A 72,089-nucleotide genomic window follows, 5' to 3' on the forward strand; every position below is an offset into this window, starting at 1 on the left:
GCCACTTTGGATTTCCATTGGAAATCTCTATGAGAGATTCATTGATCAATATCCTCGCCATCACTTGATATGGTCAGTCTTTTAATATTAGCCATTTAAGTGGGTGTGCAGTGATACAGCATTGTGGTTCTAACATTTTTCTTATAACTAATGATGAGTATTTTTATGTGCTTATTGGGCATTCATATACTCACTTTTGTGAAATGTCTGTTCAAACATTTGGCCAGTTTTTAATTGGGTTATTTGTTTCTAAGTGTCTTATCATATTCAAGTATTTGTTTATTTATTGTATTTCAGGTTACTTTGAGAGCAAAAAGAATTAGGTTACACTGTTTGCTGCATTTGTTAGGAAGACCCTGTTGTAGTTGTGTCCTGCCCCGAGGAGGTATACCATATACCCTCACATTGTGCCCCTTAAGTGAGAGCACACCAATCCCCCTCACTCTTCCCCTTTCCCCCATCTCTCCTTCCCCTCCTTCTTGAATTTAAGTGAGCTTTTCTCTTGTGTGGGTGTGTATTTGATGGTCCGCTAGTTTCATATTACTGTTGAGTACGTTGGATACTTGCTGTTCCATTCTTGTGATGCTTTACTAAGAAGAATGCGTTTCAACTCCATCCAGGTTAATACAAAAGATGTAAGCTCTCTATATTTTTTTATGGCTGAATAGTAATCCATGGTACAAATATACCACAGTTTATTAATCCATTCCTGGGTTGATGAGCATTTAGGTTGTTTCCACATTGACGATTGTAAACTGAGCTATGATAAACAATCTAGTACAAATGTCCTTATGATAAAATGATTTTGTTTCTTCTGCATAGATACCTAGCAGTGGATTGTGGGGTCAAATGGAAAGTCTTTTTGAGTTCTTTGAGGATTTGCATACTTCTTTCCAAAGATGCTATGTTAGTCTGCAATCCCACCAACAGTGTAAAAGTGTTCCCTTCTCTCCACATCCCTGCCAGCATCAGCAGCATTGGGAGTTTATTTTTATTTTATTTCTTTTTAAGAGACAGAGTCTCACTTTCTTGCCCTTGGTAGAGTGCTGTGGCATCACAGCTCACAGTAACCTCCAGCTCTTGAGCTTAGGGGATTCTCCTGCCTCAGCCTCCCGAGCAGTTGGGACTACAGGCACCTGCCACAACATTCGCCTATTTTTTTGTTGTAGTTTGGCCGGGGCCGGTTTGAACCCACCACCCTCAGTATATGGGGCCAGCACCACCCTCGGTATATGGGACCGGCGCCGTACTCACTGAGCCACAGGTGTCACCCAGCACTGGGAGTTTGTGATGTGGGCTATTCTCACTGGGGTTAGGTGGTATCTAAGGGTGTTGTTTTTTTTTTTTTTTTGAGACAGGGTAGAGTGCTGTGACATCACAGCTCACAGCAACCTCCAACTCCTGGGCTCAAACGATTCTCCTGCCTCTGCCTCTCAAGTAGCTGGGACTACAGACATCTGCCACAATGCCCAGCTGATTTTTGGTTGCAGCTGTCATTGTTGTTTGGCGGGCCTGGGCTGGATTCCAACCCCCCAGCTCAGGTGTATATGGCTGGTGCCTTAGCCGCTTGAGCCACAGGTGCTGAGCTATTTATTTATTTATTTATTTATTTTTTAAGACAGAGTTTTACTATGTTGCCCTTGGTAGAGTGCTATAGTGTCACAGCTCACAGCAACCTCAAACTCTTGGGCTTAAGTAATTCTCTTGTCTCAGTCTCCCAAATAACTGGGACTGCAGGTGCCTGCCACAATGCCCAGCTACTTTTTTGTTGCAGTTGTTGAGCTGGCCCAGGCCAGGTTCGAACATGCCACCTTCAGTGTATGTGGCCGGCGCCGTAACCACTGTGCTATAGGCGCCAAGCCCTGAGGTTGGTTTTAATTTGCATTTCTCTGATGATTGGTAATGATGAGCATTTTTTCATATGTGTGTTGGCCATTTGTCTGTCTTCTTCAGAGAAGGCTCTGTTCATATCTCTTGCCCAATGGTAGATAGGATTGTTTGTTCTTTTTTGTTGATTTATTTGAGTTCTCTGTAGATTCTAGTTATAAAGCCTTTGTCAGATTCATAACATGGAAATACCTTTTCCTGTTCTAAAGGTTGCCTATTTGTTTTAATTGTTGTGTCCTTAGCTGTGCAGAAAGAAGTTTTTCAGCTTAGTTATGTCCCATTTGTTTATTTTTGTTGCTGCAATTGCCACGAAAGTCTTCTTCATAAATTCTTTACCTAGGCCAACATCCATAAAAGATTTTCCCACATTTTCTTCTAGGATTTTTATCATTCCATGCATTCGATTTAAATCTTTTATACATCTTGAGCTAGTTTTTGTAAGTGGTGAAAGGTGTGGGTCCAGTTTCAGTCTTTTACATGTGGTTATCCAGTTCTCCCAACACTATTTGTTGAATAGGTGTATGCTATTTCCCCAGTGTATGCTTTTGTTTGATTCATCGAAGATCAGATGGTGATAAGAGGCTGGTTTTATCTCTTGGTTTTCTATTCTGTTCCATATGTCTGTGTCTCATTTTTGTGCCAAAACTATGCTATTTTGATCACTGTGGACTTGTAAAATAACCTGAAGTCTGGTAGAGTGATGCCCCTGGCTTTGTTTTTATTACTAAGAATTGCCTTGGCTATCAGTTTTGTTTTTTTTTTTTCTGGTTCGAAATGAAACATAGAACTATTTTTTCCAGTTCTTCAAAGTATGCAGTTGGTATTTATTTTATTTTTTTTTTAGAGACAGAGTCTCACTTTATCACCCTTGGTAGAGTGCTATGGCATCACAGCTCACAGCAATCTCCAACTCCTGGGCTTAGGTGATTCTCTTGCCTCAGCCTCCCAAGTAGCTGGGACTATAGGTGCCTGCCAGAATGCCCGGCTATTTTGTTGTTGTTGCAGTTTGACTGGGGTCGGGTTTGAACCTGCCACCCTTAGTATATGGGGCCTGTGCCCTACCCACTGAGCCACAGGTGCCACCCTACTGTTGGTAATTTAATGGGGATTGCATTGAATCTGTACATTGTTGTGGGTAGTATAAACATTTTAACAATGTTGATTCTTACCAACCATGAGCATGGTATGTTCTTTCATTTGTTAATGTCTTCTGCTATTTCTTTTCTTAGTGTTTCATAATTCTCTTTGTAGAGATTCTTCACTTCTTTTGTTAGGTATATTCTTAGGTATTTCATTTTCTTTGAAGCTGCTATGAAGGGGATGGTGTCCTTGATTTGTTTCTCATCTTGGCTATTATTGGTGTATACAAGGCTACTGATTTGTGGACATTGATTTTGTACCCTGAGATGTTACCACATTTTTTCATCACTTCCAGGAGTCTTGTGGTTGAGTCTTGAAAATTTTCTAGTAGGTATAAGATTATATCATTGACAAAGAGTGAGAGTTTGACCTCCTTTGCACCCATTTGGACTTAACCTTCTTCTCTGGCCTGATTCCATTGGCTAGAACTTCCAGAACTATGCTGAATTAGTAGAGGCAATAGTGAATATCCTTGTTGTCTGGTTCCATTTCTAAGTGGAAAAGCTTGCAGTTTAACTCCATTCAGTGTGATATTAGCTGTGTGTTTGTTATAGATGGCTTCAGTCCGTTTAAGAAATCTACCATCTATGCCTATTTTCTTAAGTGTTCTTGTTAGAAAAGGATGCTTAATTTTATCAGATACTTTTTCTGAATCTTTTGAGAGGATTGTATGGTCTTTGTCTTTGCTTCTCTTGAAATGGTGAATAATATATATGGATTTGTGTATGTTTTTTTTTTTTTTTTTTTTGAGACAGAGCCTCAAGCTGTCCCCCTGGGTAGAGTGCCATGGCATTACAGCTCACAGCAACCTCCAACTCCTGGGCTCAAGCGAGTCTCCTGCCTCCGCCTCCCAAGTAGCTGGGACCACAGGCGCCCGCCACAACGCCCGGCTATTTTTTGGTTGCAGCCGTCATTGTTGTTTGGCGGGTCCGGGCTGGGGATTCGAACCCGCCACCTTAGGTGTACGTGGCTGGCGCCTTAGCCGGTTGAGCTATAGGCGCCGAGCCGGATTTGTGTATGTTAAACTAGCCTTATATCCCCAGGATGAAGCTTACCTGATGGTGATGTGTATTTTTTTTTAATGTGTAGCTGTAATCTGTTTGCTAAGATATTGCTGAGTATTTTTGCATCAATATTCTTTAGTTAAATTGGTTTGTAGTTCTTTTTAATTTGATCCTTTCCCGGTTTTTATATCAGGGTGATGTTTGTTTCATAGAATGTGTTAGGTAGGGAAGGTTCCTTCCTTCTTCATGTTTTGGAATAGTTTCTGCAGCATCTTTGAAAGTTTGATAGAATTCTGGTGTGAAACCATCTGGTTCTGGGCTTTTCTTTTTGATAGGAGCTTTTTTATTTTTGTTGGAATTTTAGTGGTTGATATTCTTCTGTTCAAGAAGTCTATTTCTTCTTCATTAAGTCTAGCAAGAGGGTGTCAATCCAGGTATTGATTCATTTCTTCCACCTTGTCAAATTTCTGGGCATAGAGTTTCTTGTAGTAGTCAGAGATGATCTCTTGTACCTTTGTGACATCTATTGTTATTTCCCCTTTATCATTTCTGTTTGAGGTTATTAGAGATCTTACTTTTCTCTTCCTAGTTAATATGACCCAAGGTGTATCAATTGTGTTTGCCTTTTCAAAGAGCCAACTTTTTGTTTCATTAATTTTCTGAGTGTTTCTTTTCAATTTCATTTATTTCTGATTTAATTTTGGTTATTTCTTTTCTTCTGGTACGTTTGGGATTGGATTGTTCTTCTTTTTCCATTTCCTTGAGATGCTTCATTAGATTTTTGTTCTGCTCTCTTTCTGTTTCTTGGATGTAGGCATCTAATGTGATAAATTTCCCTCTTGGGAATGCTTTATCAGTATTCCACGGGTTTTGATAACTTGTAGCTTCATTGTTGTTACGTTTGAGGAATTTAACACATTCCTCCTTCATCTTTTCCTTGGCCCAACAGTCATTCAGCATAAGGCTGTTGAGTTTCCAGACTCTCGTGTGGGGATGAAAATTTTTGTTGGAGCTGGGCTCTACCTTTATTGTCCTGCGGTCTGAAAAGACTGTAAGGTATGATTTCAATTTTTTTAATTTTGTTGAGGTTTGTTTTGTATCCTAGAATGTGATCTATGTTGGGATGTTTTCCATGGGCTGATGAGAAGAACGTAAATTCATTTACCAGCTTGGGTATGGAGTGTTCTGTATATGTCTATTAAATGTAATTATTCTAGGGTCACCTTTAAGTCCCTTGTTTCTTTGTTTAGTTTCTGTTTAGAGGATGTGTCCAGTTCTGTCAGAAGAGTGTTAACGTCCCTGGCTATTATGGTGTTATGGGATACCATATTGCTCAGACCAATCAATGTCTGTCTCATAAGTCTGGGAGCATTTAAGTTGGGTGCACAAATATTTATAATTGAAATGTCCTCTTGTTTTGTTTCCCTGACCATTATGAAGTGACCCATATTTAGGTATTTTGGAAACATGTTTGATACATGTATTATAAATATTTTCTCCTTGTCTGTGGCTTTCCTTCTATTTTTTGATAGTGTCTTATGAAAAAAGAAGCTTTTAATTTTTACAAAGTCTAATTTATCAATTTTTTTGCTTTTAAAAGCTAAGGATCTTAGCTTACTGCAAGTTTACAAATTTTTCTCTTACATATTTTTCTAGAAGCTTGATAGTTTGTACATTTGGGTCTGATCTATGAACTATGGTGAATTAATTCTAGTGCCCAGTGTGGGATAAGACTAGTGGTTTAATTTTTTTCTCAAGTGGATATCCAATTGTCCCGGCATTATTTGTTTTAAAAACTATTTTTTCTTTGTTTATTTGTTTTTCATCTGTTTTCTCTCTGTAGTTTACTCAGCTAAGGGCCTGTTGTCTTTATCTGGTAACAGCCATGGAGATCTGGATTGTCAGTGGAAGTACTACTGTTGCTTCAGAAATGGTGCCTCTATAGATTGTAAGGAATATCATAGATTATATCTGGTCGTGGTATTCAGAAACCTTTTGTAGGTGTGGAAGCCATATTGCCACATTCTGTGTGGCCTGACAGCTCTTTGGAATTTTGGAAATATAGAAAAAATCTGGGGTTGAAGAATCTATATCATTTCTAGGGGATGAGGTCCCAGATTCTATCCAAACACTTAATAAGCCCCTCTAGCTGGATGGAGCAGAATGGGATTAAAGGTTTATACAAAACTAGCCATTTAAGTTTTTTTTTTTCCTTTAGAGGAGGACAGATAAAAGATACTTTATTGGCACGTTATTTTTTCTAAGGAGATAGAAGTCAGATATGGAAAAAGGATTATTGGGTTCCCTTTTCTGAAGTGATGATAAATTTGGTACATTTTCAAATACACCATAAATGGATAGTATCTAGTGAATATTGGTCTAGTTTCTAAATTCGTTTTTTTTTTTTTTTGTGACAGAGTCTCACTATGGTGCCCTTGGTAGAGTGGTGTGGTATCAGAGCTCACAGCAACCTCAGACTCTTGGGCTTAAGCGATTCTCTTACCTCAGCCTCCCAAGTAGCTGGGACTACAGGCTCCCACCACAGCTCCTGGCTATTTTTTGTTGCAGTTGTCATTGTTGTTTAGCTGGCCTGGGCTGGATTTGAACCTACAACCCTTGGTGTATGTGGCTGGCATCGTAACCACTGTACTACGGGCGCTGAGCCTGGTTTCTAAATTCTTAAGTGACCATTGACTTTAAATATGTGTCTATGCACACATGCACTGCAACGGTTAATTTTATGTGTCAATTTGGCTGGGCCACGGTGCCCAGTTATTTGGTCAAACATTATTCTGAATGTTTCCATGAGAGTGCTTTCTTTTTTGGATGATATTAATATTTAAATTGGTGGAACTTGTGTAAAGGAGGTTGCCCTCATAAGTTAGGTGGTCCCCATACCATCATTTGAAGGCCATTATAGAACAAAGCCTGATCTTCCTTGAGCAAGAAGGAACTTTTCCAGTGGATGGCTTTCGTACTTGAGCTACACTGCCTCTTCCCAGGTTTTCAGCCCACAGGCCTTCAGATATGAACTATAACAGTTACTCTTCTCTGGGTCTGTAACCAATTTCAGGAACTAAAATGCCTTTTTGCAGTTTTCTTATCTTTCAAGTTCCCAGGCCAGTAAGATTTGCTGACTAAAACTTGGTAATTTTTTGTGTCATTTTTTTCCCCCCCCCTTTCAATTGTTTTCCAGAAATGATAGGCCCTCCCTGCAGTAACAAGATAATCGCAGTGCCTTACACTACCCAATTGTTGAGTGAAGTTAAGATAAAGTGACATTCCACCACAAATCTTGTTCAAGGACCTGCTGAGCAATCTACTCTTCACAACGTGCATGCACACAAGACTGAAAGGATGACCAGTATTAACCTCTAGCTCTTTATACTACTAAAATCTCCACTCTGGGAGGGTCTTATCTGCCATCTTTTGATCACGCAATGTATGTACCAGCATTATTTCTCACTGTACTTGCAAGTCTTGCACTCCACCTCAAATGTGTAGTGATATTCACTTACCTCATGCATTATTCATTTCACCTCTAGAAAAACCCCTAACCCTCTCAGTTGTGGAGGCAGATTTGAGGTAATCCTTCCACCTCCAAGTTGTGTCCTCTGCAACAAATTTCCTTTCTTTCTTGACAATTGTTGTTGTCTCAGTAATTGGCTTTGTGTCCTGTGAGCAACTGAGCCTAGGGGGAATATCCCCTTCACATGTGTTCATTAACAGGTCTCCAGTCTGATGGCCTTCAGACTTGATCTGTAACATCAGCTTTTCTCTGGGCCTCCAGCCTGCCAACCTACCTGCAAATTTTGAACTTTCCAGTCTCCATAATCATGCTGAGTCAATTTCTTAAAATAAATCCTTCTCTCTTCCCATCTTTCTCCAGCATACATACATATGTTCTGTATATACGTGTGTGTGTATAGATATACACACACATGTATATATGCACATGTATATAAACACACACACATGCACATACATACCCAAACACCCTATTGGTTCTTTTTCTCTGGGGAACTCTGACATATACACACATGCACACACACCTATGCTCACTCAGTGCCCTAGTCAGACTCATCTTCACACATACCATATTTTTGGCATGTAAACAACTGACTATCCAGTCAGAGGAGACTATTTAAGTTATGGTACATTTATTGGTCATGTTATAGACTATTATACAGACATCAAATAGATTATGCTGATGTAGAAATATAAATATAGAGATTTTATATATTAAATGCTTATATGTATCTCTGAATCTATTCTACTGGAATAAAAGCAAGTATAAAGCTTTCATACAATGATGGTCACTAGGGAATTATTTGTAATGATAAAAATAAAAAAATATAGCAACATAAATGTCTGTAAATGAGAGACTGGTTAAATGCACTTGGTATGTTCATGGTATGCTGTTGCTAAAAAGAATGAAGTTGATTCATATGTGAAGATTAGGAACAATCTCCAAAAATAATATTATGTGAAAAAAGAAGAAGCAAGTACTAAAATAATATGAACAATATTCTCCCATTTGTGTGTGTATGTGTATTATTTGAAAGGTCACATTTTAAAATGCTAACAATCATTGACTTTGGCAAAGAGGACGTGGAGCCTGGAGTTAAGGGAGATTTACTTTCCACTGTATACCCTTTTGTACTATTTGAATTTTGTAACCATGTGCATGCATTATATTTTTAAATGAAAAATGCTGCCTTCTGAGCATCTATTAACTGGAATAGAGATCTATTTTTATACTGTGCTAGGAGCTCAAATTTGAAAGATGAAAATTAATCAGTTCCCTATCTTTGACCCTGACAGTGCCTCTAACCTTCCACTAATCTTCTGATTTAGAATTTGAGGGAGAATCATTTATACAATAGAAGGGAGTGGAAGGGGAGAAATGATGATAGAGTTAAAAAAAAAAAAGCATCCTAGGGTGACTTAAAAGTTAAAGATGCCATAAGCAGAACCATACGCAATATTTTAAACCCTTCATCTTCACCTATCTTTGAAGATGTTCAAGAATATTTGGTAATTGAGCTCAGTGGCCATCAAACCTGGCCTCATCAGAATCACCTGGGATGCTTTAAAATCTCCCGTGTTTTTATTACAGAGATAATAACTTCATGCAGTTTTTAAGAAATTGAACAGTGTAGAAGAAAATGTTTCCTGGTTTTTAAAACTAGTTTCCAATCCAAGATAAATACTTTTAATTATTTCAAATTTGGGGATTTTTCTGAAGATCAACTTTCTGATGACTAAATAATGCTTATACTTCTCTATCTTTTGCTTTCCCATTTTTAGACAGTATTTATCAACTTTCCATAAGGAAAGATGAAGGATTTAACATACTTATCTAACTCTTTTACCTACCTCCAAATTTCCCCAAATTTTATGAGTTATATTATTATAATTTTTACTACTTATCCATTGCCTTCATAACTTTAAATAATATACTTAAATCTTTATTTCAGGATCCATTAGTTATAGACAATATTTATTGTTGCTTATTTCAGAAATACTTTACTCTACCTTCTCCCTCCCCCTACTGCTTCTGACTTTTGTAAGCTACAATATTATTTGTGCGTTGGTAAGCTGATAGCAGCTATTTTCTTGGTTCAAGTACCAGCTCCACCACTTGTTCCTGAACAACAATATATGCTTCATAGGGTTGCTGTAATATTAAATTTCACTTAAATTGAAAAATAAATATCTCAAAACACTTAAAATAGGGACTGGTAGATAGTAAGTGCCTTTCTAATTGTTAAATTTAAAAATAAAATAACCAAATTAAGAGTAAGAGAAATCGTGTTTTACAATTTTAATAAAATTCTCAGTATGCTTTAGCCATAGGTTGATACATGAAAGCAAACCAAAGGGCAAAAGAGACCAGTAGGCATTTCACCAAGGGTGATATACAGATGGCAAACAGGCAGATGGAAATATGTTCAACATCGTTAGACAGTAGGGAAACACCAATTAAAAGCACAATGAGATGTCACTGTGAGTCCATCAGAAGGGTTAAATTTAGTGACACTAAGAAATTCTTAGGAAGATTTGGTGCAACTGGCTCACTTGTACATTGCTGGTGGAAATGTAAAATGGTACACCCACTTTGGAAAAAAATTGGGAAATTTCTTTAAAAAACTAAATATTCAAACACTAATACAACCCACCAACTTCACTTCTGCACACTTTACCCAGATAAAAGAAGATTTCACTCCACACAAAAATGTGTACACAAATGTCCAGAGCAGCTTTATCCATAATAGCTTTATTTATAAACTGGAGACAACCCAGCTGTCCTTCAACAGGCAAATAGTTAAACAAACTGCTACATACATGCTATGGAATACTACTCAGCAATAAAAAAGAGCTACAACAAGCAACAACCTGGAGAATCTCCAGGGACTATGCTGAGGGGAACATGCCAATCCCCAAAGGTTACACATTGTTAGATTGTATAATATCATTTATATGCATTCTCTTATTTATTTTTGTTGGTGGGTTAAAGTTTTCCTTTATTACCAAGATTCAAAGTTACAGGTACAACTCCCTATAAAACCAGAAATGACCTAGAGCCTGAGTCTTTTTTGTCCACAAAATCAACCCCCTCTTGGTGCTCAGATGTGGTGATGGAAACCGAGGAGACATGGGGGGAGTCTTGGGGTAAGATGAGCTCAGAGATGTCACATAACGGAATGTCTGCCAAGAAATCAGAGGCATAAGGGCACTGGGTCCACACTGGGCCCAGGGCTGGGTCTGGGGCAGAGCCTGGGAATGAGCCTGGGCCTGGTCATGGGGAAAAGCCTGGAAATGAACCTGAGCCTGGAGCAGGGCCTAGAAATGAGCCTGGGTGTGGGGCAGGGTCTGGGAATGAGCCTGGGTCTGGACCTGGGTCTGCGGCAGGAGCAGGGGCAGGATCTGGGAATGAGCGTGGGCCTGGGAAGAGGCATGAACCTAGGCCTGGGGCTGGGTCTGGGGCAGGATCTGGGAGTGACCCTAAGCCTGGAAATGGGCATTAGCCAGGGCCTGGGCTCAGGACTGAAGCTAGGCCTGGGAATGGGCCTGGGACTAAGGTTAAGCCTGGGAATGTGCCTATGACTGGGGTTGGGCCTGGGAATGAACATGGGAATGGGTCTGAGGTTGGGCCTGGACCTGAGCAGGGGCTTGGGCCTGAGGTTGGGTATCATCTTGGGTCTATAGCAGGGAATGCCCTTCTGGGAACCCCCAGACCTGGTGGAGGCTGTAGTTGGTGGTGGGTTCTGCTTATGGGGAGATTCCTGAGGGGATTGGAAGAGGGGTACTCCAGAAACCTCGGTGCTGTGGGAACACAGGGTTGCTGTGGCTGAGGGCATGAGCCCTGGGGCAGATGGGTGCAACGCAGGGTCCTCAGGCTCTGTGGCCCTGGCCTTTGTGGCCTTGGCATCCCTGTAGTTGCTGTAGTTGCTGGAGCCACTGCTGAGACTGTTTGGCCCTGAGGTTCTTGAACTACACCTGCACTTGATGCTCCTGCAGATTCAGTCATTCTGCCAGGACTTGGTGGTCCTCATGGGTGAGGTACTTGTTCATTTCACAGTGTTTTTCTAGCTCGCTCTACTGTTCCTTGGTGTAGATGGTGTGCTCCTGCTGCTGCCTCCTCAGGGTGTCTGAGGGTAGTGGGAAGCTTGCATAATTTAATTTCCCAAACACTGCCAAGTTCTCCCCACTCTAGAGGGCTGGAAGGCATCCTAGACAAGCCTAGGCCTTCTCTTGGTGCCTGGATCAGCACTCTGCAGCCTGGACTGCACACTGAGCCCACCACAGACCCTTCCTTGCCCTGGCTCCGACTCTTGACTCTGGACTCTGACTCCTGCATTCTTGAAATTCAAAAATATATATAAAGAAATGGAGAAAAGTTTATTTTGTTGTGGATTAGGGCGCAGAGAGAATGGGAGGACAGTGTAGATATAAAAGGAATCATACCCAATCCTTGTGTTGATGGAATTGTTCTGAATCTTGACTGTGCCAATGTCAATATCCTGGTTGTTATATTGTGTTTTATTTTATTTTATTGTTTGGGATTTACTGAGGGTACAAAGAATTAGGTTACACTGATTTCATTTGTTAGATAAAGTCCCTCTTATAATCGTGTCCTGCCCACAAGAGGTGTGCCATACACTATGACACCCATCCTCCTCCTTCTTCCCCTCTTCCTGCTCCCCTTGTATTAGCTCATCTACTGCCTTCACATTAGAATTGAGTACATTGGATTCTTGCTTCTCCATTCTTGTGCTGCTTTACTAAGAAGAACGTGTTCCACCTCCATCCAGGTTAATATAGAAGATGTGATGTCTCTATCTTTTTAAATGGCTGAATAGTATTCCATGGTATACCTATACCACAGCTTATTAATCCATTCGTGGGTTGGTGGGCATTTAGGCTGTTTCCACATTTTGGTGATTGTAAATTGGGCTTTGATAAACAGTCTAGTGTAAATGTCCCTATGATAAAAGGATTTTTTTTTCTTCTGGGTAGGTGCCTAGTAATGGTATTGCAGGATCAAATGGGAGGGAGGTCTAATTTGAGTTCTTTGAAGATTTTTCATACTTCCTTCCAAAAAGGTTGTATTAGTTTGCAGTCTCATCAGCAGTGTAAAAGTGTTCCTTGTCTTCTCTCCATATCCACGCCAGCATGGGCAGCTTTGAGACTTTGTGATGTGGGCTGTTCTCACTGGGGTTAGGTGATGTCTCAGGGTGGTTTTGATTTACATTTCTCTGATGATTAGAGACGATGAGCATTTTTCCATGTTTGTTAGCCAGTTGTCTGTCTTCCTTAGAGAAGGTTCTATTTGTGTCTCTTGCCCAGTGATATATGGGATTGTTGGCTCTTTCTTTGTTGATTGAGTTCTCTGTAGATCCTAGTTATCAAGCCTTTGTCCAATTCATAATATGCAAATATCTTTTCCCATTCTAAAGGTTGTCTGTTTGCTTTGGTTGTTGTCTCCTTAGCTGGGCAGAAGCTTTTCAGTTTAATTAAGTCCATTTATTTATTTTTGTTGTTGCAAGTGCAACGGAAGTCTTCTTCATAAAATCTTTCCTCAGGGCAATGGCCAATGTCTTCAAGTGTTTTCTTTCTCTTTTTTCTTTCTTTTTTTTTGAGACAGAGTCTCACTTTGTCACCCTGGGTAGAGTGCTATGGCGTCATAGTTCACAGCAACCTCAAACTCTTGGACTCAAGCCATCCTCCTGCTTCAGCCTCCCAAGTAGCTGGGACTACAGTCACCTGCCACAACGCCCGGTTGTTTTTGGAGGTGGTGGTCTCACTCTGGCTCAGGCTGGTCTCAAACCTGTGAGCTCAGACAATCCACCCTCCTTGGCCTCCTAGAGTGGTAGGATTATAGGCATGAGCCACAGCACTTGGCCCCCTATCTTCAGGTGTTTTCCCCACAATTTCTTGGAGGATTTTTATTGTTTCATGCCTTAGATTTAAATCGTTCATCAATCTTGTATCAATTTTTGTGATGAGAGTTCCAGTTTCAGTCTTTTACATGGGATCATCAGTTCTCTCAGAACCATTTATTGAATAGGGATTCTTTTTCCCCAATGTATATTCTTGTTTGGTTTATCAAAGATCAGGTGGTTCTAAGATGCTAGTTTCATCTCATGGTTTTCTATTTCCAAATGTCTATATCTCTATTTTTGTGCCAATACCATGCTGTTTTGATCACTGTGGCCTTGTAGTACAACCTAAATTCTGGTAGGGTAAGGCCCCTGGCTTTGTTACTATTACTGAGAATTGCCTTGGCTATGTGGGGCTCTGGCTATGAAGTTGTATTCTGGTTTTTCTAGGTGTTGTCACTGGGTGAAACTGAGTAGAGAGTACACTTGAGCTCTCTGATCTGTCTACATTGTTTCTTATAACTGCATGTGAATCTAAGATTGCCTCAAAATTAAAAGTTTAATTAAAAAAAATTGAACCAATAAATAGCATTTCTTTCTTTTTTTTTATTGAATGGTAACTGTGTACATTGATGTACTTTGGGGGTACAGTGTGATGTTTTCACACACAATCCAAAACACTTCCATCAAACTGGTTAACATAGCCTTGTAACTTTCTTAGTTATTGTGTTAAAACTTTCATATTCTACTCATAGAAAGATTCACTTGTACCCTTGTAAGATGAACCACAGAAATGAACCCTCGAATCCCTCTCCCTCCACCCTCTTCCCCCTCCCTCCCCCCTCCCAGTATCCTTAGGTTGTTATTAGGTTATAGCTTTCATATAAAAAGGTTTAAATAAATTTCATAATAGGGGTGTGTACATTGGATATTTTTTCTTCCATTCTTGTGATACTTTGCTCAGAAGAACATTCTCCAGCTCCATCCATGTGAACATGAAGGATGTAAAGTCTCCATCTTTCTTTATGACTGCATAGTATTCCATGGTGTACATATACCACAGTTTATTGATCCATTCGTGGATCGATGGGCACTTGGGCTTCTTCCATGACCTGGCAATTATGAATTAGGCTGCAATAAACATTCTGATACAAATATCTTTGTTGTAATGCGATCAATAGCATTTCTAATAGTAATCTTCATGTAAATATTATTCATGGTGAGACCAGTTAGCATGATTGGAACCATGGAGAAAAAAAATGAAATCTTATGGCCCTACAGAAGTATAGCTGGGAGGAGAAATGTTTCAAGTATCAAAATCAAATGGATTATGTTTTCTTATACTCTTTTAATGGCTCAGAATGACAGCACATTTTAGTATGTTTCCTATTAGGACTAGGATGATGGTACAGCTTTTTGTTTCCTTAGAGTTTCTAATTATATTTCATTTTTATTGTCAATCAAAAACATATAAATAACTTCTGGTTTCTTAGTTATGTAGTATGTAGTATGTAGTTATGTGTATGTAGTATGATGATGGTATTTGTGTCCATCTTAAGTATATTCTTCACCAAGACCCTGATTTCCTGTACAAATTATGACCTACTGCTTTCTTGGTCAGCTTAGTGGTTGTCATTTTGGGATTTCTTTAATGTACACCTCTGTGGTGCTTTAAAATACAGATTCTCCAAATTCCCAGGCCTCACCACAGAGCTATTCAATTGGAATTTCTTAAAGGAGGTATGGCTGGGGTATGAGTGTTTTTAAAAAGCTCCTTCATATGATTTTGCTGATCAGTTGTGTCTGAGAATCCATCTAATTAATTCCTGGAGTCCTATAACTGCTATTATTATTATTACATATAGTGTTTGTTGAGGATTTACTACACTCTAGGCATTGTTTTAAGTGTGAATGTGGTCTCACTCTTTACGACAAACCTATGAAGTAGGTACTATTATTATCCTCATTTTAGAGAAAAGGGAGCATCAGAGAAGTTAAATCACACCACTTTCAAGCTTCAGAACCAATATTAGAATCCAGGTTTGTCTGACAATATAATCTTGGATTTTAACCAATATTCTATGTTAATTTTTAAATGGATAGACTCAGTAGATCCAGGGCAAACATTTAGAAATCACAGAGCTTTGTGTTGGAGCACAGGTAAAAGGACTGTGTATTGTCAACTAATGTTACAACTAAAATGTGGTATCTTTTAGTCAGCTAAATCAATTCAGCAAGGTCATTTTTGTGTGAGATACCAGGAATATGAATAATGGACCACAGATCAAGTGGAAAGTCTTAGAGATTTGTTTTGAACTATAACTATTTTGGATGCTGTACAAACAATTTACAAACTTTACCATTAAATATCTTAAAAGTGTTCCCATCTATGCATCTCTAACAAAAGTTGTATCTATGGGTTGTCTGTGACTTTTTCTTACACAATTTATCTAATTCCCATTTACATGGATAATTGGAGTGAGCTGCACTAATTTCTGAGTATTTGAAATGAAATACCTATGCCTAATGCAATCATTGTCAATAGAAATGGCTTGATCACTTTGGTAGCTAAGTTTTGGAATTATGTACAAGATACAGTTCCCATTGTTGAGCTGGAGTCTTAATTTTTGCAAATACCAGATATGATTCAAAGAAGTATGCTCCGTAAGCTCTTAATGTTCTGTTACCGACAGATCTCCAAGATCTATCAGGTTAAAAGAACAGTGTATGCTACTATTTGTATAAAAAAAGAAGAGGCATGAATATCTCTGTATTTGGTGATGAATACAAAAAAAAGTCTGTGAAAGGACACACAAGAAAAAAACAAAAGAAACATGCCCTGGTAATGGGTACAAAAATAATGTTTAAAATCTAAATTTAAATTGTTAATGAAATGTACAAAATCACTACACACACAAATATAATGGAATAGTGAATTCTGTGCTACATTAGACCACTGTATGCTTTCATAGTGTATTGGTTGTTTTTCTTGTGTAATTTAAAAACCCAAACCAACTCTGCTAATTAAGCTCTCCCTGGCCAGGAGCTCACTTGGATCTCTGACAGTTCCTAGTTAAAGCCTAGTTTGTGGTTTTTGACAGCAAACCAAGACTCTCTTGTTTGCTTCAGGAAAACTGGCTGGTTTTAGTCCTTGGCATTATTCTGGGGGTACCCTCATCCCAACAAGTCACCAATTGTCTTGACTATGACTTATACTTGTGCCAGATTTTTCTTGGTCGCTTTTGGTTTGAGACAGGTAGTAATAGCAGTGATGAAATTATTAATTTGGCTTTAATTTATAATAAATTATCTTGGAAACAGGAATAAGTGTTATACTGAGATGAACACTTAAGAACAAAAGCAACTAAATCAAATTATTAGAACTAATATATGTGTTTGGGGCATGTATTTTAATTCTTCTATTTATCGCTTTTTAATTAGTACTGAACTCAGAAGATTAAAACACCACAGATAAATGACGTTTTATGAAATGAAATATTTAAAATGTACTTTTTCTGGCGTTACTTGATGTGAATAGTATTTAGCAATTTTCAAAACAAATTTTGTTATTTATTGTGGCATGTTCAGGAATAGGAAAAGAGGCTGAGTCAGATTTATTAAATTAGACATTTTATTTATTATTAAATCTACTTCATGTCCCTTTTCATATCTCCTTTCCAGAAAAGAAATGGTCTAAGAATTTCCACCTGCTTGGTGTGACATTTGTATGAAGTCTCATAGTACTTTGGTTTCACGAATATAGCATATTATCCAAAGTTACTAGTTTTTATAATTTTTACCCATCCTGGAGCTTCAAACTAAGCTTGAAGAGGAATCACAAACCTTATAAAAATTCCTTCCTTCTCTGTATGGTCTATTGGCATCACTTAACTAAAATCCCTCATTCTGTGACCTTGAGAAACCTAGAGGCTAAACAGGAGTATTGAAGGTCATCCCTTCTACCACTACTAAAAATGAAGAGCAAATATTCGTCTTAACAGGTAAAGTGTTTTCATAATTATGGCAGATGGTGATTGAAGCAAAGGCAATTCAAAAGGGGGGGCACACGAAAGCAATAATTTTGAATGTTTGACATTTGTTTTGAAACTACCTTACTACTCTGTACCCTTTACCATCTGTCTGTTATCCCTCCCAACACCCACCTCTGTCTTCCCACAGGGCTCCATTGTCTGTAGTTCCTGTTTCTCAGGGGCGGAGCTGTGGGAGGCAGCCATGGGTGCCATAATAGGCACCTGCGGCCAGCACAATGGGCTGTGGGTGCTTGTGGGAGAGACAGATTGATGTATTGTGCATGGGGGAGGAGGGCTGTCACTTGAATCCATGTGAACCCAGGCTTTAGGGGCAAGGGAGATTGACAGCTTTTGTAGGTTGCATTTCTTTTTCAAAGCTTGGCTTTAATAGACAGTAAGTTTGGGGCCCCAGGCTTTCACTCCCATAATTCTAACAGGGCAATCACGAGCATTCAGCATTTCTTTTTACCCCCCTTGTTACGCATTAAATGATTTCAGTAAAGGAATGTGCAGCATTAATTAGAATTTGTTAGCAGATACCAAGGGGAAAAGTTTCTTCACAACAACTATAGGAGGTGTCATTTGTACAAAGACTTTTTTGTTTTCTTTCCCCATTACATTATCACTGCAATATGTAAGGTAGTGATTCTTTTCATTTAAATTAAGTGGAAAGCTACTAAATCTTGTTTTATTCTCCAAAAAGAATAAGGTCCTTAACACTTATCTTTTAACTTCTTTCATTTCCTAAGGTTGGTGTTTACTTTTGCTTTGAGTCTGACCCATTTACTGGTCTGTGGGGTTGTGTATCTAGTTTTGTGTACCATTTAGCTCTTACAATTACGGGCAACCCAGTACTCATATATAAGGATTGTTTCCAGGTGAAAATAGTTACCAGTTGTACTAGAAATCACTGACATACAAGACCCTTTTTAGTAAAGGTACATTAAGAAATGCTAAAAATCAAACTTTTCTAGGTTTGTGTCCTAACTTATTTTATGAAAGCTATTTTTTATGTAGTTGATATTTAAGCTAAGTGATGACATCAAATTTATGGAAGAATGGGGCAGGGCCAAGGAATATTTCTTCCCATAGAAAATTGATTCCTAAACTGTGAGCTTTTTTAAACATTAAAAGTCCCCCCTCCACATAGCATCATTTCCTTACAGTGAGTAAAAAAAAGTCTTTTTGGGGGGTTTGTATCTATTTTCTACAAAAAAATTTAAAGAAATTCTTTTATGCTTTTTTAATATTTTTTAGAAATTCTTAAGATTTTAGAATATATGGGAACAAAACTAATCTCGAGATATTGTGTAAGCACACTCTTTGGCATCTTGGGAACTAACAAAAGCATTACTACAATTTCTGGTGTGATTTTTCTGACATCTCTCATAAAATCATTTTCTCAATGGAAGGAGTTGGAGGCTAAGTGGATTGGAATTTTCCCCATTCGATTGTTTTACTTAAATGTGTTAAGAGCGACAGTGAAAAATATTGTCTACCATTACTTCTCAGAAAGAACATATTCCCACACAGTCGTCTAGCCCTGTCTATAATAATAATTTGGTGCAATGGTGTTAAAAGTGGTGAGGTGATAATAATTAGGGTGTGTGACATAGAAATTTCAATGCTGGATTCAACATTTCACCATGCAGGGCATGAAAATTGCCGACCGGGGCTAGTCAGCTCTAAGTACTAATTAACTAATTAATCAGGTGCTGAAACCAAGTGAATGGAGAATACCAGCCAGACAACTCAAGCCTAAGCAGAGGGGTGTGCTCTTTAAAAGACAGTGCAGTCTTTCTTCTTGGTTTTTAACCCAATCAAATATGAGGAGAGAAAGTAGGATGTGGTGTTCTGTCGGTCATTTTGGTCCAAGCTTCTTACTTAGAGAAAATAAAATCATGTGCCTCTGCTAATAATTGTGAGGCTGCATGTCCCAGACAAACCTCAAAGCTCTACGAATCGGCTCTTTGGCCACGAAGTATTCGTGTCTGGTGGGGAGGGGGTGAGGAAGGAGGCTCTTCCTTAAGTTTTCTTCTACATTTTTTAAAACATAGAATGAGAAACATCTCTGGCCTTTTGGGCTGATTTTAGGTCTTTTGCCTCATCTTTCGTTTATGTAAATGAGAAGAGTCCAATTACACATATGGAAAAAGGGTTTAATGAATCGTGAAAAAGCCTGGTTTGCAGAGAAAGGGCACAATTCCCTCTTCTTCTTCTCTTTTAAATTTAACTTAGAAACATGTATTTCTTTAAGGAAGATGATGAAGCTTAATGATAAGATCATTTTATTTTTATGTACTAATTTCCATGCTTGGGAATTATTATACATATTTTGCTAGAAGATTTCGCTTCCTGTATTTTTGTTGTTGTTGTTGTTTGTAAGGCTTTCTGGATACTTAACAAATATGCCACAACAAAAACTGTGACATTCTGACTTTTTTCTCTAAATCTTAAAAATGATCGCATGTTAGTTCCTCCCATTTTGATGTTACTTTTAGCTCAGTGATAGTTTTTCTTTTTAAATATAGTTTTCTGTGGAATTGTCTGCACTGGGAAAAAGGATTGCATCATTACAAGGATTTTTTTATTGAACCCAAGGAAAAGATGTTAGTTTCCCAAACCGTTTTATCTTAGTTTTGGTATTATTATGAGGTTTTAACTAGCTAGAATTTTTAGGGTGTTGGAAATTAGGTACCTTTTTTCTTTCCTAAAAGGAACTGAACTTACACTTAGATTAGAAAATCCCGTGTTTGGGCTTTCTACTTTTTTTCTTTTTGCCCCTTCATCTTGGAATAATTTTCAATATTTGAGAGTAGTCCATACGGAACCCCCACCCAATTTTACTTAATGAGAAAACCTTTGCAAGAATACAGGAGTGGGAGGGGATCAATGACATTTGTGCTGTTAACTCGCAGAATTTAGTTAAGTCTGCAACTAGCCCCCAACAAGTGCTTTGCAAGAACAGCACAAAAGTTCTCAGTCACAACTGGAAGTGCTTTCTAGAGACTTAATCCGCCGAACTCGTTGGACACATGGGGAAACTGAGGCCCAAAAAAAGGGACGGCGGGGACAAGAGCTTTTCTTGATGTGATTTTTTTTTCCTTTACAAAATACTGCTTTGGTCCACGGAAAACACTTTTCTCAGGCACCTGCTGTGTGCAGAACATTGCTGGGGTCCAGACTGCCTGCCTACCCACGAGGGCCACAATCTTTGCATTCTATCCCCGGACCTCCCCGATCGACAACCTGGATAGGATCGACACCATGAAGTTGCCCCATAATCCTCTCTGGCAACATAGGATGTAAAATTTATTCAGCTCATTGGATGAAACTGTCAAGTCCCCAAAAATGTGTGAAAAGGGGGCCAAGCGGTAGGCAAGCGCCGCATCGAGGCAGCGCTCCTGCCGGCCCCCTCCGACTTCTCGGCGCAAGCAGGGGCTGGGAACACGCCTCCGGGTCGCAGCGCTAGCCGCGACCCAGGAGGCGGTGGCGGCGGCGGCGGCGGCGCAGAGGCCGCGGCGCCATGGGGGGGCTGTAAGAGCACACGGTGCGGCCAGAAGAGGGCAGAGCGGCGACGCTGGCGGCTGCGGGGTTACCTCCGCGGTCGCGAAGGTAGCGACCACGGCGTTGCCAGGGGCTGGCCCGGAGGGGCGGGGCGGGGAGGGGCGGGGCGTGCACCAGGGCCGCGGGCGGCGCGCGCGCTAGCAGTTGGCCTCAGGGCCCCCGTCGCCTGCGCGCCGGCCCGCCCGCCGGCGCACGAGGAGAAGCCGGCGGTCGCGGAAGGAGGGCAGCTCCGAGCAGTAGGTGAGGAGGCAGAGGAGGAGGAGGAGAATGGAGGAGCAGCAGAGGGAGGGCGAGGCGGAGGTCGCGGACCACTGGTTCTCAAAGTGGGAACGTCAGTGCCTGGCTGAGGTAGAGCGAGAAGAGGAGCTGGCCCCCGAGCTTCAGGAAGAGGCGGCCCCTGAGGCGGCGGGGCTCAAGAGCGAGCAGCAGAAGCTGTGGTATCTCTTCCAGAACTCGGCCACCGCCGTGGCCCAGCTCTACAAGGATTCTGAGTGCCAAGAGCCAGAATTCTCGATGTGGGATCCCTTCCAGAACGCAGCCATGGCCGTGACCAGCCTCTATAAAGAGAGTGGAGATGCCCACCAACGAAGTTTTGACCTGGGCGTCCAGGTTGGCTACCAGCGTCGCATCAAAGATGTGTTGGAGTGGGTGAAAAAGGGCCGGAGTGTCATTCGTCGCGAAGACCTGATTAGCTTCCTGTGCGGCAAAGTGCCTCCTGCCCCTCCAGCGCCACTCACTAGCAGAACGCCCCTGAAGCCGCCCGCTGGGGCCCCGAGCCAAGCTGAGGTCACTGAGTCCGGCTCATCAGTGGACGTCGACCTGCAGCCCTTCCACGAGGCCATCGCCCTGCACTGCCTCAACGGCGCCATGGCCAGCATCAGCGTGCAAGCAAGTGCCCCTGGCTCCCCGCCTCAAGACAGCTCCGTGGCCAGCAACGGGCACCGAAAAAGTAGCTTCCTCGAGGGCGACTTGAACCTCCTCCAGTCAGAACTGGCCCTCACCGTGGACAGTGGGGGAAACCGCAAGCGCACCACGACCCAGTGCGGTGAAGGCATCACAGACTCCCCAACTCACAAGCGCAACCGAATGGTCTAAACTGCCTCGTTGGCCGCCAGCCACCATATTGCTTAAGAGCTAACTTGACCTCAACATGTTTGTTGAAAGGATGCTGACTATCCTAGACTGACTATCTTTTTTCCTTCGCTAAGTTAAAGATTTCTATCAATTTTGCCATAAAGAAACTTTATAAGTATGCCAGAAGAGGCCTCATATGACTCTGACTTTCCAAAAAACAAAATTCTACCAGAGAATATCAAATGTCATGTAGAAATCAGCAAGAAAAGCAAAAGTATCAGGTCGAGGCCACAGCCTGGTTTATCTTGTTCACAGTTATATTTCCTTAGCACCTAGCACATTTTCTGGAGCTCAATAAATGTTTGTTGAATGAATAACTGTTACCTTATTTAAAATTCTTAAAGGGAAGTGACATAACAAGTATTGGTTATAGAATACTTTTATCCTTGTTTGGTTGGTTATGTAGAATTTGACATCCCTGTGAAATCTGGAGTCTTCCATTCTTACTCCACTGTGCCATGCACTTAATTTCTAGAAAGAAATGGTGAAAGTAATACATATTAGTGATTTGGCTGTAATTTTTTTATTTTGAAAAATAAGATGATTTTGGTGATTATGTGATGGTAGAAAAAGGACCTATTACAGTTGGGTGGGTAATACTCGACCTGAGTCAATTTAGTGCGCCTTTTAGGAAAACTAACACAGCACTTGAGATCCTGCTAAAATAAGATAAAGGCCCAGTGGAATCTAAAAAATTCCTTTTTCTGAGATTACATCTTTTTTGATCTTTGTTTTGAAGTGGAAGACCATGTAGTCAGAATGAACTTCTGGGTTTTAATTGAGAGTACGTAACAACTTGGTGTAACTAAAAGAGTATGAGCTGTGTATTAAGAGGACCAACAGTGGAAATCCTAGCTCCACAAATGTGTGACTGCATGATTTTGGGTGAGTTAATTAATGTCTATTGACCTCAGGTTTTCATCTATAAAGTAGAACTGTGTGTCTCCTAAGATCATTGTGAGGGTCCGATGAAGTCTTATTTTAACTGTCTAGCACAATACTTGGCACCTAAAGGTACTCAATAGATGTTCTTCCTTCTCTAGAAATAAAAATCCGTAAAATGTTAAAACCCATTATGCTTTAGAAAAAGCAGCAAAATAGATAAATTTAGAAATCAGCAAGTAGAATCTCTGTGCTTGAGCTGGAAGCTACTGTTCTATATTTGAAATTTGCCTAACTAGCACAGATCTTGTATTATAAATGTGTTGAGCTCATTAGTACTCAAAATCACCACTCTGGATATTAGGGCACCTAGCCTTGGACTCCTGAAATTGCCTGAGGGATGCACTTTGCAATGAGGAGAAAGATCTACCTCCTCTACCCTGAAAGAATATTAGGAGCGGAGTAAGGGTAAAAAGAGCTTGGAAGAAAAGGTCCTAGGACACTTAAAAGGCTGAAGTGGTTTTGAATGAGGGTGGAGTGGAGTGGAAGTGATGGAGAAAGTAGAGGAAAGTAGTGGAGGAAAGTTAAAAAGCCCAGGCCAGGCGTGGTGGCTCACGCTTGTAAACCTAGCACTCTGGGAGGCTGAGGTGGGTGGATCGCCTGATCTGAGGAATTGGAGACCAGCCTGAGCAAAACCCAGACCCCATCTCTAAAAAATAACTAGGCATTGTGTGGGCATCTATAGTCCCAGCTACTTGAGAGGCTGAGGCAAAAGACTCACTTAAGCCCAAGAGTTTGAGGTTTCTGTGAGCTGTGATGTCACGGCACTCTACCAAGGGCGACATATGAGACTCCATCTCCAAAAATAAATAAGTAAATAAAATGCAAAAGCCCAAATATCCCCAGGGTCTCTTCATAGTAGTGCATGAAATATGCTTAGATTAGTGAAACTTTGCCTTTATGTTCATATCAGAGAGTTGTTTCTACTTCATTAGCATGGCCTTGGGAGTAGATTTGTAACTGATCTATGCTTTAAAATAATACAATGAAATGAAGCGAATTCCCTGATATAATAAAAAGTTGCTATTGAGGTGCTCCACAGAGAGTGAGGCAGTGTGCTAAATCCCGATAAGGGATATAAAAAAGCATAAAATCAATCCTTATTCTCAAAGAGAACATTCTGCCTTGGAAGATGAATTGTGTAGCCAAGAAAGTTCTTCTGACTGTAGGAAAAGTGCCCATTTCTCAAGTGCAGACTTCAGAGAACAGAGGCTTTCTTTGCCAAGAGGGTCACAGGTTCTAGAAAAGGTACTATTTGAAATGGGCCCAGAAAAACAGGAAGGGAGTACGCAGGGACGCCAACAAAAAGATATCTAACAAAGTTTGAGAAGGAAGAAACGGTAAAGTGGATTCAGGGGATCATAGGAAGTGGGTAAGGGGAAATAGGGGCCAAAGTGTTAGAGGATCGCAAATACCCACCCAGTACTTTAGAATCTATCCTGGGGCAGGGGGTAGTACCACCTGCCCTGTGCTTTAGGGAGACTAGTTTGGCAGGAGGCCTGTGTTGTCCAAAAGGGAGACACTGAGGGTAGGGACAGGGTAGAGTGTCCCTCTGGGATGTACTTTACTGGGGATTGCCATTTTGGTTAACCCATGTTTACCTTGATAAGGCTTAGTCTGAGAAACCTTTATTCAACCCAACCTCTGACACTACAAACCTTTCTGAGGCAGAAAGCACCTCCAGGGGCTTCTGCAGTGCTTTCAGAGGCTAAGAAAACCTTTCTTCCCAGCTGCAGTATCACTTGGAGGCCCAGTTGTGGAGAAACAAGAATAGGTAAATTTTTGTTGGGTTGTTGTTTTCATTCTTCCTGCTTCTTGTGCTCAAATGTTCTTCAGTGGCATCATTGGGGTATCTTGGGCTATAGGATTGACTGAGCAACTGCAGTAATTTTAACAGGTAGGTAGAGAGGTTTGCAAGAGAAGTTCATGGTTAAATATGACAGCACGAACCTTGTCTTGTTTTTTTTTTTTTTTTTTAGGCAGAGTCTCAGTATGTCACCCTCAGTAGAGTGCCTTGGTGTCACAGCTCACAGCAACTTCAAACTCTTGGGCTTAAGTGATTTTCTTGCTTCAGCCTCCGAAGTAGCTGGGACTACAGGTGCCTGCCACAATGCCCGGCTATTTGTTGTTGTTGTTTTTATTGTTGTTTAGCAGGCCCAGGCCAGGTTTGAACCCACCAGCCCCAGTGTATGTGGCTGACACCCTAACCACTGAGCAACGGGCACCGAGCCACTTGTCTTGTTTACTTGTGTAATCCACAGTGCCTAGTACAGTGCTTGATATATATGGGCATACAATAAATATTTAATGAGTGGAAGAGTAGGTCTCCACCCAGACCCAGGTATAGCTATTCCCCTTCCCTCAGTCTCTGTTTACTTCCTACTGCCCAGGAAGGCACCTGAAGCGAATACCTTCATTTCTGCATGTTTCCCTCCTGTGTGCCTTTTCTCTCATTCCTAACTATTAGATTCAGGTTCTTGCAAATTTTGGGTGGTCCCATGGCCATCTCTCATGAGAATCTCCTAAGAGTTTTGTGAAACTCACACTTTTGTAATTGTTCCTCTGCTGAATTAAAATTTCAATGGGAGGTTCCCCAAAGCTACTTGCTTTTAGGAACAGGTCTGAGTAATTGCGATGTGCTGAGAAGCCTGAAAACTTACCCTAATTCTGATTGTGGGACTTGTGATTGACTCAAGGACCTAATTTTAAATTTATTATTATTGATAAACTTTCTGTGTAGGCTTAACGTGAATCTTCCTATATGCAGATATTACCTTTGTTGTCACTTTGAATAGTTCATACATTTTCTTTATAGGAGCACTGATAAGACTGAGGCAAAAACGAGTTAAAAAATGAAATTCCCTTGTTTTTTCATCTTTTATTTTTAGAGACAGTGTTTTGTTCTGCCACCCCGGCTGGAGCACAGTGACATGATCACAACTCACTGTAATCTCAAACTCCTGGGCTCAAGTAGTCCTGCTGCCTTAGCCTTTCAAGAAGCTGAGACTACAAACATATGCCACCACACCTGGCTAATTAAAAAAAAAAAATAGAGACAGGGTCTTGCTGTGTTGCCCAGGCTGGTCTCAAACTCCTGGCTTCAAGCTATCCTCTTTCGTCACTCCCTCTGGGGATTTTAGTCGTGAGCCACCACACCTGGTCTATTGTTTTCCCTTTTATAGGAGCCCAAGAGAAGGCTCTGATTTCTGAACTTCTATATGAGTATTTTATTCATCTAATTCATTCTGATTTCTAATAAGAATTATTCATGAACTGATAGGAAACATTGCAATTAGATTGCAATGCCTTTTATGAAATGATGCCAGAGTAGGCATTAGAGGAGGATTAGTTGCAGATCAGCCTGAGGTTTGTGGAGTTTTATAGACCTTTACATTTGATCCTCTAGTAATGTATGCATGGTGGGGTCCTTCCAAAATAAAGTGACAAGGGGACTTTAAGGACCATCAGGGCAGGGTGAACTACTCATTTAACAAATGGGGCAGCTGACCTCACTAGGAAGGGCCACAGTGACTTATTGGTAAGTTCCTGTCCATTGCTCCCTTTACTGCGCTTTGCCTCATTATACTGTGTATGACTTTATAATTAATATGTTAATGGTCAAGTGGGGCTGGGGGAACTTGTATTATGAAGCCATTCTGGAGTGGTAAGGATACTCTTTGTACTATATTGTGTTTACTTGGAGAAGCTGTTGGAATTGTGTGTTCAGGAAGTGCAAGTGACCCCTTGCCACCACAACTGCACTCTAGCCACCAGCCAAAGTGGATCACTTGAAGTTTCCTGAACTTTCTCACATCTCTGCCTTTAAGCCCTTTGACCTTGTTGCTCCCTTGGTCTGAAATGCTCCCCTTTGCTTGCTTTACTCTTACTCAGCCTTAAAAGCTCACCTCAGGCTTTACCTGTGCTTTTTTTGACATCTTGTCCTTCCAAGCTTAAATGGTCCCCAAAGTCCCCATTTTGGATTTAGCATTGTAATTGTCAGTTTGCTTCTTTGTCAGCACCACTAGTCTGTAAACTTTTCATTCTTACCTCAGTGGGTTCACTTCCCTAGAAAGGAGTGTACAAAACTTTATATTTTTATTTTTTTTATTAAATGTTAACTGTGTACATTAATGCAAACATGGGGTACAGTGTAGTGTTTTCATATACAATTTGAAATATTTTCATCAAACTGGTTAACATAGACTTTATGTCATTTACTTAGTTATTGTGTTAAGACATTTATACTCTAGTTTTAGAAAGATCACTTATACCCTTGTAAGACAGACCACAGAGGTGATCTTTCCAATCACCCTCCTTCCACCCATCCGCTCTTCTCCCCTCCCCTCCCCTCCCTTCCCTTCCTCTACCCCCTCCCTATATTCTTGGGCTAGAATTAGGTTGTAGCTTTCATTTGAGAACTATAAATTAGTTTCATAATAGGGCTGTGTACATTAAGAATGGGAGTGTACGAATTTTCATGGTTACATGTGTAGCCTGACAAAGCATATTCAATATTATACTCTATGTTTTTCATGAAAAAAATGGTTTTTATTCTAAAATTATATTAGAGGAAGGAAAACTTAAAACTTCAGTGGAACAGTTCTATTCTATGGGACACTAAACATGTTTCTCCCAGGAAACATAGCAAATAAGTTATCTACATTCTCATTTGTAGACAAGATTGCCAGGTGTCTGTGGCAAGCCCCCGGATCTCAGCTTAAGCCTTCATTTTCCCCCAAACTGTCCATGAACAAGTCAATTTTTTTTCTGTGTCCTTCTTTTTTTTTTTTTTGGCATGGCATATGAAATAAAGGAGTTAGTTGTGGTTCTATGATCTTTAAGGTCCCCAAAAGCTCTGGTACTTTCTGCTCTGTGGTGTAATTTAATAGGCAGTGACAGTGCTAACCTTCTTTCTATGATCTTTTTGTTTTAATCAGCTGTTATCTGACTGGTGGAACCCATTGCAATAAGGACTGACAAATTGAAACCATTCTGGTCCAGCATGCTCACTAGATAGGCGTGGCACAGCGCCTCATAGGATGGAATGGATGTGCACAGCACTATCTCACTTTCTGTCTGTTTTGGTTCCATCTTCCTCAGCAGGTCTACAATGAGAAACCCAAACAATTGTGAATGCTTAAGGGGCATATTACAGCCTGATGTCCCCTTATTTGAGCAATTTTCCTTTTCAAAAATGAGTTGAGCAGGAGGATGTTACATAGATAGATGAATTCATAGACTCGTTGGACTATAGGAAGACTTAGAAGGCCACTGAATCCACATTCCCCGACTCTGGTGAGAACTGAAATGAAGACCATCCTGGATCTATGAGCTGCTCTCCTTATATTAAAACAAAACAAAACAAAACACCCCAAAGCAAAACTTTTAGAGTCCAGAGCCTTCTTCAGGAGCTGCCAGGCAGGTCTTTCTGAAAAGAGCCCAGGATTCCTGTGTGTGTGCCTGAGTGTGCTGCTCTCCTGTAGTAGTCTGGTAGTCTGACTGCTCATGGCAGACAGGCTGATTATACATCGCGGTGGTATAATTCTCTTGCATTTTTCAAAACTCTCATCTCCAAATCTTGGCTTCAGACACTTAACAAAGTAAAATCTAAGTCCTTTTCTCATTTTTTTCTCTTGCCTTTTTTTCTGCTCGCCTTAAAAAAAAACTCAACAACTTTTCCAGTCTCTTGGTTTGATGTATTATCTTTTGTTTCTATGTTTTCTTATATACTATCCCAAACCATCACTTATGGCTTGGGTTATATAGTACATCTTACATTTACCCTTCTTCCTCTAAAAGGGACCCAGCTGCAATTTTCTGTCTTTATTTCTTCAAATTCCAGGCTTTCTTGACACCAGAACCCAATTTTATGTTTACGTGGGAATGTCTTAAATGGAAAGCTTATGGGAAACTTGGGGAAAATGTTAGATCGTTAAGAAAATCATGTGCCAAACCACGTGGGAGCCTCTTAAATACAACTTTGGTGGTCATGACCCTGGCAAGAGGGGGAAGCCTGTGATGTCACCTCTTCCCTGAGTCCCAGTTTCACGGATAGTATCTCTGAATGGAATTGTCTGAGGGAGATTGTTGCTTGTGAAAAGTTCACATGATGGAGTTTGAAGAGCTTGTTTTACTCAGAGCCCAGCAGGACAGAGTGGTTTGGAATGTAGCATTCAGTGTGTTCTGTTTGGCTGAAAGCTGTCACAGGGAACAAGTACTTAGCAAACAGCATGAACAAGGATTTGAACTAGAAAATGAGAAGGGCCTTGACAACATTGTAATAGTGGCTTGTGTCCTCAAAAACTGCTCAATGGTACACAAGGAGGTGCGAAAGAAAACTAGGAAAATACATAAATCGATTTGGGTCTCATTCAAAACAACCCAGTGTAAGAGCATTCTCATATGGGTAAAGTTTGAACAGAGGTTGCTGGGTCACTGTGACCGTCTCCATTTTACTATATCTGATGGAATTTTTGCCTTTTCGAAGGCAATAGCCTGCAGAGGAAGTCTGTGCCTGCAGGATATCTACACAACTTGCTGAAAATAGGTGGATCAATCAACCGCTTAGTCTGTTTTCACAATGCCATATGCCTGGGTTGAATGGTTTTTCTTTTTAAATTTCACCAAATCAACTGAGTAGACCTGTTGATGCTGCTTTTGGCTATTAATGTTATAAGTGGAATTCTGTGCAATTTAATAAGACTGTTCTTTCAATATTTACATTCCATTTACTTAATCAGTTCTTCCTATTTCTTAAAGACTCTTTTTAATACTCCAGTTTCAGGTGGCGTATGCATGGACCCAAATCCTCATGGATGATAAAATTTAACTCCTGCAGGTGAATGCAATATTCTGAGGCTTTGTTCTGATGCTGTTCACAGGGGCGATGCCACAGGAGCCCTCCTGCTTTAGGTAAAATGGGTGGAAGAAAGTATTTATTTCTGGCCGGGTATGGTGGCTCATGCCTGTAATTCCAGCACATTGGGAGGCTGAAGCAGGCAGACTGCTTGAGCTCGGGAGTTTGAGACCAGCTTGAGCAAGAGCAAGACCCTGTATCAAAAAAAATAGCTGCGTGTTGTGGTGGGTGCCTGTACTCCCAGCTACTCGGGAGACTGAGGCAAGAGAATCACTTGAGTCCAAGAATTTGAGGTTGCTGTGCCAGGATGCCATGGCACTCTACCCAGAGCAACTGTCTCAAAAAAAGTTGTTGAAAAGTATTTATTTCAGCCAAGGTCTAGCTTATACCTAGTTCTGCACTGTAGAAGCCAGTGGATCCAGTAGATCCAGTAGATGCTACATAAAGGGCCAGGAGAGCACAGTGTTACCCATGGTGCGTGTTAATTGACTCAGTGAAGTTTAACGGTTGTATATGGATATATACTGCTTACATTGACTTCAGCTTAAAAAGAGGTCAAGTTTAGTCAGGCAACCCCTTCCAAATTAAATTCAATTCATCAAACACTGTTACAAAGCAAAGAACTGTGCTACCTTGTATAAAACATTTGGATTTTATTTTACTTTATTTCACTTTGTTGTGGCATCATGCCAGCACAGTCAAATTAAGTTTTCATTGTTCAGAAACTTTTAAAATGCCTTATATTATTGACTTATAACTCTTAGAAATTTTATAATCTTCTTCTCTGCTTGGAAGGCCTTCACTGAGAACTCCTACTCCTAGCTCAGGTACAGACTCAGATATTTTGTGCCATGGCTCTGATTTGGGGGGCCTCTCAGCCTCAAAAGGAGATGGTGGATGTGCTACTTATTAGGTTGTTTTAAGGGTAGAGACTTTTTTTCTGGTGAGGGTGAGAGTTTTAGCTCCTTTCTAGATCATTCTTATTTCCTTGGTCATTTGAAGCAAGTGTCTCTCCAATGAAAATACAATGCAAGGCATGTATGTAATTCTAATTTTTTGCATTGCCATGCTAAAAATATTGAAAAGAAACAGGTGAATTAGTTTTCATAATATATTTTATTTAACCCAATATAACAAAAAATATTATCTCAACATGCAATCAATATAAAAATTATTAATTAGATATTTAATGTTCTTTTTACAAATCTCAGCCTAAGTCTTGACATCTAGTATATGTTTTACATTTATAGTATATCTCAATTCAGTCTTGGTACATTTCTTTCTTTCTTTTTTTTTTTTTTGAGACAGAGTCTATGTCACCCTTGGTAGAGTGCTGTGGTGTCACAGCTCACAGCAACCTCAAACTCTTGGGCTTAAGTGATTCTCTTGCCTCAGCCTCCCAAGTAGCTGGGATTACAGCTGCCACAACACCTATTTTTTTGGTTGTTGTTTGGCAGGCCCAGGTTGGATTCGAACCCACCAGCTCCAGTGTATGTGGCTGGTGCCCTAGCCACTGAGCTGCAGGCACCGAGCCAGTCTTGGCACATTTCGTGTGCTCTATAGGCACATGTGGCTAGTGGCTCCTGAATTGGACAGGACTGTCCTAGCCTCCGACTGAGATAAAGGATTGTGATAATTTGAGTACGCTGAACTCCATTAAGGAATTTAACAACACTGCTGTACCACCCCTTTCCAGACTGGAATCCTTCCTCATTGTCAAATCTGAGATCATTAACTGCTTTATTTCAAGAACAATGATTATGTTTCTTATGCTAAACACCAACTTTCTCATTTTTTCCAAAATATGTCAGGTATTAGTCCATAGACTTATTCTCTAAATTATAGGATTAAAAAAAAAGGTGAACTTCTTATAGCTTGAAGTAGATAGCTTTAGGGAACAGGAAAAAAAGGAAATATCTCCATTAACAGTAAATGTATGATTCTCATTTGCTTTAATAGTCAGTAGTGTTTATTGGGAAACTACTATGTCTAAGGTGACGTGAGGGATGCTGTGAATTATATACAGTGGTGACTAAGGCATGGTTTCTGTCCTCAAGGAGCCTATATTTTTGTGAGTATTCAGCCATACATGCACACACGTGCTCACACATGCACATGCACAAAGTCAAAGATAAACTAAATGTGAATGACTGCTGCACTAGAGGCACTCCACGGTGTATTTGGGGCACAGAGTAGGGAGAGATTAATTCCAATTGATAGGATTCAGGGGCTGGTCATGGAAGAGGTAACTTGACTGGGCCTTAAAGGATCAGATTTCCCTTCCCTTTTTTTTTTTTTTTTTTTGAGACCAAGTCTCACTCTGTTGCCCTAGGTAGAATGCCGTGGCATCTACAACCTCAAACTCTTGGGCTCAAGCCATCCTCTTGCCTCGGCCTCCTGAGTAGCTGGGACTACAGGCCCCCACCATTACACCTGACTAGTTTTTTCTATTTTTAGTAGACAGGGTCTCACTCTTGCTCAGGCTGGTCTCTAACTGTTGAGTTCAAGCAATCCACTTACTTTGGCCTTTGAGAGTGCTAGGATTATAGGCATGAGCCACCATGTCCAGCCTCGTATTTTCAAATAAATTAATCAAAGCATTACTCCTGACATAACATACAGGACCACATTTGAGATAGATCCTAAAACAGCGTAGGTTCACTGATCACCTGGGTGTTTTTGGCATATACTTTTCCACACTGTGTTAGCCTGGAATGAAACGTTTCTGTTTCTACAATAGGCCCCTTGGTGCCACTACCAGAGCCTCCGCACAGGCTAAATTAACTCCAATCTAAGGTGGCTTTTCTGATGTTACCTGACTGCATTCTTTTCCTAGTCAAGCCAGAGCTCCAGACATAGGCTATTCGATTAAAATCATGTTGTTTGATATGAGACTTTCCTGTTACAGAATTGCCGATTCTTATTTCCGTTACTGGTTTTGGAAGGGGACATACCTTAGTAATTATCAGCTTGATTTGCCCAGAATTGTGCCATTTACCAAGAGCTTTTGCACAGATGGTTACATTGGGTACTCATAGATTATCTGACCGTATAAAGAGATTGAGGCCCAGAAAGATATACTTACTTGCCCATGATCTTTTGGGAGTAGTAGAGCTGGGTTAACTTGGGGATTTTCACTTCCTGGCCAGTGTCCTCATCTTGCCTCTGCCCTGCTTTTCTGCTTCCCCCACTATCCTTCAACTGCTGAAGAACAAGTGATAAATAGGCTAGCTTCCTGTTAAGAAGTTTGATAAACAAAAATGCAAGCATTGACAATAGATAAATTAGAGAAGGATTATTCACGTTGCAAAATAATTCCCCCATTGGTTCAAAAGGTGAGCTCCCTTAGGGAGATTAGCATAGAATTTCACTTACAAACAATCTTACACTGATTAGCTAAAGAAGATGTTTGTCAGGAGAACTAAGGTATATATAGTTCCATAGGGCAGGTCATTACTTGAAGATGGCAAGAGTAATTTCTTTATTTTAGTCAGTTTTCTATTTCCACGAATGTGTTCTAACCTGACACCTCTGAAATCAGTACAGAATTTCGAGTTGAGTAGTAGCTTTTTTTCCTTCCCCTTTCCTGAGAGTAAAACACTCTTTTTCATACTCAGTGATAGGATGGAATGCATTTTCTTTTCCAAACCGTAACCTTAAGAGTGAAAACCATTACTCTGCCCTAGGAAATTTTGCTTCTAGTACCTTGTTTTGGCAAAACTTCTTCTAGTTGCTCTCTTTTCAATGGTGTGCTGAAGAATCATCAACCTTAACAAGGGTGTAGAAGAATAAGATCTGACATACAGGCTCAGCGCCTGTGGCTCAAGTGGCTAAGGCGCCGGCCACGTACACCTAAGGTGGCAGGTTCGAATCCCCAGCCCGGGCCTGCCAAACAACAATGATGGCTGCAACCAAAAAATGGCCAGGCGTTGTGGCGGGTGCCTGTAGTCACAGCTACTTGGGAGGCTGAGACAGGAGACTCGCTTGAGCCCAGGAGTTGGAGGTTGCTGTGAGCGTGATGCCATGGCACTCTACCCAGGAGGATAGCTTGAGGCTCCGTCTCAAAAAAAAAAAAAATCTGACATACAGTGCAACCAATTAACAACAAAATCCCCTAGAAACAGCAAAACCTACTGGCATGGGTCACAACCTTATATATTCTGTATCTTATTACCATTTGATATACATCCAGATGAGGCAAATAAGCAGTTTTAATGGGAGAGAATGAAACTTCAGCTGCATTAAATATTGACCTATAACATAACAAGAGATATTATTCATTTTCTTCCAAATGGCAGTGTTAATGTATGGTTTTCATTGGTAGATAAATACCAGCAAATAGCTAAGAAAATTAGGGGACAAAATGTACTATAAAGATGCTGTATTATTGTATTTCCCTAAATGCAATATGGTTATCTAAAAAGAACTCTATTCTGAATTGAATATAATCAAACATTATCAAATGATTAACAGGTAGAGTGCTCGGTAAATATTTCTAGAAAGTTTCTGTTCTAGTACTAGAGGGTTTGGGTACCATTTCAACCTATTATTAGCCTTCCCTAACAATATACATTTCCCATATTCAGAATTTCTGGAGTGGTTTTAACTGAAATTATAGCATTTTTCTGCCCATGAAAAGAAAGGAACATGTTTAACACAGAGGGACTGTGAATTTAATTTAGACTAAATTCTAGTTATATGCTTTGGGATAATATAATGCACTTCTACTTCAAGTCATATATTTATTGCCAAAGGAATTTCACATAAACTTAAACTTATGCTCAAATTTGTGCAGGGGAAGGGACCGTGGATTCTTCTCACCCTTTCTCTGGCCTTAATGAGCTCTGCGACTTGCCTTCTCTGGACTTTAGTTTCTCCATATGTAAAATGTGGGGAGGATTGGACTCAATGATCATTTTTTTTCTCTAGATTCTACCACCTCTTTGCTTTCATGCTCCTAAGACATGTGACCAATGATAGTTTATTTGTAGACCATGTGACTAGCAATCCTTCAGGTTCACAGTTGGAGTAAAAATGCTGCTTTGGGGAAACTTTCCATAGTAACTAAACTGCCATTGATAAAATAGAACCCTGAAAGGGCAACATTTCCTATGTAGTGTTACCCCCCAGATGCCCTTGAACTATACAGCACTTGCATATATTAGCGATGCAAATCTGAGAGAAGAACAAGACCAAGATGTTATGACCAAGACACTTGATTTGCATTGGAATGCCCCATGCAAACAGCACATCAGAACTCATGAAGTGGCTTTTGGCTTGAACTCTTGGAAGGCATGCCAGTCTGTAAAAATTACAAAACGGCAAATGTTGGGATGAGAGCAGACCATTGTTCTTTTCTAAATGCAACTTGATACTAACTCTAAAGAGATTGAGAAAATATGAATTTGATATTTTAACTAGAGTCACTTTCCCTTTATGGGCCTCAGTGACCTCATTTATGATATGAGGGCATGAGAACTTGGAGATAGACCTTCTAACCCTAACATTTTATGTTTTCATTTGGATTTAATTTTTGAAAGGAAAGTTATAACATTTGCATGTTGGAGAGAAAGAAGAGAGTTGAGAGGGTGCTCTCTCAGAGAATTAAGGTTCAGAGATGGACTTCACTGCTGTTCCAGTTTTGTCCAATGCTCTTTGCCTTTTTCTTTTTGGGTTAAAGGGCTAACAAAGGTGATAGATACCCGTATGTCACCGTGTGTCAGTGGAGTATTAAGCCAGTAAACTAGAAAAGTGAGGCACAGTCCTAGGTTTTGAACTCCTTGTTTCCTCACTGTTTTCCCTTTCTGGTCTCTGGCCTACTTACTGCCATCTTGCAAAGCTGGCACAAAGGTCATCTAATCCATCACCTCTCCTAAGCAGTTGACTTTTGGAGGGTAGGATGCTAGCGACACTAGCACAAAGTGAATGGTGCTAGAATATGATGGGCTTTATTTAATTTAACAAAAATTTATTAAAACCTTTTATTAATTAATTTAAAACTCAGTTTTATCAATTAATTAATTTAATTAATTAAAAACTCACTTTTATTAATCATTTAATTAATTTATTGAAAAATTCTAGAAGCTTTACAAATATTAACTTGTTATATATAAGTTTTACAAATATTAACTTGTTATAATATTTACAAAATTTATTAAAAACTCACTTTAACTAATTAATAAAAACTCACTTTTATTAATTAATTAATTTACTAAAAACTTCTAGAAGTTTTACAGATATTAACTTGTTTAGTTTTTATAACATGGATTATAAATTAAGACCCATTATTGTCCCCTAATTAACAGAGGAGAAAATTTAGGCACAGAAACTAAAGTCAGACAACTCATACATAACATTGGAGATTAAAACCCAAGCAGTCTGGCTCTACAGTTTGTCCTTGGAACCTCTATGCCCATTGTATACTGAGTTGGCTAGTGTGTCGTTCTGTACTCCAAAAGGGAAGCAGGTTTTGTGAATAACTGGCAGGCCCCAGCAGCTGGTCAGGCCCATAGCTTCTTCAGTCCTGTGAATGTGACTTAGACCTAGATCCCAGGAATGTTGTATTTCCCCAACCCTGGGCTTACTGTGGTCATGCTTATTCCATCCATCCTACAGTGGAATTATGTGCTCACTCTCTGATCACTGTCCTATAGGTTTCCTCAAGTTCTCAAACTAGGGCAGCGCCTGTGGCTCAAAGGAGTAGGGCGCTGGCCCCATATGCCAGAGGTGGTGGGTTCAAACCCTGCCCTGGCCAGAAAAAAAAAAAAAAAAAAAAAAAAAAAAAACCAAGTTCTTAAACTATCTGCCGAATAGTGCATGTTCCCTATTGGTTTACTCAATCAGCTCATAAATTGAATGAGGAAAGACAGTCATGTCAAGAATAGCTGTGGTTTAATGAACACCTACTATATGACAATCATTGAGAAAAACGTTTTCCTTGATTGTCTTGTAACTCTTGTATTAAGCCTATAAGGTATGGTCTGTTATTATTCTCATTTTATAGATGAGAAAAACCATGGGTCATATAAGGTAACAGACTAACCCTGGGCCTCACTTTTAAGTATGTGGTAGAGCCAGGATTTTCACTTGGGCTATACCAGATTCAAAGATCTTGGGTTTAACTATTGCTTTACACTGCCTATAGTATTTTTCTGGGATGCCACCCTCCTAAAACTACGTGTGCAGTCAGTATATCCTATTCTATAGCTACTTGTCCATGTTCTTATTGACTTGTGTAGTTCTACCTCAGTGGGTCTGAATTTTAATACAAGTATGTACAATTTTCTTTGTAAAGGAGCATTTGCCTTGCCCATAACTGTACACCTTGTATGATGGATCTTCATAAGTACCAGTTTGTCTTAGACAAGTTATGGAAAGAGACTACAAGATGATTTAAGTAGGCCAAGAGGATTAGGGCATGTCATATATCACACACTCTTGTGGGATTTTTGAATGAGAAACTTGGGTCTTATTTTGGAATGGACCTAGGCAGGGATTAAGAATATTGTGAATAAAATATAAAACTTGCTATTATAGCAGATGGAAACACTTCTAGGGTCTGTAATTTTATGGTATTCCCATGATATTCACAGATGTGCTTTTTTTCCTGTTTGGAGACTAGATGATGCTGCCCTAGAATGCAGTTTGGTTTGAAAGTAAATGAGTAGATATTAGAACTATGAGTGATGCCAAAATATCCATACAGTAAGGCTGAATTAACCAAACCAGACCTTAAAACTCATTTGATTTTATTAATCTCTGTAACTCAAGTGACACCACCAATCAGAAAGGATCCTCCATGCCTTGGGGTCTGACTCTAATTGCTAGTTAATAAAAATGCCAGAGTATCCTTAATCAGCCAATTAACTGACCTAACAATTATAGTAGTGAAGAAAGGTGGGAGGGGTCGGGACTTGGAATAGCAAATCTGTCAAGGTGGAATAGAATTCTTTAAGGGTTAATGGTGGACACCCTTTAAAGTAAACGGATTTTGTTCTACCTTGACTGGTTTCCCCTTCCCCCGCCTTTCTCTCTTTCCTGACATTTGTAATTATTGGAACCCCTAATTGGCTGATTAGCTAATAGAGGGTGGGAGAGGGAGAGAGGGAAGGAGGAAGAGAAGAAGAGAAAGAGAGTTATGTGTAGAGTGTGGATTTAAAAAAATGGTTCTTACTGAAACAATATTTATGTGAAAATAGTTCTCTGTAGTGAAGGGTTTATTATTTGAAATGTACAGCATCACTTTTTGTTTTTACTGGACCAGTTGGTTATCTCCTAAATCGTGAATCTCACAACCTTAACATGCAAATGGGGGTTGAAATATAATGTGAAAAGTATGACATTAAGGAAGGCAATTACTTTTTACTTGAACATATCTTCATAAAGATTTCAAATAGCTGTAAAATGGAAACTGTCTTTATTGATAGTGTATATTGTTGGGGTAAAGTTTTATTTTTAGTTGTATGATGAAAATTCTAATACATTAGGAATACTGAAAAAAGTGTGGATGTAGGTTAAATTCTCCTTTCAATTATCATTTACAATTTTATGAATATTCTCAGAAGTGGATGGTTAAAAAAATGTTTAGAACTAAAATAACTGTTCTTATCCAAAGGAACTCCCAGTTGCTAGGGTTTTCCTTTGCAGCTGTAAGTGCATGGGTTTTTAAAATATATGTACAGTATTTGGAAAGAGTAAATTATAGAAAGCTGCCAGAAGAAGCTCAAGGTATATTTGTGATACCAACTCAAGCCCCAATCCTAAAGTTGTGATATGTGTGTATTTCTTTGTGTGATGCTTCAGCACTTTTATCACTGTTCATCTAGGCTTTTGTCATCAGGTTGTGAAATTATATTTTTGAGTTGGAACGAACCTTAGTGATTACCTAGTTCTACCTTCTCATTGAATAGAATAGGAGTCAGAGGCTCAGATGGGGGCTAGAGACGTGTCTAAGGTCACACAGAAAATTTTCTGGCTGAGCCCAGGGCAGGTATCCATATTCCTATGTTCTTTTCTTTCTTGTAAACTTCCCATTATATAATATAAACGATATCAAAGGCTAGAGGGCAAATGCCAAAGTCCATATTCTGTTAGAGACTATTTTAATTGCAAAATCTGCTGCACTCCAAGTCTGGTTGTGTTCATTTTTAAATCATTCCTCAATGGTCAACTCAGAGCACATACGTCTTAGTTTTATTCTCATAAGCCTCATCCTTCTTTCACTAATGCATTATTAACATCTCTTCTTTCTGTTCTGCAAAGTTTCTCAGGGGAATAGGCTGTGTCCTGAATTTGGAAATGGAAATGACTGTAGGATCTATTCCTTTTAATCTGATGGCCAGGAATTGCTGCCCTTTCAATTCTCTAAGATTCTGCTTAAAAGGATTGTTCAAAATAGACCTTCTAGTGCTATTATAAACTCCACTTGGTCCTGCAAGCTACATGCACCTTGGTTTTTATTTGCCTTTTTGGAGGGGAGGGGGAGTGGGATGTTTTTGTTTTCTTTGCTTTTCATTTTATTTTGTTTTCATTCTTCAGGCTTTAAAATTTATTTGTATAGGCTTCTCTTATTTTTCTTCCTCGGAGCTAGTTTTCCTGGAGCTTGGAGGGTTCATCACAAATTGCTTGTAAATCAAGATCTGATTAGGAAGTAATATATTCATCTGTAACTCCTGCATAAAAGTTATTCAGTATTGTGACAAAATAAGTGTTGTTTACTTTATACATTTTCTGCAAATTCTAAAGATTTTGTCTAACTTAAAGACTCTCCTGGAATCTCAGGGATTGTGGCTTGCCCACTGAGAGTATAAAGGCTTGCTAAATTAAGTTGATTTGCCTGTGAAAGAAATGCTTCCATTATTCATGTCAGAAGCCTGTCACATCAAATTGAGGGAGGGAGAAAACCCTTTTTTATCAACATTTAGAACCAAGAAAACCCAACCATTGAGGGTCTGAATTTCAATTGGGGAAAAAGTCAGCCTGAAAGCAGGGTTCAAAAAAAGGGGAGGGGCCTGGGTATTTGTCTAATGTTGAAAATCAGTAGAGGAGATTGATTTAACTTTGGCTGAAACTTTTCATACAGACAGACCGAATGAAACTTCTTAAAGCAGAAAGTAGTACATACAATCTTGGTGTCTTTCATGTGTAAACTTGTCAAAAGTAGTTAAGCTAATTCAAATTTAAATCTCCTTGAATTCCTATTCTTTTGGACTCTTAATTTGTTTATTTTAAAGGATTTAGGGATGAATTTCTTAGGGGTTACTTTTCAAACATTGATGGATGTATTTTGTTTTTCAGAAGTTCAAGATTATAGGCTCTGGCATGTGATTAGTAGTTGTATTAATAAGAGAAGGAAGACAGGCCAGTCAAGCACTAGCCATTTTGTTTGTATCAGGTATATGGACATTTGTCTCAGTGTGGATGTATTGTATACATGTATGTACACACACACACAGAATTTAAATGAAAAACATGTCATTAAGAGAATAACATCACTTGGAACAATAAAGGGAAGAACGTTCCCCTGAGACAAAATAATCCTCATGCAATATTAGTTTCTTTTAGGAGGATTCTCTTGTATTTACCAAGATAGTGGATTTTGTTAAATTTTAATTATTTGTTAACACAAAAATGTATAAGAATTCATTTATTATCTAAAAAAAGAATTCATTTATTATTCATGTGAGAAATCTGATATTCATGTTTTTATAATATTTGATTTCTATCAGTATACCCACTTCAAATGATTGCGTGTCTCAGTGAAATCAATCACAAAAAGTTTTTCATTTTTACAGTTTTAATCCTTATCAACCCTCATTTACTTTGAATATGCTTCTGCCATTATTCTTCAAGTAAATCTCTTTGATCTTGTTAAAAAACGAAGAAATTTTGGGCTATTGAAAAATGTGGACCATCATTTTCTAGATTTCTTAGATTTTTTTTTTTTTTTACAGAACTATCCCTATGCATTGTACCAAGAAAACTGCCCCAATTTTTTAAAAGATAATTTAAATTGAAAAGATTCCTGTGTATTTCCTCCCTTTTTACAAAACGATGTACAAAATCCTGTGAAAGAATAGGACCGAATCTCCCCCTTACCTTTCTTGGGGGGGGGGGTGAGTCTATGGTACTTTATTCCAAGTTGAATATATGCTTAATTGGAAAGAAGAGTTGGTTTGTGGTATCCTCAGTACAAAAGTAATTACTTCTCTGATGGACTGCAAATATGTGCAGGTTGTAGATGGGGAATCAGTGAATCAAATAGAGGGGTGATTGTACTATGGAGAAGACAAGGATTAATGGTGAGCAGAATTGTGTTTTGGTGTTCTTTCAGCAGCAATCTCCCTGAAAGTGAAGGCTGCTAACAAGGAGCCTGTGAGCAGGGCGTGGAAATAGAGTGGGGGCAGGGACCGTGGGGGCTTGTCAACTGGTAAAAACAGAGAACCATGTCAAGGCAGGAACTGAATATCCAATTTATGTGTATTTACAAAAATACAGAACAAAGAAACAACTTTTTGAATTTAACCTGTGCTCCTTTTAGATCATGAAACCACCAAAGGCTATTATGCGTTACTCTCCGGTTTTGTGTTTGCCGGCTGTTCCTTTCCAGCTATCGGCATATAGACCGGTGATTTTCAACTGGTATGCCGGGAAAGTTTTTCAAGATCATTAATTAAATTATTTTCCAAAGAAGTGCAAAGCACAGGAAGTGTATCTTTTCTTTTACTCTTTTGGATCAACATAATTTAGGAGTGCCGTGGAAGTTTATAGGTTCAAGTGTGCTGTGAGATAAAAACGGTTGAAGAACATTGACATAGACTACTGTTGGGTGAAGCAATCCAAACGGGTGTGCAACGGGAAGTGAGGATGGCAGTAGCCAACTCGTCAAGGTTTTCATCTTCTCTTCAGGGGGTATTATCATTTCTAGATATTTTGCAAGTGCTTATAATGTTCTTTTCTAGGGGCAAAATTTGAATTATATAGAATCATAAAATGACAGGATTTTAGAGCTGGAAAAAGTTCAGAGATTGGATAAAGTTAAACACTCTTACACATAAGTAAACTGGTAGCACAGAACTAGGAAGAGTCCGCGTCACAACTTGGTTTTTTACAATCCTAGGTCAGCGAGCTTCCCACTGACGTACACAAGAGTAATAGGCATCGTTTTCCTCCACTTCCTGCCAAACAATACTGAAATGTATCATATTAAATTTAAAAATGGCCCTTATCACCCCAAATCCCGGAGATAACCATTCTCAGCCCCCACATACAGATAGAAACACTAGTATTTTCACCGTGTGTTATTCACATTTCTTTCTTGTTTAATGCATCATATTTAGATTATAATATATCATCTACTGTATGTGATTCTGTGGCCTTTGTGATAGTGCTATTTTTAATCAATATTTTTGTTAAATTATTATATACATATGAATTATAAGAGCACATGTACATTGCAAAATACATCACTAAATACACCACCCTACAAAATTACATGCAGGAGTGTTACCCTCTCCATCTACCCCTACCTTCTGAGCCTCACTACTCCTATAAATCCTCCCTATTAACAATTTAGTGCACATCCCTTCAGACTCTAAGCACAACCTACTCACATCCTAAATTTATAACAGATTGGGATTCTACTTTGATAGCTCCTTGTAACGCAATAAGATTTCATGAATATATTTTTATGTAAGTACAAATAAACCTATCGTGTTTTCAAGGGTTCCATAAAATTGACTTATATTGATTTTTGATAAAAGTGAGTATCTTTTGGCTTGGCGCCTGTGGCTCGGTGGCTAGGGCACCAGCCACGTACAACAGACCTGGCAGGTTCGAATCCAGCCCAGGCCTGCCAAACGACAATGACAACTACAACCAAAAAATAGCCAGGCTTGTGGTGAGTGCCTGTAGTCCCAGTTACTTGAGAAGCTGATGCAAGAGAATCGCTTAAGCCCGAGAGTTTGAGGTTGCTGTGAGCTGTGATGGCACAGCACTCTACCAAGGGCGACATAGAGAGACTCTGTCTCAAAAAAAAAAAGTATCTCTTTGTAGGTTTCTTCTGTGAAGTTTTTGTTTGATTTATTTTTGGTTATTTTTAATTTAATTTAACTTTTTTTTTTTTTTTGGAGATAGTCTTTCTCTCTGTTGCTCCAGGCTAGAGTGCCCTGGCATCAGTCTATCTCACAGTAACCTCAGACTCCTGTGTTCAAGCCATCCTCCTGCCTCAGCTTCATGAGTAGGTGGGACTACAGGGACCAGCCCCAATGTCCAGCTAATTTGTTTTATGTTTAGGATTTTGGTAGAGATGGGTCTCTCTCTTGCTCAGGCTGGTCTTGAACTCCTGAGCTCAAGGGATCCTCTCGCCTTGTCCTCTCAGAATACTAGGATCACAGGCTTGTCTAATATGGCTAGTAACTATTTCTCATAAACACTGCACATATTTCACCATTTGTAAATTTTCCTTCACCTTTGTTTCTGTTATCTTTTTATTTCTCTATAAAAGTTTTAAATATTTATATAAACAGAGTTAGGATTTTTTTCCTACTTATATGAGGCCTGGACCTTTTACTCCATAATTAAAAAACAACAAATGACAAACAAAACACCTCTACTATTATTTCTTCTGATACTTTTTTCTTTGAATTATTCTGTTGAATATGGTATTTGTACATATTTATGGAAACTGATATTTTGTTCCATGCATAGTGTGTGCAATGATCAAGCCAGGGCATTTGGGATATCCATCACCTTGAGTGTTTATCATTTCAATGTTTTGGGAACATTTCAGTCCTCTCTATTTTGAAATATTTGTTAATTATAGTCACCCTACTCTGCTATTGAAAATTAGAACTTACTCCTTCTGCCTAACTGTATGTTTGTACCTATTAACTAAACTTCCTTTATTCTCTTTCTCCTCACTCCCCTGGCCACACCCTTCTCAGATTCTAGTATCTATTAATCTTTTTTTATCTCCCACATAAGAATGAGAGCAAGTGGGTGGCACCTGTGGCTCAAAGGAGTAGGGTGCTGGCCCCATATACCGGAGGTGGTGAGTTCAAACCCAGTCCCAGCCAAAAACTGCCAAAAAAAAAAAGAGTGAGAACATGCTTGATTTGCCATTCTCTGCTTGGCTTATTTCATTAATATAACAACCTCCAGTTTTATCTATGTTGCTGCAAATGATGGGATTTCATTCTTTTGATTGCTGAATAGTACTTCATTATGTATACATACTGTATTTTATTTTTGTTTTCTGGAGACAGTCTCACTTTGTTGCCCTCAGTAGAGTGCAGTGATATCATAGCTCACAGCAACCTCAAATTCTTGGCTTCAGGCAGATTCTCTTGCCTCAGCCTCCAGAATAGCTGGGACTACAGGTGCTTGCCACAGTCCCTGGCTATTTTTTTTTTTTTTAAGAGATGAGGTCTTGCTCTTGCTCAGACTGGTTTCGAACTCCTGAGCTCAGGCAATCCATCCACCTTGGTCTCCCAGAGTGCTAGGATTACAGGTGTGAGCTACTGCCCCCAGACTCACATTTTCTTTATCCATTCACCTGTTGATGGACATATAGGTTGATTCCATATCTTTGGTATTGTGAACAATGCTGTAACAAACATGGCAGTGCAGATATCCCTTGGCTATACTCATTTCCTTTCCTCTGGATAAACACGCAATGGTGAGATTGCTGGATTGCGTGATAGTTCTGTGTTTTGTTCTTTTGAGGAACTTCCATATGGTTTTCCCTAGGAGTTCCCTTTTGCATTCTCACTAGCACCTGTTAATGTTTTTTTTTTTTTTAATATTAGCCATTCTAGTTGGAGTAATACAAGATCATAGTTTTGATTTCCCTAATAGAGATGTTGAGCATTCTTTTATATACTGGTTGGCCATTTGTGTGTCTTCTTTTGAGAAATATCTATTCACGTCCTTTGCCCACCTTTTAGTGGGATGATTTTTTTGTTGTTGTCTAGGTTGTTTTGTTTTTGCTGTTCAGTTGTTTGAGTTCCATGTACATTTTGTCACTTGTCAGAGAATAGTTTGCAAATATTTTCTCCTGTTCACTGGGATCTATCTTCACTCTTCATTTCCTTTGCCCTGCAGAAGCTTTTTAGTTTAATATAGTCTCATTTGTCTATTTCTTTGTTGTCTCTACTTTTGAGGTTTTAGCCATAGCATCTTTGCCTAGACCGATGTGTTGGAGTGTTTCCCCCTATGTTTTTTTTTTTTTAGTTTTTCCCAGTCGTTTTGGCTCTTATGCTTAAGTCTTTAATCCATTTAGAGTTGATTTTTTATATGTGGTGAGACATAGGGCGATCTAATTTCATGCTTCTGCATATTGATACTCAGTTTTTCCAGCATCCTTTGTGGAAGAGGGTGTCTTTTCCCCAGTATATGTTCTTGGTACCTTTGTTGAAAATCAGTTGCCTGTAAATATATGGATTTGTTTCTGGGTTCTCTATTCTGTTCCATTGGTCTATGTGTCTGTTTTATAACAACACTGTGATGTTTTGGTTACTATGGTCTTGTAATAGATTTTTAAATTAGATAGTGTGACGCCTTCCGATTTATTCTTTTTGCTCAAAATTTCTTTGGCCATTTAAGTTGTTTTCTGGCTCCATACACATTTTAGGTTTATTCTTTCTATTTCTGTGAAGAATGTCACTGGCATTTTGATAGGATGGTATTAAATCTATAGATTGTTTTGGGTAGTGTGGTCAGTTTAACAATATGAATTCTTCTGATCTATGAGCATGAGACATCTTTCTAATTGTTTGTGTCCTCTTCAGTTTATTTTGTGATTGTTTTATAATTTTCCTCTTAGAGGTCTTTTACATTCTTGGTTAAATTTATTGCTAGGTATTTTTTTTTTTGTATCTATTGTAAATAGTATTGTCTTCTGATTTCTTTTCTTTCTTTTCTTCCTTTCTCTCTCTCTCCCTTCTGTTCCCTTCCTTTCCCTTTCCATTGCCTTCCCCTTCCCTTTCCCAACAGAGTCTCACTCTGTCGCCCTGGGTAGAGTCCCCTGGCATCATAGCTCACAGCAACTTCAAATTCTTGGGCTCAAGTGATCCTCTTGCCTCAGCCTCCCAAGTACCTGGGACTACAGTTGTCCACCATCCCATCCAGCTAATTTTTCCATTTTTAGTAGAGACAGGGTCTCACTCTTGCTCAGACTATTCCCAAACTCCTGAGCTCAAGCAGTCCACCTGCCTTGGTCTCCCAGAGTGCTAGGATTACAGGTGTGAGCCACTACACTTGGCCTGCCTTCTTGGTTTCTTTTCCTATTTGCTCATTATTGGTGTATAAAAATGCTACTGATTTTTGTATTTTGATTTCACTTCCTGCAACCTTATTTAATTTGTTTATCAGATCTAAGAGTTTTTTTGTGGAGTCTTAGGTTTTTCTAAATATAAGATCATGTGTATGAAAACAGGGACAATTTACTATTTTTTAAATTTAAATGCCTTTTATTATTATTTGTTCTATTGCCTGATTGTTCTTGTAGGACTTGCAGGACTATGTTGAATAGAAGTGGTGAAAGTGGGAATCCTTGTCTTGTTCTAGTTCTTAGAGAAAGGCTTTTAGCTTTTTTCCCATCAAATAGTATGTTAGCTGTGGATTTGTTATAGGGATGAACCATCATGCCTGGGCCACAAAAAAATTCCTTATAAAATTTTACAAAATATTTATAAAATATTCTCTAGGTCTTGGACACCTCTTTGTAAAATTTTGTGAGGAATATTTTGTAAATAAAAGTACATTTAGTTACATTTTGCCATTTTCCTATGTATGGTGACTTAGGGGAGAGTTTTCGGATGCCCTGTATTCTGTAAATGTCTATTAGTTTCATTTGATTTATAGTGTAGTTGAATCACACTATTCCTTTACTAATTTCCTATCTATATGATATGTTTAATGCTGAGAATGGGATGTTGAAGTTTCCAACTATTATTAGATACGTTAGATATAATAATAATTGCTTTATTTATCTGGGTGTTTCAATGTTGGGTGCATATATAGAAAAGGCTATTATATCCTCTTGCTGAACTGATCTTTTTAGCATTATGTAATATCTATATAATAATATAGACTTTCTAGTTTGGCACCCGTAGCATAGTGGTTATGGTGCCAGCCACATACACCAAGGCTGGCAGGTTCAAACCCAGCCTGGGCCAGCTAAACAACAATGACAACTGCAATGAAAAATAGCCCGTTGTAGTGGGTGCCTATAGTCCTAGCTACTTGGGAGGCTGAGGCAAGAGAATCACTTTAGCCCAAGAGTTTGAGGTTGCTGTGAGCTGTGATGTCAGGGCACTCTACCAAGGGTGACATAGTGAGGCACTATCTTAAAAAAAAAAAATAAAAATAAATATATATATATATATATATATATATGCCTTCTTTTTGTCTCTTTTTACTGTTTTTTAGTTTGAAGTCTGTTTTATCTGATATATTTCCCCCTCTTGCTTTTGATTTCCATTTGTATAGAATATCTTTTTCTATCCTTTTATATCCCTATATAACTGAGTTCCTTAGACACTACATAGTTAGGTCATGTTGTTTATTATCCACTCAGCCAGTCTATATTTTTGAAATGGAAAATTTAATCTGTTTGCATAAAAAGGTTATTATTGATACGTGAGACCTTACTCTTGTCATTTTGTTCATTGTTTTCTCATTATTTTGTATATCCTGTTTTCCTTTGTTTATCATTGTGATGTTGTGGGTTTTTGTGGTGGTAACATTTAAGCCTTTTCTCTTCTTCATTTATGTGTTTTCTTTACCAGTGAGATTTATACTTTATTACATTTTCATGATGGTGGATATTCTCCTTTTGCTTTCAGATACAGGACTCCCTTAAGAATTTCTTGTAGGGCCTGATTTTGATGTGCCTTGGTTTTTGCTTGTCTGGGGAAGATTTTCTCCTTCGCATATGAAGGATAATTTAATTGGGTATTGTATTCTTTGCTAACATATTTTTATTCATTTTTTTTGTTTGGTTGTTTTTTTGAGATAGATTCTCACTATGTCACCCTGGGTAGAGTGCTGTGGCATCACAGCTCACAGCAACCTCAAACTCTTGGGCTTAAGCGATTCTCTTGCCTCAGCCTCCCAAGTAGCTGGGACTACAGGCACCTGCCACAATGCTGGGCTATTTTTTGTTGCAGTTACCATTGCTGTTTAGCTGTCCTGGGCCAGATTCAAACCTGGCACCTGGGTGTATGTGGCTGGCGCCCTCACCACTGTGCTACAGTTTCAAGCCTGCTAACATATTTTAGCACTTTCAAGATATTATTCCATTTTCTCCTGGCCCATAAAATTTCTGCTGAGAGATCCACCGTTAGTTTGACTGGTGTTCCGTTATATGTGACTAGATGTTTTTCTCTTTCTGTTTTTATAATTCTCTCTTTGCCTTTGACTTTAAACAGTTTAAGTATAATATGCCATAGAGAATACTTTTGTGGGTTGCATCTATTTGAGGAACTTTGTGCTTTTTTTCCCTGGATCTAGATCTTTAAATCTCTTGCTACATTTGCAAATTTTCAGATTTTATTCCATTAAATTGGTTTTCTATGCCTTTGGTTTCTTCTTCACCTTCTGAAACACTCAAAATTCAGATAGAGTGGAAATGCTAAAGTTGAGCACCCAGGGTACTATAATAACTGGTCAACATACAGAGGTGGTCAACATAAGAAACTAGGCCTACTGTCTGATACACACATATGGTACATGTCTGCTCTATGGAAACTAGGTCACCTTAAGGAGGTGGTCAATGTAGGGAGGTTCTACTGTACTTGGTCACTTTATATTGTCCCATATGTCTTGTAGACTTTGTTCATTCTTTATTCTTCTTTTTGTTCTCTGACAGGTTATTTTAAAAAACCATCTTCAAATTCTGAAAAATTATTTTCTGCTGGATCGAGTGATTTCAGCTGATGTACTGTGAAAACTTTTAAAGATCGTCAAATAATTTTTGGAAGTTCAAAGTATAGTAAGTGTATTTTTTTTACTCTTTTTTTATGAACATAATTTAAGTGTGCTGTGGAAGTTTAACTATAGGTTCAAGTGTGCTGTGAGATAGAGGGTTGAAAAACACTGATCTAGACTATCATTGAAGATCCCAAACATACTTTTTATCATTATTCATTGAATTCTTCACTTCCAAGATTTCTTTTTTTTTTTTTTCTAGACAGAGCCTTAGTCTGTTGCTCCGAGCTAGAATGCTGTGGCATCAGCCTAGAGCACAGCAACATCAAACTCCTGGGATCATATGATCCTTTTACTCTAGGTTCCTGAGTAGCTGGGAGTACAGGTGCCCTTTATAAGGCTTGGCTAATCTATTTTTTAGTAGAGCTAGGTAGTCTTTCGCTCACGCTCGTCTTAAACTCCTAGGCTCAAATGATCCTCCCAGCTTGGCCTCCCAGAGTGCTAGTTTTATAAAGTTGAACTACTGTGCCTGGCCTAGTTCATTCCTTTAATAAATGATATCCATGATATCCATCTCCTTAGTGAATTTCTCATTTGTATTCTGAATTGTTTCTCTGATTTCTTTGTATTGTTTATTTGTGTTTTCTTATATCTCACTGAGCCTCTTTTTTTAACTAATTCATTTATTTAGAGATTGTCTTAGCTCTTGCCTTGGCTAGAGTGCAGTAGCATCATGACAACTCACTACAACCATAAATTTCTGGGTTCATACAATCCTGCTTCAGTCTCATGAATATCTGGGACTACAGGCACATGCCATCGTACCCAAATAATTTTTTTTTTTTTTTATTTCTTAGAGCAATAGAGTTTTGCTATATTGCTCAGACTGATCTCAAACTCCTGGCCTGAAGCAATCATCGCATGTCCCCAAAGGGCTAGGATCACAGACATGAGCCACCATGTTAGGCTTCACTGAACCTCTTTAATATCAATATTTTATATATTTTTTGGCATTTCAAAAATTTCTTTTTCATGCTAATCAGTTGCTGGAGAATTATTTTGCTCTTTTGGAGGTGTGATATATTCTTGGTTTTTTTTTGTTTCTTGTGTTTGTGTATTTATATTTGTATATGTGGTGTAGCAGATACACCAAATTTTTTTTATGTTTCTTGTGTTTTTATATTTCTATTTGTATATATGGTGTAGTATGCTTCTTATAACTTTCTGTATTAGCTTTCACAGGGAAACACTGTTTTCTAAACATGTGTATATGGTGTTGGTTGGGTAGGACACTTTGGCTTTGACTCTAGATGCATATAGTAGTATAGTCTCTGCATGATTTCAACTCAAGTAGTACTGTATTTTCTGTATGATTTCACCTAAAAACAGCTTCAGTGGTATCTGTTATTTCCTCGGTGGTTTAGGCTGCAATTGTTAATGGAAGCTCTGGTAAGGTTTTGCTAGGGACAGGGAAGTCATGTTGGCCAATCTTTAGTTTTCCAGTGGTGGCAGTGGCAGGCCAAGCATGCCTGCCTTTGGGTCCTTGGGTAGCATATGTGGGGCCACAACGCCCGGCTATCTTTTGGTTGCAGCCGTCATTGTTGTTTTGGCGGGCCCGGGCTGGATTCGAACCCACCACCTTAGGTGTATATGGCTGGCACCTTAGCCACTTGAGCCACAGGTGCCAAGCCTATTCTTTTTTTTTTAAACTGTTAGCATACACAAAAAAAATTTTTTTTTTTTATCTTTAACATTCCTTTTCCTTTCCTTCCTTCCTTTTTTTTTTTTGGTTGGGGATTCATTGAGGGTACACAGAAACAGGTTACACTGATTGCTTTTGTTAGATAAGGACCGTCTTATAATTGTGTCCCATCCCCAAAAAGTACACCACACCTCTTGTCCCCCCGCCCCTTCTCCCTTTTTCTCAATTATCCCTATCCCCTACCCCCACCACGTACTGTACTAGGACATTAATTGTTCTCATATCAGAATTGAGTACACAGGATTCTTGCTTCTCCATTCTTGTGAGAATGTGTTCCTCACTTCCATCCAGTTTAATACAAAAGATGTAAAGTCTCCATCTTTTTTAGTGGCTGAATCGTATTCCATGGCATACATATTCCACAGCTTGTTAATCAATTCCTGGGTTGGTGGGCATTCAGGCTATTTCCACATTTTGGTGATTGAAAGCAGGCTTATTCTTGGGCCTACAGGTAACTTGCCTGGGTGCCAGCAGTAGCAATGGAAGGCAGGGTGAGTCTTCAAGCCCATGGGCAGTGTTTAAGGCATGGGCAATGGCAAAGCCGTGGCTCGACAACCTTTGGGCTTTCAGTGGCTCATGTTGCTTAACAGCAGTGGCTGCAATGGGCTTAGTATGCCATTCTCCAGGCCTCAAGCTAGTGTGTGTGGGTGGCTTCCAGCTGTGGTGGTAGTGACAGACTTGGTGGGCCTATTTGTAGGCTCATGGGAGGATTTCACAGATGCTGGTTGTGGTCGGTGGGGTGGGCTGGATCCCCAGGTCTCCCAGTGGAGTGTTTGGGTGGCAAGGGCATCAGCAGCAGTGGGGAAAGCTGATGCTTAGAATATGTGCAAGTATGTGGCAACTCTGCTGTGAGGGGTAGAGTTGGAGTTGCTGCCAGTGGAAGGAGCTACAGGCAGGCAGCTCTCAGGCTTTGGGATGCATGTGCTTTGGACCTTGGTGGTGATGGCAGCAGCAATAGCAGTGGGAAAAGCCATTCCTCAAAACATATGCAAGTGCACAGTGGCCCTGGGTCTGGGGGAAGTGGGGTTGCTGCCAGTGGTATGTGCCCCAGGCTCTGCTAACAATGGTGGCAGCAGTAGCAGTGGAGAAAGCCAATCTTTAGCATGGGTACAAGTATATAGTCGCCCTGCTCCTGGCAGGTGGAGTGGGTCTGCTGTTAGTGATAACAGCTGCAGGCAGGCAAGTTTCTGGGTCTGGAGAACACATGCTTTGACTCTGTTTTTTTTCATGGGCAGCATCCCTGGTGTGGGACACTGTCCATTTCCTGGGAAGCAAAATACTATGTGCTAGAGTTCTGGGTACCCTGTGCCTCTGCTGGATCAATAGGCATAGTATCACTGTAGCCCTCAGGGTGGATGCAAAGGGATATCAGTGGGGCCTAGGGATGCGGATGTACGGCCTGCTGGGCCCCAGAGCAGGATGTAGTTTGATGGAGTCTGGGCCCTCAAAATTACACTGTGATGCAGCTACTTAAGTCTTGGGGCTATATGAGACCCAGCATGAATTATCTTTGTGGGGTAATGCCGTCATGCAGTCTCTACACAGCTCCCTGTGCTATTCTCAGGGCCCATGAGGATCTCCTGGGCTAGGGTTGCAGGGACTGTGGACTGCTAGGGATCCCTCACTTACCTTTTGCTTACATCCCAGAACCTCTGCAGGCTCCCAGGCAGTCTCAAATAAGCCAGCTGTTTTGCTGCCGGCTCTTTCTGTGCCTCAGCTGTTTCTTGCCACTTCTTTGCTGAATTCCTGAGTTCTCTCTTAGATACTCTATTCTAAGGGTGCTTACCTACTCTTTTGATTCTTTATGGAGGAGGAGAGTGCCAGATGCCTCTAGGCACTTTCTTGAAGTCTTCTGTGATACTTTATGTTTTTAACTTTTCACGCACTTGAATAGGGAACCACATTGGATGAACAGCATGGGGTATTGAAGTAAAAAAGATTGTGATTGAGTCATTGCTCTATTAATTTCTAGATGTATGAGTTTGGGAAAGTCACTTTTCCTCTCTGTGTCTCAATTCCCGCATCTGTAAAATTGGGATAATAATAGAGTCAGTCCAAGGATTAAAGAAATTAAAGTTAAAAATTGTGAAGAGCCTTGCCCAGTTCATGGCACTTAGTAAGTTCACAGGAAAATATAGTTATCAATCTTACTAAACCTAAGATAAAGCTATAATTTATTTTGTTTATAGTAAGAATAAAATAGAATTCTAACTAGAATTGAATGAATTTATAAACGGTCTCTGGAGAACTGATACCTTTACCAAACTGAGTCTCCCATGCAGGACCTAGGACTTTTTTTTCAAATATTTTACTGGAATTTTGTCATTTTCTTGGTTTGGGTCTTATATTTTTCTTGTATTTTTCTCTTGTTAATTCCAGAGTATTTCATAATTTTTTATTGTCACTGAGAATCATTTTTGTTATTATGAAAGTTAATTTTTCATTACACTTGCTAGCTGTTTATCTCTGGCATAAAGGAAGGTATGTGATTGTTTTCACGTATCCCTTATAAATGGTGACTTCACTGTGCCCTTTATTGGTTCTAATAGTTTATTGTTTTTGAAGACTGTCGCATCATTGCTCCTTTCTAACATTCATTATTTGTTTTCTGTTATTGTTTTTTTTTTTTTGGACCAGATAAATGCGGAGTCAGTGACATCCTTATCTTAGTTCTGATTTTAATCCTTAAAGGGCACTGACTATTATAACAACATTGCATTAGATTTACTTTTGTATTGGTAAACAAGCTTCCATTCTTTGGTTTTTTTCAGGTATTTCAGTCAGGAAAGGCTTTTGGGATTTATCAAATGTCTTTTTGGCAAGTAATGGGGCAATATTTAAATTTCTTTTTTACATCTCATCCAACCAGCTAGTGTAACTAATTTACTTATATTCGATCATTTTTATATTCTTAACTTAAAATCTATTTGGTTATGGTATATGGTTGTCTTAATGCTCCATTAGTTTTGATTTGTTAATAATTAGGATATCTGCATCTAAAATCAGAAGTGAGATTAAAATTATTCCATGTTCATCAGATTTTGGTACAAGTATTAAAAACGCCTTCCAAATTTATCTGAGAAACTGTCTTTTTCTATAATCAGGAATAATTTTAGTAATGCAATAATTACCCATTTTCTAAAAAGTTTGAAAGAATGTAAGCTTTAAAATCAGTTTTTGTGATATAGCTTTGATAAACTTTTTGAATTCTTCTGTCATTATCATTCTATTCATATTGTTTGCTGCTTTTTGAAACTATTTTAAAAATCTATAGTTTCCTAAAATATAGTCCACTTTAAAGTTATGTATAATATTTTCTTATAACTTGAAGTCTTTTCTGCATCCATTTTATATAGTTTCATTTCTTCTCTCATTCAGTCTTGCCAGTTTTTTAAAAAATTCTTTTATTAAATCATAACTGTGTACATTAATGCATTTATGGGGTACAATGTGCTGATTTAATATACAATATGGAATGCTTACATCAAACTGATTGACATAACAGCCTCCTTGCTTACTTATTTGTTGTGGTAAAAACATTCATACTCTATTCTTAATAGTTTAGAAATGTCCCCCCCAAATACCCTCCTACCTCCTGGCCTCCCCCCTCCCTTCCCCTTTCTTTTCTCTTTCATTCTTTCTGGACTTCAGTTATGTTTTACCATTCCTATGAATGTGTAGGTGATTATATACTGATTTCATAGTAGTATTGAATACATTGGTTACTTTTTTTCCCCATTTTTGAGATACTTTACTAAGAAGAATAGGTCTTGCCAGGTTTTTATTTAGTCATTTTTCTTTTTTAAATGAAATCGTTTGTTTTACTGATTATATTTATTTATTTATATTTTTTATTTTTAATTTTTTTGGGGACGGAGCCTCAAGCTGCCCTCCTTGGGTAGAGTGCCGTGGCATAGCTTACAGCAACCTCCAACTCCTGGGCTCAAGTGAGTCTCCTACCTCTGCCTCCCAAGTTGCTGGGACCACAGGCACCCGCCACAATGCCTGGCTATTTTTTTTTGGTTGCAGCCATCATTGTTGTTTGGCAGGCTCGGGTTGGATTTGAACCCGCTGCCTTAGGTGTATGTGGCTGGCATCTTAGTCACTTGAGCCACAGGTGCTGAGCCTACTGATTATATTTATGTTCGTGTATTTAAAATTTGCTACTTTGCTTAAATTGATTTCTTCACTGTATTTTTTTAATAAAGCACTCAGTTCTTTTTTTATTTTTTATTTTGCAGTTTTTGGCCAGGGCTGGGTTTGAACCCACCACCTCCGGCATATGAGGCTGGCGTCTTACTCCTTTGAGCCACAGGCGCTGCCCTCTTCATTATATTTTAATGTAGTTTTTCACTTTTTCTTTGCTTTTTATTTTTATTATTATTTCAGGTTAATTTGACAGTGCAAAGAATTAGGGTACAATGTTTGCTTTTGTTAAGTATAGTCCCTCTTATATTTGTGTCCCACCCCCAAGAGGTGTGCTATACACTCTAACATCATGTCCAGTAAGTGGGAGCACACCTGTGCCATGTCCCCTTCCCTCTCCCTGCTCCCTCAATCCTCTTCCCCCCACCTTGAATTGATTTGAGTTTTTCTTTTATGTGGGTGTGTATTAGATCCTCTCCTGGCTTCACATTAGTGCTGAGTACATTAGATTCTTCTCCATTCTTTACTAAGAAGAATGTGTTCCAACTTTATCCAGGCTAATACAAAAGATGTAAAGTCTCCATCTTTTTCATGGCTAAATACTATTCCATGGTATATATACACCACAGTTTATTTTTTTTAGTTTATTATTTATATATTTAATTGTAATTATACATTTATGGAGTGCAATGTGATGATTTCATATGCAGTGTGGAATGATTACATCAAAATTATTAACATATTCATCACCTCACCTATTTATTTTTTGAGGTAAGACTTTTAAAATTTACTCTTAGTAATTTTGAAATATGCCCTTGCATTGTGCACATTAGGTGAGATTTAACCAAATGCCATCCCTCCTCCCACCAATCACCTTCCCCCCTTCCCCTCCCCTCTCCCTACTCTCCCCTTCCTCTTGCTAGACTGTATGTGTGTTTTGTCTTTCATATGAGATACCACAGTTTGTTAATCCTTTCCTGGGTTGGTGGGCATTTAGGTTGTTTCCACATTTTGGTGATTGTAAATTGAGCTGTGATAAATAGTCTAGTACAAATATCCTTATGATAAGATGAATGTTTTTCTTGTGGGTAGATGCCTAGTAGTGGATTGTGGGATCAAATGGGAGGAATAATTTTAGTTCCTTGAGGATTCTCCATATTTCCTTCCAAAAAGGTTGTATTAGTTAGCAGTCCCACCAGCAGTGTAAAAGTGTTCCCTTCTCTCCACATTCATGCCAGCATCTGCAGCTTTGAGACTCTGTGATGTAGGCTATTCTCACTGGGGTTAGGTAATATCTCAGGGTGATGTTGATTTGTATTTCTCTGATGATCAGGAATGAGCATTTTTTCAAATGTTTGTTAGCCATTCATCTGTCTTCATCAGAGAATATTCTGTTCATATCTCATACATTGGATCAGCAATGCCATGATCCCTGAGACATCAGAGAAAAGAAAAAAATAATAAAAATAGGTAAAGAAAATTAAAAATACAGTAAACTGAAGAAAAAAGGGGGATATCTTTGTTATTATAGGAAAAATTTGTGTGAACGAGAAAAGTAGGAAAATCTCTACCAAAAGAGACAAAAGGGGAGAGAAATAAAAAAGAAATAATCAAAGGGAGTGAAAAACTGTAACTGAAATAGAGGAATGCTTGCTATTGAAGAAAGTAAAAATGAAAAAATAAAAATGCAACTAAACCAAATCAAAGAAAACAAAAACCAACAATACCAAAAGGAAGAAAAAACTAAGGAAAAAACTTGGAGAAAAAAGGAAAATATATGTGAGTGAACATATATACATATGTACACACATATCTATATATGTATGTATATGTAAATTGTAATATATTGCCCGGACACCAGGTGGTGCTGTGGTGTAAGGAGATGGAGAACACGCACACTGTTTTTGCTGTATAAGATGGAGGCCAGAAGCCACTTTCCAGTTTCAGATGAGACCTGGTCCTGTCCTTCTGACTTACTTCTCCTCAGTCAGGGCCTTGTCCCTTTGCCAGCACTCAGTCCCCACCAGATTTGGTTCCTATTGCACTTGCCAGATCTCTCAGGTGGCACATCTTGACCTTTCAAACAGTGCCCCATAATAACAGTGTTTTCCCCTGTGGTGGGGGTGGGGTGGGAGGATGGCATTCAACTCGTTCCAAGAATGGCTGCCTGAGCTTAGCAGGTGCCCAGAGCCGGCCATGCAGTAGGACCTTGTGGACAAACTGTTTCTCTCCTGCAGCCTTCCCACAATGGTGAACACATGTAGCTAAGCTGATGGGAGCTTCACTTCACCTGAGGCAGAACCTCAGCTGCCTGATGCTGCTCGAATTCCCTTACTCATCCAAGCCCCTCCAAGGCACTCCAGGGAGCAGTCCAGTTCAAAAATAAGAACAAAAACTACAGAATAGCCCTTTTGTATCTCCAGTCCTCCACAGGAGGGCCTCTGAATGACCTTTGCCTATACCTAGGCACTTAACCTTCTGTGCTGATTTTTCTCAGCTCCAGACCTTGCTGGCTCCTGGAGTCTCTGACTGCTTCTCTGTACCCCCAGATGATGTTTCTGGGTAGGTTCTTTCAGTCAGAGGTGGCTGAACACTTTTCTCTTCTGTCTCACTGAGAGCAACAAGGAGTTCTCTAGTCTACTGTCTTGCTCCATCCCCTGGAGAGTTTCTATTTTTTAATAAGAAAAATCAGCCCATTGGCATTTCTGGTAATAGCTTATTTGCTCCCTATTCATTTCAAATTTGAAAAATATTTTCTGGCCAGGAGTGGTGGCTTACATCTGTAATCCCAGCACTTTGGGAGGCCATGGCAGGAGGATTGCTTAAGGCTAGAAGTTTGAGACCAGCCTTGGGCCACAAAGTGAGATCCTAACTCTATCAAAGCTAAAAAAGACAGCCAAGCCTAGTGCTGTGTACCTTTATTCCTAGCTACTCAGGAGGCTGAGCCATGAGGATTGCTTGAGCCTGAGAGCTGGAAATTGTGGTAAACTGTGATCACTCCTGCCACTGCATTCCAATCTTGGTCACAGAGTGGGACCCTGTCACCCCCTTCCCCTCCCCACATGAAAAAAGCAAGAAAAACCTTTTAATTTCATTTTTATGATTTCTTATTGTTTCTTTTATTTTCTGCATCAATTTTCCTGAAAATAATGTTTCATATTATGTTTTAATTCTTCAGAATGATTGTAAGTTCTACTTCCTATTTCTATTCTATTTGGTTACATTTTAAATAATTAACAAACATACTTGAAACTGCATTTCTCAAATTCAATAACTTTGTCTCTGCCTACAACTTCCCCCTTAGAAGATGAGAAATTATATCTTTCTTGAGCCTTTGCTCCCTCTCACTGGTCTCAATGTGTTAATCTGGAAAAAGAGCTCCAGATTATTACTGCATTTTCTCCTTATGATTCTCCTATTTTAATAAATATTTATTAACAGAGGAATTACATTTCTTTACAATATGATAAAGAGTTATTTTTGGGGGGGAGGGTGGATTAATTCATGCTTAGTGGGTACATTGCACACAATCTGGGTGAAGGGCAAATTCATGACTTTGACATGAAATGTACAAAAGCAAATTATATAACAAAAACATGTGTATCCCTGTAATATTGTGAAATAAAAAATAAAGAAATAAATAGAGATTTGTGTTTAACTAGAAGCATACTGGCTTCATTATTCATCAATATCTTTATTTTATCTTCTATTTTGAGACATGTACTCAGATTTAATATCAATTTAGCTAGAATATGTGAATGTGTAATTTTTTAAACCTGTTGCTGAACATTTGGCTAATAATTTTGCTGCATTTGCTTAATCTGCTCTTGAAATATTTTAATATGAATTACAGACATAATAACATTTCACTTGTATATAATGTCTATATGCATCACTGACAAAGGATTTTTTCCTACATAACCACATTACCATTCGATTGTTAGCTATTAAGATAATGCTGCTATGCACATTTGTGTACAAGCTTTTGCATGGAAATATGCTTTCAATTTTCTTGGGTATATACCTACAAATGGAAGTACTGGGTCACCTGGTAATTTAACCCTTTGAAAATATGCCAGACCATTTTTCTAAGTGGCTACATATCTACTAGCAGTGTATTAGTGTTCTAATTTCTCTACATCCTCAACAACACTTGAAATTGTTGTCTTTTTGATTAAAGTCATTCTAGTAGGTGTGAAGTGGTATGTTATTGTGAATTGCATTTGCATTTCCCTGGTGGCTAATGGTGTTGAGGATATATTTATGTGTCTATTGTTCATTTGTGAATTTTCACTACAGAAATGATCGTTCAGATTCTTTGTACATTTTATTACTTTGTCATTTTATACTTTGTCTTTTTATTATTGAGTTGTGATAGCTTTATCATAAATCCCTTGTCAGATATATGATATGCAAATTTATTTTTCACATTCATGGGTTTTCTTTTTATTTTCTATTTAATTTTAAGTTTAATTTCATTGGTAATTTTCACATTCTAATTATACATGTTTATGGAGTATAGTGTGATGTTTCCATAAAGATACACATTCACTGTATGATGATCAGAACATAGAAATTCACTTATCCATCACCTTGCACATTTATTATTTCTTTGTTGTGACAATATTCAAAATCCTTTTTTTACTTATTTTGAAATATATAATAAAATATTGCTAACTATAGTCACCTTACTGTGCGCTACAACACCAGAAATTATTCCTACTCTCTATTGCAATTTTACACCCATTGACCAATCTCTTCTTGTTCCCTCCCTCTTACCTCCTGTAGCCTCTAATAAACACTATTCCATATTGTACTTCTTTGAGATCAGCATTTTTCACTTCTGCAAATGAGTGAGATCTTGCTGTATTTGTTTTTCTGTGCTTAGCCTACTTAACAGATTGTCTTCCAGTTTCATGCATATTTCTGCAAAATGACATGATTTCATATTTTAGGGCTGAATGACATTCCATTGTGTATATAAACTAAATTTTGTTTATCCATTCATCCAATGATGGACATACTGGTTGAGGTGATATATTGGCCTTTGTGAATAGTGCAACAATAAACCTGGGAGTGAAGTTATCTCTTTGACATCCTGGTTTAATTGCCTTTGGATAAATACCCAATAGCAGAATTATTGAATATTATAGTTCTATTTTTAAGTTTTTGAGGAATGTCTGTAGTGTTTTCCATAATGTGTATACTAATTTAAAATCCTACCAACAGTGTATAAGTGTTCCCATTTCTCTTCATCCATACCAGCATTTATATTTTGTCTTTTTGATAATAGTCATTCTGACATGTATGAGGTGATATCTCATTTTGGATTTGATTTGAATTTCCCTGATGATTAGTGATGGTGAACATTTTTTCATAGGCCTATCCAGCATTAATGTGTCTTCACTGGAGAAATGTCTGTTCAGGTCTTTGGCTTATTTTTCATTAGATTATTTTTTTCTTTGCTATTGTATTGTTTGACTTACATATTCTAGTATGTTGATTTTGTATCCTGCAATTCTTAATCTGTTAATTCTAATAGTTTTTGGTGAAAAATTTAGGTTTTTCTAAGTACAAGATGATGTTATCTGTGAACAAGGACATTTTGAATTTTTTCTTTCCACTTTGGGTATCTTTTATTTCATTCTCTTGCCTAAGTATTTTGGTAAGGACCTCCAGTATTCTGTTGAGTAAAGGTGGTAAAAGTGGTCTTTGGTCTTTCTTTTTGCTTCTAGATATCAGAAGAAAGGCTTCCAATTTTTCCCCATTCATTTTTTTTTGTACTTATTTTTGAGACAGAATCTCACTTCGTCCCTCTCAATAGAGTGCTATGGCATCATAGCTCACAGAAACCTAAAACTCTTGGGCTCAAGCTATCTTCTTGACTCAGCCTCCCAAATAGCTGGGACTACAGGCACCCACCACAATGCCCAGCTATATTTTTTCAGAGATGGGGTCTTGATCTTGCTCAGACTGGTTTTGAACTCCAGAGTGCAAGCAATCCACCTGCTTTAGCCTCCCAGAGTGCTAGGATTACAGGCATGAGCCACTGCACCTGGCCTCTTTTTCCCCATTTTGTATGTTAGTTGTTGAACACACTAACATATGAACTTTATTATTTTGAGATAAGTTCATTCCTTCTATACCTAGTGTATTGTAAAATTTTATTGTGTAGGGATGTTAAATTCTATTGAATGCTTTTTCATCATCTATTCAAATGACCATTTTTATTGTTTTTTATGATGTGATATATAGCATTTACTGATTTGTATATGTTGAAATATCCTTGTATCCCTATGATGAATCCAATTTGATCATAGTGAATGATCTTTTTGTAATGTTTTGTTGAATCTGGTTTGCTAGTATTTTGTTGAAGACATTTTCATCTATGTTGACTTGTTATATAGCTGGGGTGTTGGATTTGTTGTTGTTGTTGTGTCTTTGTCTCATTTTGTTATCAAGGTAGTGCTTGCCTTGTAGAATAAGTTTAGATGTATTCTGTCCTCTTCAGTTTTTTTGAACAGTTTGAATAGAATTGATATTAGTTCTTTAAATATTTGGCAGAATTCAGTAATGAAAATATCAAGTCTTGGGCTTTTCTTTGATATGAAAGTTTTCATAACAGCTTGGATATAATTACTTATGATTAATTTGTTCATATCTTCTATTCATTTATCATTCAGTGTTGGTAGGTTGTATGTGTACAAGAATTTATCCATTTCTTCTAGGTTTTTCCAATTTATGAACATACGGTTTTTTGTAATAGCCAGTAATGATTTATTTTGTGTTTCTGTGGTTTCAGTTGTTATTTCCTTTTTTGTTTCTGATTTTATTTACTTGTGTCTTTTTTTATAGTCTAGCTAAGGGTTTATTAATTTTATCTTTTTAAAAAATCAACTTTTTGGATCTTCTATATTTTTAAGTCTCAATTTTGTTCATTTAAGCTCTGATTTTTTATTATTTCTGTCATTTGACAGAAAAACCTATGTTCAAGTTGTGAGATTTTTTTTCTACTTCTTGCTGTAGTCTATTATTGAAGCTTTCAGATGTATTTTGTATTTCCGTCAATGAAATTTTCAGTTCCAGAATTTCTGTTTGTCTTTTTCTCTTATATTTGCCTCCTTGGTACATTTCTCTTTCATATCTTGATTTTCTGATTTTTTTGTATGGCCTTCAGATTTCTTTTGCATCTCACTAAGCTTCTTTCACATCAGTACTTTGAGGAATTCTTTTTGATTTGACCCTGATGCTGGACAATTGCTGTGGTACTTTGGTGGTGACATATTCCTCACTTTTTCATGTTTTCCATGTCCTTCCATTGATATCTGCACATCTGATGTAGAAATTGCTTTTTCTGAGTTTTAGAAATTGTTTTGGGGAAGAGTTTATTTGTGAAGCTGTATATATGTTATTGGTTGAGTACAACACTTTGGCTTTGATTTGGGGTGCCTGCAGTAGTGTGATCTTTGTATGATTTCTTTGCCAATACATAGCATCAATGGTATATGTGATTTTATCTGTTGATTTAGTTATTGTTATTAATTAAACCTGTAGCAAATTTTTCTGAAGATTTGGACACCATCTGAGTCAGTCTTGGGGTTCTGGTTAAAGCAGTGGTGGTCTGAATGTGTATTTTTTGGTCTTAGAGCAGTTTATGATGGACTGGTAGTAGGTCCTGAAGGGCTGATTCTTGGGCCTCTAGGTGGTTTACTAAGAAGCTAGTAGTTGAGGCAATAGGCTTGGTGTGTGGGTGGATTCTCAAGCTCTTGGGCTGCTGGTGTGATGTCGATAGTGGTAGTAGCAGTGATGGAGGCACTCACTGGGACCCAAATGGTCCATGTTGGCATTGATAATAGCCACAATAGGTTGAGTTGACTAGTCCCCAGTCCCACAGCTGTCTCTGTCAGAGCAGTAGCTATTGTTCTAAGTGTGCTTAGGAAAGCTTTTTCTCCCCTGTCACCTGTAGCTGTGTCACCTTAAACTTTGCCTGAGAGTGGAGGCATAGCTTAGCATCCAACTCTCACAATGGGGCATGCTGTTGGCCTGTGAACAGAGGGGGCAAGGCCTCTCTCAGGTGACGAATGTGAATCAGAAACTTGTGGAGTGCAGCCAACTCAAGTCTCAATCTCATAGTAGCCTATCGCTGAGTGTTGGGTATTGCCACATATATGCAAAAAAACCTGGATTTTCCTATTCTTCCTTGACTGGATGGCAGCTGTAGTCACGTCAGCCTAAACTTAGCCCAATGGTGAGGAGCAGCTCAGTGTTAAACTCTCAAAATGGCACCTTGTGCCTGTGACCAGAGAGGGTGGGGCACCTCCCAATCAAGTATCACAGGCAAGAAGCTGTGGGGAATGTCTTCCCCTGGAGTCTTATTCTCAACTGCAGCCTGAAAGGGGGTGGTGGGGACCTTTGCGTGAGTGTGTGGGTATGCCTGGTCTCTCACCATCTTTGGAATAATGCAGCAGCACCAGCCACATCTGTAGATCCCTGGTATCTAAGCTCTCAGTATGGCTCCCAGATGAAGCTGCACTAGGCTTAGATTCCTGTGGGTTTCCTTTATATAGCAACATATCTGTGCAATCTCTAGGCAGCTCTCTGTTAGGCCTGAAGCATGCATGGGTAAAAGGGTTATCTCATAGCCAAGAATGTAAAACCTGTGTCAGAGTGTGCAGCCCTGTGGATTTCCCTCTTCCTATTTCTTTTTTTTTTAATTTCTTATAGCATAACTATGTACATTAATGCAATCATGGGGTACAGTATGCTGTTTTCATATATATTTTGAAATACTCTCATCAAACTGGTTAACATAATCTTCATGTCATACTCTTAGTCATTAAGTTAAGACATTCATACTCTGCTTTCAGAAAGATTCACTTGTACCCTTGTAAGATAAACCATATAGGTGACCCCACCAATCACCCTCCCTTCTCCCATCCACTCCCCTCGCCTCCCCTCTCCCACCCCCTTCCCATATTCTGAGCCTATAATTAGGTTATGACATTCCTATAAAAGCTATGAATTAGTTTCAAAATAGGGCTGTGTACATTGGATACTTTTTCTTCCATTCTTGAGATACTTTACTGAGAAGAACATTTTCTAATTCCATCCATATAAACATGAAGGAGGTAAAGTCTCCATCTTTCTTTAGGGTTGCATAGTATTCCATGGTGTACATATACCACAATTTATTGATCCATTCGTGGGTTGATGGGCATTTAGGCTTCTTCCATGATCCTATTTCTTTTTGTTGAGAAGTTTTTCCCAGCTGCCAGCCAGTCCCTGAATGGGAAAACTGCCTTGAATCCCCCCCTTTCTTTCTTTCTTTTTTTTAAAACATGTTTATTCCATAGACATTACATGTTTTTTTTTTGTTGTTGTTGTTGTTGTTGTTTTGCAGTTTTTTATTAGGCCAGGGCTGAGCTTGAACCCACCACCTCTGGCGTATGGGGCCGGTGCCCTACTCCTTTGAGCCACAGGCACTGCCCCCCTTTCTTATTTTTATTGCTCCCTGTCACTTTCCTGGTGAAACATAGTATTCTTTCCTAGAACATCTGTTCAAAATATGAGTGTCTGCTTACTATTCTTGTTGCCCTCTGTGGAGGAGACACATACATCTAGTTGGCCATCTTGATCCCTTCTCTAATTTGCTTCTTATTTATTGATGTTTTAGGATCCTCTTTTTGTCCATGACCCTTAAGAGTTTAATTATTGTGTACCTTGGGATAGCCTTATTTTGGTAGAATCTCTCTGATATTTTGTGTGCCTGGATAATTCATCTCTTTCTAAAGCTTTGAAAATTTTTCTGCTATTTCTTTGAATCAGCTTTATATCCCTTGCTCTTGTTACTTTCCCTGTCAAACATCAATAATTATTAGATTTGATCTTTTGAGATAATTTTCTGTATCTTGTAGTTGATTTTTGTTCCTTTTTATTACTTTTTTCCCTCTGTGTGTACTCAAATAGGTTGTCTTTGGGTCCATCAGTTCTTTCCTTTGCTTGTTCCACTCTCATGTTGACAGCCTCTATTTAATTTTTGAATTCAACAAATGTATTTCCTAGTCTTGAGATTTCCTTTTTTAAATTATTTTAATGTATTTGTTAAATTTATCTGTTAAATTTTTGAATTGGTTTTCTATGTTTTTGTGATTATGAACTTCTTCAAAATTGCTATTTTGAATTCTTATTCAGAGAATTCACATATTACCATCTTGTTAGAGTCAATCTCTGATTCCTTGCTCAGCATGACTTTGGCTATTCTGTTTTTTTTTTTTTTTTTTTGTGGTGACATAAATTTTAAGACTTTTTTTTCTATTTCTGTGAGGAATGTCCTTGGTATTTGGGTGAGGGATGCATTGACTCTGTAGATTGCTTTGGTAGTATGGACACTTTGACAATATTGATTTTTCTGATCCATGAGCATGAAATATCTTCTCAGTTTTTGTGTGTCCTCTTCAATTTCTTTCATAAATGTTTTATAGTTTTCCTTATAGAGATCTTTCATGTCTTTGGTTAAGGTTATTACTAGCTGTTTTATTTGTAGCTATCACAATTAGGATTACTTTCTTGGTTTCTTTTTTTGATTATTAACTGTTGGCATACATGTATAGAAGTGCTACTGGTTTTTGTATATTGACTTTGTATCCTGCAACTTCATTGATTTGTCATCTCTCAGATCTCTGACTTCAGGGAGCTTGACTGAATGATGACCTCAGTTGCTAAGCCCTGAAATCCTCTGCTGCATTTGCATGAGGCCAAGTTTCCCAGGGGCTGCTCTCAGCCAATGAATGAGCACATTAAGGATCTAAAGCTTCATCTCCTAGGAGATGAAGAGCTCCTCCAAAGGGTGACTCTGCCTCAAGAACTCACGATTGGTCTTGCTGAAGTTTTCTTAGAACTGCTGCAGTCAAAGACATTTCTTACCCAATTTTCCTTCCTGCCTTCTCTCCTCCACAGAAATTAGATCTGTATTATTGTCTGAAAGCTCTTCTAGCCTCTTCTAGCTTTCATTGCCTCCATTTTCTCTCACAGAAGTTTTCTCTAATAAATTCATTTTTGGTATACTCTTCTTCTAGGAGGACCCAGACTAATAATCAACAATTAATTCCCTGATGCATTAACTTTTCCAGTTAAAAAATTTGGGGGTATAAAATAACAAAAGCAATAAAATAAATAGATAATACAAGGAGAAAGATAGGCTGCCAGAATAGAAATGTCAGAGGAAGACAAATGGCAAGATTATTATATGCTTCAAATAGTGATTTTTTAGGGGATGGTACAATAATAACTTGGTTACAGATGCTAAATTAATATGCATATTAGAAACTACCCAAATGTAGTTTCATTAAAACAATTATTTGAAAATGGGAAAAAAATACAATGCTCCTTGATTGGCATAAATTGAAATAAATATAAATGCTTCTTGGTTGGTACAAATTCTAGAAATATTACAATGAATGTAAATCATACCCTTCTGTAGGGATAGGGAATCATTTTCATGGTTGAAAGTGTTTCAAAGTAAAAGATTGTTTTTTTCTATTCTGGGTTAGAGAATGTACATATGTTTTAGAGTTAAAGGCTGAATTCTATACATTATTATAGCTTTTAGGCAGTTGTAAGGTGGTTATTTGGAAGGGAGAAGAGAGAGAAGGGAAGAAGATATAATATAAATTTCTGATGTAGTATTTGGATGTAGTATTTGGTGTTTGGACCCAAACACTCTAGATAGATTGATAACAATTCAGATTTTCTTTTTTTTTTTTTTTTTTTTTTTTTAACAGAGCCTCAAGCTGTCCCCCTGGGTAGAGTGCCGTGGCATTACAGCTCACAGCAACCTCCAACTCCTGGGCTCAAGCGAGTCTCCTGCCTCCGCCTCCCAAGTAGCTGGGACCACAGGCGCCCGCCACAACGCCTGGCTATTTTTTGGTTGCAGCCGTCATTGTTGTTTTTGGCGGCCGGGCTGGGGATTCGAACCTGCCACCTTAGGTGTATGTGGCTGGCGCCTTAGCCGGTTGAGCTATAGGCGCCGAGCCAACAATTCAGATTTTCACAGCTTATTATAAGAGCAGGTTAAACTTCTCAGTAGCTACGTATGACACATATGACAGAGATAAGTTGCTCATATATATATATTTATATTTTTAAAAAAAACATAGAAAAATGAAAAAAATCATTGAAGGCCCTCTGTGTGCATAGCAGTTTTCAAGGAAACAGGGATACTACTAACAGCAAGATAGACACAGAAAGATGTTTGTGTGGTAGACTTGACTTGTCCACAGCTCTGCTGTGCTATTTCTATACTTAAGAAAAATGGAAGTTCACAGTAGAAATGTTCAATTAACTGTTAAACACCCTCGTCAATTAAGAGATCATTTCCAAATCTGATAGATGAGTTCAAAATATCCAATTCATTCTAATCATCAAGCGGAAGAACAGTCTAACTCCCAAGGAGAAAAGAGCAGATAAACATGTAAATGAACTCACAAATCTTTTAGAAGTACTCTGCCTGGAATGGCTGAATATTAATGTACTAAGTTTTCCATGTGTTAAATGAGGAGCTGAATTACAGTGAGCAATGCAACATTCAATGATAATCTAATTATAGTTTATTTTGTAACATTTTTCAATAAGTGCTAGATTATAAGAATAAAACATTGGGGACACAGGTAGGGCAAGAAAAACTGTTGAAAGCTCCACAGACTAAGTTCCATAGCTAACATGAAGCTTATTGAGTATCATAATTACTCATTCATCCTCTTCTACATGGTGCTTGATTCCTTCCTTATGCTGTCTCTATACATTATGACGTTATAATCTTGGAATCCATGTAAAAAATCACCAATGCCAGAAAGCCTTCCCTGACACTTAATCCTTGTGGTGACCATGAGGAATGTACCTTGAGGACTTCATCTACAGGAAGCATAATTAACCAAAGGTCCTAGCTACTGTGCTGTGAAATTCATGTCCATGTTGCTTCAAGGATTCACATCGCATGGATTGCTCCCAGTCAATTATTGAAGACAGCAGATTTGCTAAGGCAGACTTGTTCTAGGGAGACATGGCTCTTCTTTGTTGATAACTTTAGATTGAGGTGTTCCCCAGCAATAGCTTTGTTAAACCTCTTTTAGGCTGCATGGCAGTCTAGAGTGCTACCACTCAACTTTTTCTCTCTTCTCTTTTATTCATGTCAGACTTGTATCATGGTCTAATGACATTCCAAGCCTTTTAATGGCTCCTGTCCTATTTTTTCTCAGAAAGGAATTTCCTCTAACAAAACCCGTGCTCCTTTAATTCTGCCTTGGCATTACTGTTCCAGAAGACTTGAACTAAGACTACCCTTCCTTCTCTGTAGTCTCTCTTGTTGCCTGTTATAATTGCCCTTATGTCAGTCTTGAGTGGCCATGCTTTTTGTTTTCATGTCTTTCATACTGTACTGTGAGATCTTGGAATGGAGAATTGGTTCTGTATTATTCATTATTTTATTCTTGGTGCTTTAGCATGTGTTACATGCATAATCAATGTTTTTAAGGATATAAAAGTATAAATTTATTTTTTTATTTTATTTATTTTATTTTATTTATTTTTTATTTATTTTATAAAAGTATAAATTTATAAATTTATTTATAAATTTGGGGGAATGAGATTACTAAGAGAGAGAGAGGAGAGAATAGAGAGTGAGTGAGGGAAAGATGGGGGTAGGAGAGAGAAAAAGAGTGAGAGGATGGTGTGGCATTCCAAAGAAAGAAAAGAAGAATACCCACCCTTGATCAGTGTTTGTTAGTGGATGACGAATGTACAAAGAGTTGGTGGGAGCCACTGAATCAGAAAGGTTATGATTTCAAATCCTGACTTTAGAGCCATGTGATCCTGGACAGGTAAGTTATTTTAATTCCCGATTCCTTTCCTTCTTAATCTATGAATTGGGAGTGGTGATAATAATATTAGGATCAACTATATAAAACAACAATATTTGATCTTTTTTGAGCTACAAAATTAGTAATTTCCTACAATTCAACCTAATATTTGTCATTTAGGTTTTTTTGAGGATTGAAATGAGAGGATATGTAAACTTGCAAGCTCTAGAAACTGGCCCACTGTAAGACCTTTTTGAAAGTTTGCTATCGTTTGAGTTACCATCATTATTATTAGCTTCAGGGCAGTGCCATAAATGTATTACTTCATTCAAATGTCAGCCACTTCCCCAAGGCAAAGTATGAGTATGAATAACTGCTCACACTCTGTTGTTAGACAATAGATTCAATGTTCATCATCATCTGGTGTACATTCTTAAAAGGACAGTATTAAAGGGACAATATTGTCCCCAGTGAGGTAAATATTATATTTCATTTTATTGTTGTGAAAGAAATACATAAAACTTAAAATTCATCATTTTAACTATTTAAAAGTATATAATTCAGTGGGTTTTAGTATATTTATAGTGTTGTGCAACTGTCACCACTAATTTTAGAATATTTTTATAATCCCAAAAGAAACTGTGTACTTATTGGTGCACACTGCCTATTTTCCCCTTCTCCTGGCCCCTAGCAACCACTCATCTACTTTCAGTTCCTATTTATTTGTTATTCTGGAGATTTCATATAAATAGAATCATATAATTTTTAGCATTATATATTTGGCTTCTTTCACTTAGCATGTTATTTTCAGGGTTCACACATCTTATGGCATGTATCAGGACTTCAATTTTCTTATGGCTGATAAAATACCATTTTATGGATAGATCACATTTTCTTTATCTAGTGGTCATCAGTTATGGATTTTAGATTGCTTTGGGCTACTATGACTAATGCTGTTATGATCATTTGCATACAAGATTTTGTGTGAACCAGTTCTCTTGGATATATACCTGGGCATGGAATTGCTAGGTCATATGGTAACTTTACCTTTAAATATTTGAGGAATTGCCAAACTGTTTTCTAAAGAAGCCATATTGTACTACATGCCACTCGCAATGTATGAGGGTTCTACTTTCTCCACATTCTCACCAGCATTTGTTATTTCCTGCTTTTTCTTTTATTTTTCTATAGTCATCCTAGTGGATGAAAATGGTGTTTCATTGTGGTTTTGACTGGCATGTCTATAACAACAAATGGCGTTGAAAATATTCTCATTAGCTATTTGTCCATCTGTGGAGAAATATCCATTCAAATACTTTGCCCATTTTTATTGTTATTTCTTTGTTTTTTTATTGTTGAGGTATAAGTGTTGTTATATAGTCTATATATAAGTTTTTAAAACCAGATTTATGATATACAAATATTTTCTCCCATCCTATGGATTGTCTTTTTAAATTTGGCTTTTTAATCTATTTTGAACTAATTTTTAGAAATGGCATGAATAAGAGTACAAGCTCATTTTTTTTTTACATGTGGATATCCAGAAAGTTGTCCTAGCACCTTTTGTTGAAAACACTATTCTTTCCGTATTGTATGGACTTTCATATCCTTGTTGAAAATCAGATGACCATATATGTATGTGTTTGTTTATGGGTACTCAGTTGTTTTCCATTGATCTATGCATTTATCCTTATGCTAATACTTCACAGTATTTATTACTGTAGCTTTGTAATAAATTTTAAAATCAGGGAGTGTGAGTTCTCTAACTTTGTTCTTCTTTTTCAAAATTGTTTGGGCTATTCGGGGTCCCTTGAATTTCCATAAATTCAATGTGTGACTTAGCTTGCCTAACATTTCTTCAAAAGAGGCACCTAGGATTTTGACAAGAGATTTTTTTGATTTTGTAAATCATTTGGGGAAGTATTATCTTCTTAATAATAAAAATGCTTTAAATCTATGGATATGGGACGTGCTTCCATTTATTTAGGTCTCCTTTAATTTCTCTCAACAAGTTTTTGAGTCTTCAGTGTATGTCTTAGACTTGTTTTGTTAAATTTATTCCTAAATGATTCCTTTTTGATGTTATTGTTAATAGAATTGTGTTCTAAAATTCATTTTCAGATTGTTCATTGATAGTATATAGGAATATAAATGATTTTGATCTCTTGATTCCTTGTCTTGTAACTTTCCTGTCCTCATTCATTAGCTGTAAATAGTTTGTTATATGTGAATGGAAATAGTTTCACTTTTTCCTTTCCAATGTGGATATCTTTTTTCTCTTTTTCTTGTTAACTGCCCTGGAAAGAACTTTCAATACAACGTCAAAGTGGCAAGATAGGACATCCTTGTTTTATTCCTGATCTTAAAGGAGAAAAGCATTCAGCCTTGCCCACTTAAGTATGATGTTAGCTGTTACTAGGGTTTTTCATAGATGCCCTTTATCAGGTTGAGGAAGTTTTCTTCTTTTCCTAGTTTGTGAAGAGTTTTTTTTTTTTTTTTCCAATGATGGGTCTTAGATTTTTATCAATTTTTTTTTCCTGCATCTATTGAACTATCATGTATTTTTTCTTTTCTCAGTGTAACGTATTACAGTGACTGATTTTAATACGATGACCTAGACAAGAAAATTTATGCATACTATGAGAAAAGGACAAAACTCTATGGTGAGGACTGATGGACATACATTAGGTGAGAGAAGAAACTAACAGAATAAAATCCAGAGTCCCTCAGGCCTGCCAGGTACTAGATGATCTGGCTCCCACCAGTCTCTCTGACTTGAGTTTCTACCATTCATTACTAAGTTCATGCTGCTTGCGATAAACACCACTGAGGGTATTGCTGACCTTCTGAACTGTATGCTCTTCCTATAGGTGACAAACAAGATGTTTGGTGCTTCAAGAAAGAAGTATGCAGAGGGGGTCCATGGTGACTACCAAGAAGAAAACTCTTACTACAGCCAGTCTTCTATGTTTCCACATCAGTCAGAAAAAGATACACTGGCATCAGGTCAGCTGTCTCAGTATGGGGCAAGTTCATATGAGCAACAGGGTGCAATAGGCCTTCCAATGAGGGGGACAAGCAGCAATACACCTCAGTTAATTCGCGGCTTATCACAAGGCACTCAGTTACCGAGCCACGTCATACCAACAACAGGGTTACCAACAGCGTCATTTCACACGCCTCCATTTCCAAGCAGGGGGATTTTGCCTGTGAATCCTAGGAGTATGATGAACTACTCCCAGGCTGGTCAAGGCATTGGAATTCCCAGCAGGACAAATAGCATGAGTAGTTCAGGGTTAGGTACCCTCAGCAGAAGCACGCCAAGTACAACATCTATGACAAAGCAGCAGCCTTCTCAACAGCCTTTCACTGTTAACAGTATGTCTAGATTTGTAATGAGCAGGAATCAGGCATTTGGAATGAATAACTCTTTAGTAAGTAACATTTATGA

At 38.5% G+C, this 72,089-nt stretch overlaps 2 protein-coding genes across 2 annotated transcripts in view; both read left to right on the plus strand.

Moving 5' to 3' along the window:
- Positions 1–21,278: 21,278 nt before the first annotated feature.
- On the plus strand, positions 21,279–22,110 carry LOC100942733 (UPF0472 protein C16orf72). The gene has a single exon (XM_012809933.1). It carries the CDS (start codon positions 21,283–21,285, stop codon positions 22,108–22,110), a length of 828 nt encoding a protein of 275 aa, XP_012665387.1. The 5' UTR covers positions 21,279–21,282.
- A 49,158-nt stretch (positions 22,111–71,268) lies between these two features.
- Positions 71,269–72,089, plus strand: part of LOC100943050 (CCR4-NOT transcription complex subunit 2-like) — a 1,803-nt gene continuing 982 nt past the window's right edge. The window contains 2 exon segments of the mRNA XM_023517697.1: positions 71,269–71,344; positions 71,507–72,089. The exon segment at positions 71,507–72,089 is cut by the window's right edge and continues 982 nt beyond it. Of these exon segments, the coding sequence (XP_023373465.1) occupies positions 71,269–71,344; positions 71,507–72,089 (659 nt within the window).

The sequence above is a fragment of the Otolemur garnettii genome, unplaced genomic scaffold, assembly GCF_000181295.1.
Source record: "Otolemur garnettii isolate 467f Iridium unplaced genomic scaffold, OtoGar3 scaffold00117, whole genome shotgun sequence".
Lineage (NCBI taxonomy): Eukaryota > Metazoa > Chordata > Mammalia > Primates > Galagidae > Otolemur > Otolemur garnettii.

Bases quoted from the DNA above. Each gene is read 5' to 3' on its own strand.
- LOC100942733 (XM_012809933.1), top strand. From the start codon at position 21,283: ATGGAGGAGCAGCAGAGGGAGGGCGAGGCGGAGGTCGCGGACCACTGG.